Source organism: Elgaria multicarinata, chromosome 10 (assembly GCF_023053635.1).
Source record: "Elgaria multicarinata webbii isolate HBS135686 ecotype San Diego chromosome 10, rElgMul1.1.pri, whole genome shotgun sequence".
Classification (NCBI taxonomy): domain Eukaryota; kingdom Metazoa; phylum Chordata; class Lepidosauria; order Squamata; family Anguidae; genus Elgaria; species Elgaria multicarinata.
In genome coordinates this window covers 91,137,309-91,209,397 of record NC_086180.1, presented here as the reverse complement: position 1 = coordinate 91,209,397, position 72,089 = coordinate 91,137,309, and the positions used below count along the sequence as shown (strand labels likewise).

Below are 72,089 nucleotides of genomic sequence, written 5' to 3'. Positions count from 1 at the left end.
TCTGAACGTGGTTTCGGGGCAACTTTTGGAGCTTTTTACATCTGTCCCACCTAGTAATGCGCATCTGGTGAGTTTGGTTGACTTACCTCATTGAGAAGCTGCCGTTACGGCCGTTTAGCGCAATACACGTTTTTGCCCGGAACGGGTATCTGAACGTGGTTTTGGGGCAACTTTTGGAGCTTTCTATATTTGTCCCCCCTAGTTATGTGCATCTGGTGAGTTTGGTTGACTTTCCCCATTGGGAAGCTGCTTTTACGGCCTGTTTTGCGCAATACGCGTTTTTGCCAGGAACAGGTATCTGAACGTGGTTTCAGGGCAACTTTTGGAGCTTTCTATATTTGTCCCCCCTAGTTATGTGCATCTGGTGAGTTTGGTTCACTTATCTCATTGGGAAGCTGCCGTTACGGCCGCTTAGCGCAATATGCGTTTTTGCCCGGAACGGGTATCTGAACGTGGTTTTGGGGAAACTTTTGGAGCTTTCTATTTTTGTCCCACCTTGTCATGTGCATCTGGTGAGTTTGGTTCACTTATCTCATTGGGAAGCTGCCGTTACGGCCCATTTTGCGCAATACGCGTTTCCCCCCGGAACGGGTATCTGAACGTGGTTTCGGGGCAACTTTTGGAGCTTTCTATATTTGCCCCACCTAGTTATGTGCATCTGGTGAGTTTGGTTCACTTATCTCTTTGGGAAGCTGCCGTTACGGCCGGTTTTGCTCAGTACGCGTTTTTGCCCGGAACGGGTATCTGAACGTGGTTTCGGGGCAACTTTTGGAGCTTTCTATATTTGTCCCCCCTAGTTATGTGCATCTGGTGAGTTTGGTTCACTTACCTCATTGGGAAGCTGCCGTTACGGCCCATTTCGCACAATACACGTTTTTGCCCGGAACGGGTATCTGAACGTGGTTTTGGGGCAACTTTTGGAGCTTTCTATATTTGTCCCACCTTGTCATGTGCATCTGGTGAGTTTGGTTGACTTACCTCATTGGGAAGGTGCCGTCACGGCCCATTTTGCGCAATACACGTTTTTGCCCGGAACGGGTATCTGAACGTGGTTTCGGGGCAACTTTTGGAGCTTTCTATATTTGTCCCACCTTGTCATGTGCATCTGGTGAGTTTGGTTCACTTATCGCATTGGGAAGGTGCGTTACGGCCCATTTTGCGCAATACGCGTTTTCCCCCGGAACGGGTATCTGAATGTGGTTTTGGGGCAACTTTTGGAGCTTTCTATATTTGTCCCACCTTGTCATGTGCATCTGGTGAGTTTGGTTCACTTATCTCATTGGGAAGCTGCCGTTACGGCCCATTTTGCACAATACGCGTTTTCCCCCGGAACGGGTATCTGAACGTGGTTTCGGGGCAACTTTTGTGGCCTATTGCATCCCTGCCATTTAGTTATGCATGTCTGGTGAGTTTGGTTGATATCGCTCGTTCCCTAGTGGCCGTTCTGGCCATCCCATTCTGTTCCGGACGTCATTTTGGGAGTTCTGGGGTTAATAGTGATATAATATTGGTATGGTTTTAGTCTTAAAATATTGTTCTCAAGTGTTGCTAACACATGCCACTGTTTTTGGTATGGTTTTTTAATATAATGGGGCTGTTCCGGCCTGTTCCGTTCCGTTCCGGCTTTTACACCGTCCCCAATAGGCATCTAGGGCTCCCAGAACTGCTGTCAGGGTAGAATCTGTGCTCAGCTTTAGAGTGGTGCACACCTCTCTGCCCTGTTCCCCTAAGAGATAAAACAAAAGATTTACTTTCCTTGTTGTGTCCTCTTCTTCCACAGTCAAATCTGTGTACAGCTTGAACTCTTCCTTCCATTGGGCCCAGTGCTGAGCGAGGTTGCTGTCTGCGAGATCTAGAGATGCAGGAGGCTTCAGACCAAATTCCATAGCTTCAAGCTTTTAATTGCTATATTTTTGAGAATTCAAAGTCCATCTGCTGCCACCATGTTTAAGTGTAAATAGAAGGATGCAACAACAGCTAGGCCTGTAACTCGTGTTTTATTCAGAACTGAAAGTAGAAGCCCTCATGAGGCTAGGTGCTGTTCCCTTGAATGGTTTCCCCCCTGGGAACCTGTTGTCCTTGACTTCAGTTCCACTAATCATGTTACAGGTGCCATAGTCCTTGCTGACGGGGGGAAAAAAGAGTATTAATTAGGATGACCATATTTTGGAAACCAAAAAGGAGGACAACATGGTCGGCCCCCAAGGGGGCGTGCCCACCCAAACATAGCCTTGGTCACATGTCTGATTTTACAGCACACATTTAAGATAAATCTGTTCTACATAACATCTTAATGTTAAAATCACTGAAATAAAGAACAAGTGAGAGATTCAATGTATCTGAAATTAACTTCACTCACTCCTACTTTTGTAGGTTTTGCTGTACTTTGAAGCTTTTGCTGTACTCTGTGTGTTACATTCTCCCCTTCCCTCAAATATCTTTTCTGACTGTATCTTCACTCATTGCAAGCTGCTGTTGTAGTTAACAGGGTTTGCTACTGGCCGGCTGGATGGCTGGCTTTTTAAAATTTCAATTTTTTAAAAAAGCTTGTGTATAAGTGTCACAAGTTTTTCTACTCTAACATTAGGGTGGGTGTTGTGGCAGTGAACACTACTTTGCCCATCCACACTTCTCACTTATATACATTAGCTTCTCAAGGCTTGTGTGTTGGCACCTTACTGTTGGTCATGAGAGTTTTTCTCTAAAGATGACCTTTCATCGCCCATCATGTGGAAATTTGAGAAAAAGGCCTCTGGCCCATTCTGTTTTGCCCTGTGGGCTGCTTTGACTGACCTCTCCTTTCCCACATTTTGATTTGTGGATGCCTTGCCTCTGCTGAGGACTTCTTACCTAAAGACTGGAGATCCCCTTAATGCCAAGGGCTGAAACTGCTCAATGTGCAACACCCCAAAGAGGAGGTTTGACAACCTGAGTTTGAAGGATATGGATCCAGCAGTTTTAAAAAACAATAATTTTAAAACTTTGAACTTTTAAAAATATCCTAAAAAGAACAATGGATGAGCAGACCTGATTCAAACTTGGCATGGGTAAATCTCTCCTTAAGAGCTATCATGGTGCCAACTTTCAGCCCTTTATCTTTAAAAATGTCATTTTTAAAAAATAATAATTTTAAAACCTCAATCTTTAATTCCCCCCTAAAACTCAATGGATAAACAGATCTGTTTCAATCTTGGCATAGCTAAAGTCCTTGTTAAGAGCAATCATGGTGCCAAGTTTCATCTCTTTATCTTTAAAAATATCATTTTTTAAAAAATATATATTTTAAATCCTCAAATTTTAAAAAAATCTTAAAAATCAATGGATGAACAGATCCATTTCAAATTTGGTATGGCTAAAGCTCTACCTAAGAGCTATCATGGTGCCATCTTTCAGCTCTTTATCTTTAAAAATGACAGTTTTAAAAATAATTTTAAAATCTCAAATATTTAAAAAATCCTAAAAAATCAATGGATGAACAGATCTGTTTCAAATTTGGGGTGGCTAAAGATATACCTAAAACCTATCATGGTGCCAAGTTTCATCTCTTTATTTTTAAAAATGACAATTTTAAAAATAATAATTTTAAAACCTCAATTTTAAAAAAATTCCTAAAAAATCAATGAATGAACGGATGTTTCAAAATTGGTGTGGCTAAAGCCCTACCTAAGAGCTACCATCATGCCAGGTGTCATGTCTTTATCTTTAAAAATGATGGAGTTAGAAGCATTTTTGTTAATTCCCATTAGAGCTGCTCTTTGGCTGGGGAAGATTGGAAAAATCTGGATTTCCCCTCCCCCTCCCAGATTTGTCACCAAAACCCGGACAAATCTGGGAAAATCCAGTCATATGGTCACTCTAGTCCAGGTGTTTTGGCCTACAACTCCAACAATCCCTCACCATTGTCTGTGTCGAATAGGGCTGATGGGAGTTGTGGCCCTCCAGATGTTTTGGCTTAGAAGTTGCCCACCCCAGTTTACACTGTATATTTTCCCTTTGGTTGGTATTGTTTTCTTCTGTTACCACTTTTCCTTCTTGTTAAAAAAGTCAATGAAGAATTAATTTTAAAAATGCTCCTACAAAAGATATACAAAAGGTTAAAAGGAAAAACTGTGATGGTCAGAGATGGTCTTCATACTGACAATTCATTTTAAAACAAGACAGAAACTCCAAAATCAAAGAATAAACTGGGGGCACTTGGCTTTAATCTTTTATTCTCGTCTCTTCCCCTCAACTCTTTTTCAGTACTTACGTTAAACGTCTGGGTACTTCTTCCCCATCTCCTTGTTTTTTCCAGCCCTCTAATTTTCATGAAAAAATGTGTGACTCTTCTCAGTTGTGTTACTTTTTTTTGTATTGCTATGCTCTGAGCACGGTCAGTAAAAATTATTTTAAAAGTCCTGATAGTTGCACACAGGCATCTCAGCAACCAACATTTTAGTCCATTTTATTTTGCTGCCAGCTCTGTGAGATGAGAGTTGCATCAAGGGAGAACAATAAAAGAGGCGAATCCTATGAAAAATTTCCCCCAGCAAGAATGAGTTCATTTGAAAGATGTGACTGGCTCAGTATCAAAAGAAATGGCAGACTCCTCAGGCTATTAGTTTTAGGATTCCTCCTTTTCTTGATCCCTCACAGGGCCTTGCTGGACGAGGCCTTAGCGCGCTTTGTGGGCTGGTTTCCCTGCTGTGCGTCCACATGACGCACAGGGGAATCCGGCCCCAGGCCGCGCTAAGGCCTCCCTTAACGCGCCATAATCGAAGTTGCTTATGGCGCGGTTTTTCCGCAGCCCCGGCCTGAGGCCGGGGCTGTGGAACGTCTAGCTACTTCCGTGGCTTTTTGCAGCTACTCGCTTACTCGCGAGTAGCTGCAAAAAGCCGCAGACTGCGCACAGCGCTCAGCGCTGTTCCCATCAGCCGGGGTGGATCCCAAGGGGGGGAGAGGGGCAGGGGGAAGGCCGGACCCGCCAGGAGAGAGAGGGGGGAAAGCCGGACATCAACGATGGCAAGGGAGGGGGCAAAGATCAGGGACGGGGCTGCTAAGGGAGCGGGGGAGAAGATCGGTGACGGGGCTGCCGAGGGAGGGGGGGAGAAGATCGGTGACGGGGCTGCTGAGGAAGGGGGGGAGAAGATCGGGGATGGGGCTGCCGAGGGAGGGGGGAGAAGATCGGGGACGGGGCTGCTAAGGGAGCTGGGGAGAAGATCGGTGACGGGGCTACTAAGGGAGGGGGGGCAAAGATCGGGGACGGGATCGGGGATTGCGGATGCGGGGAGGATGAGCGAGCAGGTATCCCTCCTATGGGGAGGGATCAGCAGCGGGTGGGGGGGGCTAAATTAAAAAAAAAACACCTTACCTTGTCTGCAATCTTAACGCGCTGTCGCCCCGCCTCCCTGCCGGCTTATCCTGGCAGGTCTAGCAAGGCCCTCAGAGAAGTACATGTACCATCTGCCACAAGTCATCATATCATGTGACAGATCTTTTTTGTCTTCATGCTCTGAATTTCTATGTTAGGACTAGAGTTGCCTTTGAAGGTCACCACAAGTGGATTTCGAGGCATACGTGGATGTTCCTGCTTCAGCAAAACAGCTGAGGAATTTTGAGGGAAGTTAAAGAGTTTAATACCTGTATGCTGCCTCCAGTATTACAGGCAACATGTCTCTGAATAACATCATTAGGGAACAAGGACAGGAGGGTGCGATTGCACTCATGTCCTGGTTGTGGGTTTCTCCTTTGCATCTGGTTCACCATTGTGTGAACAGTGTGCTGGACTAGATGGCCTTTGGTACGACCCTGCAGTTTCATCTTATATCCTTATGTTCCCAGCATCTGATCAGGACAACACCTTGCCACTCATTGACTATTGGGAACCCTGAATTTTTGTGAGACTTCCAACAAAATAGCACAACTACCATAAAGGTAGTTACAATGCAACTATCATTAGGAAAGCACAATCACCCTCCCCTCTTGTTCACTGGGAAATTCTCCTTTCATTGGCACCCTGGTTTCTAATAGGCATGTGCTCTGCTCCGATTAGAAGCGCAGAAGCAGGAGCGAATTGGCCTGCTCTGCCTTGCCCAGAGGCGGAGTAGAAGCGGACCACGGACCCCTAGAAGCAAGGTGAAGAAGCGCCCATTTTCGGAGCGCTCCGGTTTCCGCATTCCGCTTCTATCGCCATCTTGAAACATTTCACCCATAGGATTGCATTGCGGAAAAGAAAGGGGGATAACTGTGTTGTTTTTGAAGCTATCTTTCTAAAAATTCTTGTGCTTGGAGAGTCGTGGATGGGGGTCATTTTGAGACTACTCTCAGCTTTCTGCGTGGTGCGGGTTGTGCGCTAGAATTTTTAAAAAAACCAGCGGGAAAAATACCTTTTCCGAAGGGCTGAGGGGCAGAGTCAACTCCCGGTCATGATCACATGATCCCAAAGTTGGAGGAGGGGATAGGCAAAACGGGTAACTTGGGATTCTGGGAACTTCTCTTTCTTAGTCTGAACGGACTTTTCTCAGTGTTTTTTAAAACAGTAGCCCCACCAAATGCACAAACACAACCTGTGAAATCATATACTAAGCCAATAATAAGAGATAGAAACACAGCACTGCTACCCACCCTAACTTTGGGGAACAGCTGAAAAGATGTGGTGCAAGGGGATGAGCTCCCCTAGGGCATCCCATGTGGACGTGCCCTCACTCTCTCCTGTACTTGGAAGGCCATCAGAGCCTTCCAAAGAGAGTAACCCGGTGGAGCAATGCCTATCATGAATTGAAGTGACAGTTCTACTTCTTAGTGGTGGAGCAATGTCTTTCATGAGTTGAACTGACAGCCTTGCTTCTTAAAAGACTGGTTGACCAGTCAAATTGGCAGCTGCTGCTTCCCCCTCCCCTGGGCACGTCCCCCTATTGCTGGTAAAAGACAGATATAGCCTTTTTAAAAAAGTTCTTCTTGTTGTTTATTCAGCAACACTGCTGCTTTTAATTCCACCCCTCCTTTGTTTATTTATTTATTTATTCCATTTTATATGCATTACTGGCTTATCCTTGGCTCACTTCCTTATGCCCCCAGAAATGTCTGCTGCCTGCCTGCCTGCCTGCCTTCCCTCTCTCCTCCCCTGCCCACCTCGCAGGGATGTTATGTGTGTCTGGCTTTGACTCAGGGGAGAAGTCCTTCCTGCGCTCACTTGGAGTTTTGGAAGTTCCAAATCTATTTTTCAAGTGTGGAAGAAGATTCATACTCCCCAATTCATGGCATGTTGGGATTTCCTTTGAAATGGCCCCATTGAGATGTCTGCAGGTTTAAGCCCCGCCAAAAAACAGGGGATGATGGGACTGCCTTGAGTCTGGGTGTGCATCTGTATCCCTGGATAAGCTATCATGGTGGCGAGTTTGAGATTTCTAACGTGCAAATTGACGGAGCTATCGAAAGGGGTGTGAATGGGGTGTTGGATTTTCATAAATTCCCCAAAAACTAGGGGATGATGGGACTGCCTTGAGTCTGGGCGTGCATCTGTCTCCCTGGATAAGCTGTCATGGTGGTGAGTTTGAGGTTTCTAACGTGCAAATTGACAGAGCTATGGAAAGGGGTGTGAATGGGGTGCCCGATTTTCATAAATTCCCCAAAAATCAGGGGATGATGGGATTGCCTTGAGTCTTGGCATGCATGTGTATACCTCCATGAGGTGTCATGGTGCCGAACTTGAGGCTTCTAAGTTTCACAGAAAAAATGTTGTATACTTTTTTAGCTTAATGCAAGCCTATGGGGGGGGGGGGGAAACGGAGCTCCGATCCGGATCCGGAGCTCCGAGTGGAGCGGAGCGGACATGGGCGGAGCGGGGGCGGAGCGAAGCGGCCTGATCCGCAAATCGCGGATCTGGAAGTGAAGCGGAGCGGGGGGTCCGTGCACACCCCTAGTTTCTAAGACTATAACCAGTCTTTGACCCTTGAGCTCAAAATCTTCTTTGTCCCTTTTATTTGGAAGAGTCTTTGCTAGCATCCACGTCGCCTAACAAAGGCCCTCTGCTATCTAGACCAAAGTTCCTAATGTTACCTGTGTATTTGCTAAAACATGCAAGTTCCTGGGTCTGCTCTACTACACTGACAGCAGCCTGTAGTCAACTAGCATAGATTTGGGGCCACAGAGGAAAGAGGATCCCCTAACATCAGTGTCGGTCCTCCTTCCTCCAGTCATTTGTAATATCTGAACGTGGAAATGTAGGGGTCAGATGTATTTAGAGAGGTGTGTTTCAAGTAGTTGGATAACAGACTTTTCAGTTAGCAACTCTAGCACTGTACTTCTGCATTTCCGGCCAATTGTGTTGGCCTAGCATGTGAAGTGAGCAAAATGCCTTACCTCTGCAGAAGACAAAATTTCAGATGAAAGGGGTGGGGCTATAAAACAAAAACTAACTTTAGACAGGGGTGGGGTAAATCTCAGTAGAACTGAAAGAACACAAATATGAATAACTGTAGGTTTGTAATAATTTTCTCTGCCAAATTCTGTCATAGTTCATGAAAGAAGGCAGGCTTTAAAATATAGATTAATATCTAATATATTGGGACCATTTTCAAGCCAAAGGATTTTCTGGAAAACAACTTTGGTTTGCAAGTTTAGCTCAGTTACATATGTTCCTGTGGAAACAATCACAGCGACAAGCATAGGCGTGCGCAGTACATTTCATTAGGGGGTTCGGCCAGAGATTTTTTTTTAAGGTAAACATTGATTGAATATGCAGTAATAAAGGACTTTTTTTCATTAATCAAACAAACGAAATAAACGAAAACTGAAGTAAACTGTATTTTTTTAATTAACAAGTAATCTGTACTTTAAAAATACACATTTTAAAATGGAGACTCTGAATACTATTTTTTTGCTGTAGTGATAACCAGGCATATATATAAAGATACAGTCAATTTTCATCATCTTTAAATTTAATCAGAGGAGGCTGCTATGTACTGTCAATAGGTCTCGCCTTTTGAGTAGACCTGTATAGGACGGCACGGTAGATTAGTTTGCTTTCTCCATGCCTGTCCAAAATTCCAGTTTCCTGGGCTGAATCTCCTGGGTCCCTTTGAATCCCCTGGCAAGAATAGCCTCTAAACACAGAACAGCATTTTACAACCTGGAACAAAACTCACAAGAGTTGAGAAAGCACTGTTTGGCCATTTAAGAGTTAAACTTTAACCCTTAAATGGCCAAACAGTGAGAGCCTTCCTTAGCTCTTTCAATATGCAGTTCATCTCCTTTAAAGGTTAAACTGAAAAGCCAACATTTTCTCATTGGAGTGCCTGTCCCTGAGTCAGCGCCCCAGGAAGTTCCTGCACACAGGAGGAAGCCGGCGTCTGCAAATCTCGCCGGGCAGGAAGGAACCCGTAAGTCTACGGGATGGGAGCAGCAACCGGCAGCAGACAATACATGGGAGGGGGGGGGACTCAGAGTGCACCAGCCATAGAGGAGCTCGGGCCAGAGTGGCGGAGCCTCACTTGTCCTCTCTCCCTCAAGTTGCTCCCTCACGTAGGCTGATCATATTTTGGAAACCAAAAAGGAGGACAATATGGCCGCCCTCAAGGAGGTGTGCCCACCCCAACATGCCCAGCCCCCAAGGCAGGTCCATCTTGACATGTCTGGTCTCTAAGGGGGTGCGGCCTTGGTCACATGTCTAATTCTACACCGGACAATTAAGGTAAACCTGTTCTACGTAATATGTTAATATTAAAATCACTGAAATAAAGAACAAGTGAGACATTCAATGTATCAGAAATTAAAAATGACAAAATATTGGTTTACACTAAATATAGGATTGAATCTTTAATTTCTTTAGCCTGAGCAGATGTTATGCTAACCACTAGGCCTGGCCAGTGGCTTTTATAATTGTTTTGTTTTATTCCTCGGGCCAGTTGTCAGAAGGCTAAGGTGGTTTCTCCCTGCCAGCTTTTGTTTAACTGTATACATTAAATGGACACATTTTTGGTGGTGAAGTCCACTGCCCAAATCACCCCAAAGCCATTTTATTTGGGCCCAAGATCTCCCCCCCCCCCAAAAAAACACCCCACAGCAACACTGGGCGCTGCCCCTGGATTGGGCTTACTTTGAGCTCCATCACCCAGGCTGCCAACTTTAGTTTTCAAAACATTTTGCACCTCAGGTTGAGTACAGGTGCAGGAGCCCATCTTTAGGAAGGGGATCAAGTTGTTGCTGGGTTTTCGTTTTGTTTTTAAGTGGGATTAAGGACATTGATGGGAATAAACTTTTATTTGTAAAAATGGATCTCAGGCCAGAGTATTTTTGAGCAGGTGCCAACAACAGCTGTCCCCAACCTGGTGCTCTCTGGATGTTTTGAACTTCAACTCCTATCAGCTCCAATGGTGAAGAATGCTGGGAGTTGAAATCCAACATATATGGAGGTCACCAGGTTGCAGAAGACTGGAAGACACAAACAGTACACCTTTGGATTGCCACTATAAGAACATATCCTATGCATAGTGACTGGGTAATAAACACACTGTCCACTATTTATCTAGAGTGACCATATGAAAAGGAGGACAGGGCTCCTGTACCTTTAACAGTTGTAGGATCTTTGAAACAAAAGGCAACAAAGAGACAGGTCGGTAGTTAGACAGAGATAGCCTATCAAGAGTAGGTTTCTTGAGAATGGGAGAGACTGTAGCATGTTTAAAAGCAGAAGGAAATGAACCAGAGGACAGAGAAAGATTAATAATATGTAGCAAGGAAGGGAGGATAGCAGGAATAAGATTAATAAAGACGCGAGAAGGAATCGGATCACGAGAACAAGTGGAAGGCTTCGAAGAGCGCAGTATTGTAGAGAGTTCATCCGCAGAGACCGAAGGAAACGCAGAGAAATTTGCAGGAGGAGCTGACAGATGAGGAACAGGAACTGGAAGAGGAGCAGAGCTGGCCAGATCAGAGCGGATAGTTTGGATTTTAGCATTGAAAAAAGAGGCAAAGTTATTAGCAGACAGAGAGGCGGGGAGAGAGAGATTAGGCTTCAGAAGAGAATTGAAGGACGCAAAGAGCCGCTGAGGATGCCTAGCATTTGACTGGATCAGCGTTGAGTAGTACTGCTGTTTGGCCAGTGAGATGGCAGAAGAGAAAGAGGAGAGTACAAATTTGTAATGGACAAAGTCCGCCTGGTCCCTGGTCTTACGCCAAAGGCGTTCAGCTGCAGAACAATCATAGAATCATAGAATCATAGAATAGCAGAGTTGGAAGGGGCCTACAAGGCCATCGAGTCCAACCCCCTGCTCAATGCAGGAATCCACCCTAAAGCATCCCTGACAGATGGTTGTCCAGCTGCCTCTTGAATGCCTCTAGTGTGGGAGAGCCCACAACCTCCCTAGGTAGCTGATTCCACTGTCGCACTGCTCTAACAGTCAGGAAGTTTTTCCTGATGTCCAGCCGGAATGTGGCTTCCTTTAACTTGAGCCCGTTATTCCGTGTCCTGCACTCTGGGACGATCGAGAAGAGATCCTGGCCCTCCTCTGTGTGACAACCTTTTAAGTATTTGAAGAGTGCTATCATGTCTCCCCTCAATCTTCTCTTCTCCAGGCTAAACATGCCCAGTTCTTTCAGTCTCTCTTCATAGGGCTTTGTTTCTAGACCTCTGATCATCCTCGTTGCCCTCTTCTGAACAATGTCGGGTCGCTCTTTCCTGAGCAGCAGTATTATGGTGGAGATGGTTCTCCAGACCACAGTCGCTCCCCTCACCCAGATTGAATATGGATACTCATTGATTTGTACGGCTTCCTAGAGAGGCTTGGCTTTCACCCAATACCCTACACTGCACCTCCAACACACATATTTAACAGGCGTTCCTTGAATACCTATAACCCCATCTATGTGGGCTTTCAGCAATGCCCACGGTTCAAAAGAACTTTATGATTTTCATATCAGATGTTTAGAATTATTTCCCCTCCTGTTGCCCCCTGGAAATGCCCACAGGTGACGATCACTTCTAGTGACTTCGTGGAGGTCTCGCTTGTTCAGGCCTCAGCCAGTCGGTGGCGCTTGTTTGTGATGTTTTGTTCTATTAATGTTGCTCAACATGGCAGTTCCCTCCACGCGCATGCTTTCACTGGGTGTCCTGTATCCTCTACTTTGCTTTCTATGCAGTGGTTCTTATCATCTAAGCGCTACTTACCAATAGCTTTGTTTTTTCTGGACTCTGATGGCTGACAAACTGAAAATTCTATCATTTAATGTAAAGGGCCTGGGTTCCATAATAAAACGTGCCAAAGTGGAACTGCTGCTCAGGAAAGAGCGACCCGACATCGTTCTGCTACAAGAGACCCATCAGAAATCTCAATTGAAAAACAAAATTAAGGCCAGATGGATTGAACACTACGTATGCTCCCCTGGTTCTTCCAAATCAAGAGGAGTAGCCATAATTGTGGCTAACCAATGCCCATTTCAGATCTTGGACACATGCTGTGATACACAAGGCCGTTACATTTTCATTTCGGGACTCTTGGGCTCTGAGCAACTCACAATTGGATCTATCTATGCCCCTAATGTTAATCAATGCTCATTCCTTCAGGGTATGTTTTCTACCCTAGACACTTTTAAAAAGGGTCAGGTAATCCTTGGAGGTGACTTCAACACTGTACCCAGTGATGAGATGGATCGCTCTAAGGCTAAGTCTGGTCGACCCCAATCCTCAACTTTTCTCACGGACCTTCTACAGGAAAAGGGCTTGTGTGATATTTGGAGAGTTCTACATCCGCAGGATGGAGACTTTTCCTGTTTTTCTGCAAGACATCGCTCCTACTCCCGTATAGATCTCCTCCTCTTATCTGAGCCCTTAAAGGACAAAGTGACTACAGCTGACATAGGCAACATCACAATGTCAGATCATGCCCCAATTTGGATTGACTTGACACTTTCAGAAGATCGCACCAACTCTTATTTCTGGCGCATGGACCCTCATCTTTTAACCAAACAATCAGTTCGAGAACAACTGCAAAAAGATCTCTCTGAATACTTCCAATTCAATGACCTGCCAGAAATCTCAACTGATATCTTATGGGATTCTATGAAAGCGGTTCTTCGAGGATCGTGCATCAAAGAGGCTTCACAGATAAAGAAGAAGAGAGAGGCAGCACGCACCAGGCTACTGTACGACATTTCTCATCTCGAAGCGCTTCATAAACGCACCGGCAGTCGAAGGACATATAGACAACTAATGGGTAAACGTGGTGAACTTATTGCTTTAGACACACGTACTGTACATAGATCCTTGGCATTTCTTAATTGTTATTATCACGAATTTGGCAACAAAAGCTCTAGGCTTTTAGCCAAAGCCTTACGCAGAAAAATGGCTAAATCTCGGGTCTCACATATCAAGTCACCTCAGGGGGACCTTCTTTATAAGAATGAGGAAATTTGTAAGGCTTTTGAAAATTTCTACCAAAAATTATATACTACAGACAGCCCTGATGTGACCAAAATAGACGCATTCTTAGACAGGCTGATTATCCCTAAATTAAAAGTAGAACATAGAACTCTTCTTAATAGTCCCATAAGAGCTGAGGAGATAGAAGAGACCATAAAACTTTTTAAAAATGGGAAATCACCAGGCATAGATTGTCTTGGGGGGGGGGGAATTTTATAAAGCTTTTAAAGTCACCCTTACTCCCTATTTAGTGAAATTATTTAATCTTATTTTAGAAGGCGGGGAGATTCCAGAATCCTGGAAACGCTCGCGCTTGATAACCATTCCTAAGCCAGGATGAGATCCCCACCTAGTGAACTCTTATCGCCCAATAGCGCTTCTTAATCAGGATGCTAAACTCTTCACATCCTTGCTTGCTCATCGTCTGAACCAGTTTATAACAGAATATGTAGATGAAGATCAAACAGGTTTTATGCCAGGTCGACACTTAGTAGATTCAGTGCACAGGATACTTAACTTAATTCACCACAGCGAAAGCCAAAAGTCTCCTTTGGCACTGTTTTCTCTTGATGTTTTCAAGGCATTTGATCGCTTGGAATGGCCTTTTATTTTCCGCTTATTTCATAAAATGGCATTTGGTAATCAATTTCTTAAGGTATTGAAGCAATTGTACTCTGATGCTAAGGCAACAGTATGTGTTAACTCTTGGGAATCAAAAAGGTTTCACATAACTAGAGGCACACGTCAGGGCTGCCCACTCTCTCCACTTATCTTTGCCATTGCAATAGAAGCCCTAGCAACCTCAATTCGGGCAGACCCAGCTATATCGGGGCCTAGAATAAATGGGAGACATCATTGCATCAAACTTTTTGCTGATGATATATTGCTTATGTTAACAGAACCTAAGGTTGCTCTTCCTGCTCTTCGCACACATCTGGATACCTTCAAGGAAGTTGCTGGTCTGGAGGTCAATTATGACAAATCTGATTTGCTCTGTGTTAATATCCCTTTGGCTGAACAGAAAAATATTCAACGAATTTCCAAAGTCACTTTAAGATTTGGCAGTTTAAAATACTTAGGCATTCAGATCACTAAGGAAATCAAACAACTGCGTATACGCAATTTTGATCCTTTATGGAATGCGCTAAGAAAAGATATGACACTGTGGAAGAAACTTAAATTATCTTGGCTAGGGAGGAATGCAGCCCTGAAAATGACTTTGTTGCCTAAACTGTCTTTTTTATTTCATACCCTGCCAGTAGAGATTCCTGGAAATGAGTTCAAACGTTGGCAACAAGCTCTATCCACATTCAGTGGAGGGGGCAAACGCATCCGTGTCAATCAAGCGACACTATTCCGACCAACTAAACTAGGGGGGTTTGGTGTCCCAAATCTTAGGCTGTACCATGATGCTTTTCAATTGAGGCAACTACTCAAAATAATTAGAAATGAGACAGCAATCCCGTGGGTGTCAATTGAAAGCGCCCCCTGCATCCCTACGATCAGGGCGATCCCATTCCTTCCAACACTGAAAAAACATATTCAAACAATTAATAACCCGTTTTTGAAAGCAAATTTAAAGGTATGGGCAAAGTGGACAAAATGGTTTGCACCATCCCCTTCCTCCCTAACCCCGATTTTAGACCACCCCCGATTCAGAGATCAATTTAAGTACAGACAATTTGCAGGTTGGGAAGAAAAAGGTTTTTTCCATATTCGTGATCTCTTTATACAAGGAAAAATCATATCAATGCAACAATTTGAGGCAAAACTGAGCCCACTCTCTTGTACCTGGCTCCAAAAACTGCAAATAGTCTCTTTTGCAAATGCTCTATATCGATTCCATAACATTCCACGCTCGCTTACTATATTTGAGAAAGCTTGCCTGACTTATTCTAGAAAGGTTAAAGGGGGAGCTTCTGATATATATCACATGATGTTGAATTGTCAATTCCCAGATAAGGGAGGGTTAAAAATGATTTGGGAACATGATCTATGCACCAGTTTCACTGAAGGTGAATGGAAAAGCTTGTGGCAATCAGCACCCTGTAAAACAATATCAGCAAAAGTTAAAGAGCTCACTCTGAAAATCACTCACAGGTGGTATATCACCCCTGTTAGACTGCACCATATTAGTGCTAATATATCCCCACTCTGTTGGCGTGGTTGCTCAGTTCCTGGCACTTATATTCATCTTTGGTGGGAATGTCAACAGGTCAAAACTTTTTGGTCAAGGGTTTTCCAAACCATTACAAACATTATTCATGTTGAAGTAGAAACTGATCCAGCACTGGCTCTACTTTCTATTTTTAGGAATGCCAATAGAAACATTATTCCCAAAGCCTTGGTCACCCATTTGCTGGTTGCAGCCAGGTGGGAAATTGCCCAATTCTGGAAAAGCGACAGACCTTTTGACCATCAACGCTGGTTTGATAAGATTTGGAAACTAGCTTTAAATGATAAATTGACACAACATAGCAGGTTAGCAAGAGGAGAAATAACATCAGACACATTTGTGCAAAACTGGTTGGACTTTTTCACATTTATTAATATGAATCCTGGCGAACCTAGACCCCCAATGACTCAGGAATCCTTTTGGTCAGAGGTTCTAACTTAACCTGCATCTTTTTCTGTACCAAGTGCTTATTGAAGGAATGAACACCCATGTTTTTTTATAGTGGTGCTATGGGAACATCTATATTGTTGTTGAGTGTTTTCTTTTACTCTGTGTATTTATTGTATTTGTCCTTACTTGAAAATCAATAAAAATAGTATTAAAAAATAAAATAAAATACAGAGACTGATATTTGCTTCCCAGGGGCACTCTCAGTGAACGAATGTAGATTAAATGAATGAATTCCACAAAGTTTTTGCATATGGTTGTTTTAGTGGCTTTAAATACCAGCTGGAGCAGCCTGATGAAAAGCTGGATACACATTTACTTTTCCTAAAGCAATATTTTTTGGGGGATTGTGCAGCCCTGTCTGGAACATGACTCCCAAAGCCTCTTTTTTATAAGCCTTTTGAAAAGGTTTGTTAAAGTTCCTACATGTGCACAATGTGGGTGGGTGTAAGATTTGAGGACGGCCTGTACCTCTCCTGTACATGATAAGAGAACATTTACTGATAACTGTCTGAGTGAGTAAGGCCTACTTGCATGATCCACGGCAAATAGATCTTAAGAGCATGGCCAATCCTCATGGAAACAGAATGAGATCCACTTTCTGCTTTATCTGGGTTTTCATGAAATTGGTTTTGGTCTGTCAGTGGCACATGAAGCAAGAACTGTGGTGTATACACTGCCTCAAGACCAGCTTTGACAGGTCCTTGAATCCACCTTAATTCGCGCAGAGTCCCGCTAGTTGAACTAACCATGTTGGTTCTGCAGAGCGAATGGAAGGCTTGTTCCCCTGATCAGTAGATGAGATGAAATCAGCCCCAAAGTAGTGACAGTCCCAATTTGGTTCCACTTACACTTATGAATGATGGAGCCTCCAAATGACAGCAGGTTAGGGTTAGGGTTGCCTCTGTTGTTGCTCTGAGGAAAAACAACACTATCAGTACACTTAACTGGCATTCAGAAATCAACATACCCTTAAGCTAGAGAATATAACATTGGCTAGCTTAAGGTCAGCAGTAAAGTGTCCTGAGAGTAAGAAATGTTCTCTCTCTGGTTCCTTCCCTTTTTACATTTCATTTCCCTCAAACCTCTCCTTTCCTTGCTCCCATCCACATATATATGCCTGATTATTTAAGATTAGATTTATACTGTAATAGATTTGTTAGCATTTAAGATGCCACAGGATACTTCATTATTTTTGCTACAACAGACTAGCATTGTCTCGGTCTTAGTAGCATGAGAAAATAATTGTTCAAGCAAAGTCAACTTCCCAGAATGGAGATGAGAAACAGCAAGGAATAGATTTAGCTTTAAACAGACCTCAGACTTCTCACAGCAAAGGAAAAAAACAACTAATTCCTTCTTCCAGATTTCAGGCTGGCAGTCAAATATTTGGCTGGTTATTTCTAATCCTGAAGTAAATACCACCCTCTGTCCTCTCTGCACCTCCTAAGCATGTGAATCTTTCTTAACTGCCCTTTCTGTTTTCCAGTGTTCCTTCCCTTCTCAAATGCCTCCTACTGGTTGCCCACATCTGGATTACTCAATCATTCCAACCTTCCCCAATTTGATAGGATATTATGATGCTAACCAACACAAACACATTATTCAATTGATGGAAGAAGATAAGTCCAAACAATGGGTGAAAATAGAAGGAGTAAAAAGTGCGGGAATCCCCATCTGTTCTTGGCCATTTAGGAAACACATGTTTAGAACAGGTGCAGAACCCATTTACATGAACCACTATGAAAGTTTGGAAAGCTAGGATGGGAACTCTATCACCAGGACTCTCACCTTTACCTCCGATTTATTATCAGCCAGAGTTTGAAGAAAGACTAACAGCCAGAAAAAAATAAGTGGAAATCCAAAAATAAGTGGAAAATGGGTAATTGATTAAGTTAGAACAACTGATAGACAAACCAGGAGAGGAGAAAGGATAATGGATAAAAATTGCACAAGCACGGGCCCTCCTCTCTCAGCCAGAATTATAAACTGTGGCTACTAGGAATTTAACAGCATTTGGTGGGATACAAAGGAGTTACAAAAGGTTTGAGCTCAAAGTTATATAAGTGGATATTAATTCAGGAAATTTGTATAAAGGATCCACTTAGGATGGTTTAGGAAACTGATCTAGGAATCTGAATTGAGGAAAAAGATTGGAATGTCCTGTGGGATAGAAGCCCATTTAACACAATATCATATAAAAACAGGGACTTAATGTTAAAATTGATACACAGTTCAAAAATATCCATGATAAGCCCAAGGACATCCCCAGAATGTTGGAGAGGTTGTTCAGGAGTCGGGACATATATACATATGTGGTGGTCATGCCCAAAGGTGAATATTTTCTGGAACAAAGTGTTCCAAGAGATTAGCTCAATAACGACATCCATCCTCCCACCTAGCACTGTTAAATTTATATAAAGGACTGGATAATACTGTAAACTGCTAGACAAGGACTTAATAGGTCACCTTCTACTGGTGGCAAGATGGTGGATTGCCAGTCACTGGAAGGATGGCAAAGGGCTTCACATCAATAATCAGTATCAAAGGGTTTGGCAGAGATGCCCTTCTAGAAAAACAGACAGAAAAAAAATAGGAAAGTGAGAAGGCAATTATGCAAAAATAAATTTGTGGGTCTCTGGAAGAAATTTATTGACTTTTTGAATAAAGAATAAGAGGGAAGAACACCCCTGTTACTATATACAGGCATTTGTAGGAGGACGGTATTACTGGGGGGGGGGGAACCCACTCAGGGCAGAAACTTGTAATTTGTATCTGTACAGATATGGAATTTATAGATATATGTGTATAAACAAATGTTGTTACATTTGACCTCTGTAACCAGAACTACTAAATGAATGAATGAATAAATAATTAAAAAATCTGTTCTCTCCTCATTCACTCCTCCACAGACCACTCCAGTTGTTTATTCCCTGTAATTTAAATTTACTAACATAAGTAAGTGCATGTACAAGCTTAATGGTTTCCTCAGTTAAAATACGTATGGTTACAAAGTTCCTAATCATAATGGTTTCTGTCAGTTCTTTCTTACAAGGTTCGACTATAGAATACTAAAATCATCCACTTCTCTCTAGCCCACTTCTACCCTACCCTTCACAGACTCATCACCCCCCCCACTCTCTCTTATATCGTGCCCCTTACTTAACTGTCTGTATATAAAGCTACATTTCTCCCCCTCCCCCAAACAATCAGCACTCAGGCATTCACACAACCCCTTACAAACCCAACCTGTGACTAGAAATGGTAAGTACATGGAGGCCTACTTACTTACTGGAAGTAATATAATATAAACTATTAACTTTGCATACATTTACTTTTAATGCATATTAAGGCATCTGAACATCATGCACATGTATAACACATTGTTGTTGTTTTGAGGTTATGCACACTTTTGGATAAACTGAGGGTTCTTTAACTTTCTACCCTGGGATCCGCTTGAAAGAGCTGAAAATGAGTGAGGCCCATTGGTCACAAAATGATGTTGTGGGACCAGAGCCAGTCATAAAATGGTGACAGGTAGAGGTGGAATTTGCCATAATCTGCTGGTGATGACTGCTATAATTTTATCTAATCCCTCTGGGAAAGCATATCCGTGGACATATGCCAGCTATGGACGGGGCCACAGCCCAAAGTGGATGGGACAACTCCCACTGCTGGCATACAACCCCCAATGTGCCTGCCTGGTCATGGATACATACACATACATACACACACACACACACACACACACACACACACACACACACACACACACTCAAATGCACCCACCCACCCCATTCACACACATGCATCCTATTCACACCTAAGTATACAAACATAGCTTCCAGAACTGTCACTTCAAGTTGCTCCTGTGCCTTGAAGTGGTGGCATCTGAGGAAGCTGCCTCCATACACTCTGGAGCATGTTCAGAGGAGGGCAGCCAGGATGATCAGGGGTCTGGAAACAAAGCCCTATGAAGAGAGACTGAAAGAACTGGGCATGTTTAGCCTGGAGAAGAGAAGATTGAGGGGAGACATGATAGCACTCTTCAAATACTTAAAAGGTTGTCACACAGAGGAGGGCCAGGATCTCTTCTCCATCCTCCCAGGCCTTAGCTAGACCTACCTTAAAATCTGTGCCTGATGAGGGGAGAGCCCGCGATGCAAATATTGTGAGATCTCACCCTCATTACACGCAAGGCGCGACGGGCTAAAGGAAAGACCTGACGTGTTCAGCATTTTTTTAAAAAAAATTGAAGGGGCCGGATGCGCACGAAGGCTCGTGCGCTCTGGTAAGTATTTTTTTTTTTAAAAAATGTTCTCCATGCTCCCCCCACCCTGCCCCTGAGCCACCCACTCTGCCACCAATGGGCGCAGCACTCCTGGGGAGCACTGCACCCCGTGCGCAGCTTCTCCTGGCTAAGCACAAGTAATTGCACGTAGCTTGGAAAAGCGGTGGAACGGGCTACACGCTCACGAGACCGCTGGAAAAATCGGGCCAAAAGTGGTGTCCATTATCCCGGGGCTAGGGATGGTTGATCCCCTGCCTGAGCCCGGGATTCCCTGTGCATCATCTGGATGCACAGGGGTGATCCCGGGTATCAGCCCAGGATAACTCCTCATCTAGCTAAAAGCAGTATGACAATGGAGCCAGTTACCTAGGGAGGTGGTGGGCTCTCCCATACTAGAGGCCTTCAAGAGGCAGCTGGACAAGCATCTGTCAGGGATGCTTTAGGGTGGATTCCTGCATTGAGCAGGAGGGGGTTGGACTCGATGGCCTTGTAGGCCCCTTCCAACTCTGCTATTCTACGATTCATCTTTCCTGTTGCTGGAATGCCTTGAAGTGTTGGCTTCTGAGGGAACGCGCTTCGCATGCCCCTTGCCTTTCTTCAACAGGAGCCTTGCAAGCTGGGTGGTGAGGCCCCCAGCCCTGGATAAGGCATTCCAGCTTGCAAAGTCTTATTGCTGTGATATACAAGCTCAGAAGCTGTTGTGCAAACTACATAATGGGCACTGCTGTCCAATTAGCAGTTTGGCAGGGTCCATTTTCTTGTTTCCCACCAGCAGTACTGAATGGCTGACCATGCTTACCTTTTTTTAGGCTGGAAGCATAGAGCCAATAAGAAGTTATGAGGTTAATACATTGCCTGGTTTGCTGCCTGTCTTGTTTCTGGCATATGTAGTGAGATGGGACAATGTTGTTGGGAGGGGTCTTCCCTCTGTCATGGATGGATTGGATCCCTCCTTGCCTGGCTACTGAGGGGTTTGGACTGGTGGGGGTCCGCAGTGTTGTCATGAGCTCTGAGTAGGGTGACCATATGAAAAGGAGGACAGGGCTCCTGTATCTTTTTTTTTAAAAAAACATTTTTATTTATTTTCTACAATACTTAAACATACACCATTACAATTAAAGAAAACAACATACTACATAAATGTTGAATAAATGTTGAATATCATAATATCATATCTACATAACATAATCAAACATAACATATAAGTGCACCCCCCACCTCGGGATCTCATTCCTGATTCCAAAATCTCATACTTTCTTCTGCTGGTGGTTTCCCACTTCCCTTAGAAAGCACAAATATTAGGAACTGTTTCCAAATTCCTTCAAAATCATTTGTTTTAGCTATACCTCTTCTCAATTTAACATTACAAGTCAGTTTATCATTAATAGCTATATCCCAAACTTCTTTATACCATTCTTCAATACAATAATCCCCTTGAATCTTCCAGTTCCTAGCTACAATCAATCGTACCGCAGTCAGCAAATTCGATATCAATTCCTTAATTTCTTTTTTACATTTAAAATCTTCAAATAGTGACAGTAATGCAACTTTTGGTGTTCGTTCTATCTTCATTCCCACTATTTCTTCAATCTCCAAAAACACCATCTTCCACAATCTTTGTACATATTTGCATTCCCACCACATATGTAAATACGTTCCTTTCCCCCCACAACCTCTCCAACAATTTGCTGAGTGCTGATTATTTATCTTATTCAATCTCACCGGGGTTAGGTACCACCTCCATATAATTTTAAAGTAATTCTCTTTTATTCTCACTGACATATTTCTCAACACTCTTTGTTTCCAAAGTCCCTCCCAGCTCTCTTGTCCTATTTGTACATTCAAATCTGTCTCCCAAACCAATTTTCCTGAGCTATCCGACAACCCTTTCTCCAACAATATTTTATATATTTCACTCATTAACCCTTTTGACACTGATCTTTCTCCCTTATGTTTTTCTCTTTTGACTATTAATTCCTCAAACTTCGTCAATTCTCTACTTTCTCCATTTTCTCTTACCCACTTTTTGGTCCACTGTTCTAATTGCCAATAATTTAACCAAGTTAATTTATTATCTTTTAAAACCTCTTCCATATCCTCTCTTGTATTCATTTCTCTCAGCCATTCCCTTAATTTCATTTTATTTTTTTCCCTTAAAATTTTATTTAATCTACTCTTTAATTCCTCCGGGAAATTCTTTAACATTATTACTGGTGATAAAGGGGAGCTGCTCGGGAGCAACTCCCAAATTCCCCAGTGAAACCTCAAGAGCGGGTTACCTATACTTTCAACCCATTTTTTTCCTCCTTCCCTAAAAAATATATTTTCCAACTTCACCTCTATATTGCTTGTGGTTTTATCCTCCATCCAATCTATATCTCCTACTCCTATAATTGCTTCCACAATATGCCTTAACCTATTTGCTACATAATAAAGGTTAATATTTGGGAGACCCATTCCTCCCTTCTTTTGACATAAATACCATTTATTATTTACCCTCGCTTTCTTATCCCCATTACAATAATTGTTTATAATATTTTGCCAACTTTTTATCTCTAATTCTGAAATTTTTATTGGTAACATCCTAAACACAAAATTAATCTTCGCTAAAATCTTCATTTTTACTAATGCTATTCTTCCAAACCAGGATTGGTTTAATCTTTTATATTTTTCCAATTTTACTAAAATCTCTTTTTTTAAGCTATTTAGATTCTCCTTCTCTAAACTCTCTAAGTTTTTTGTAATTTTAATTCCCAAGTATCTAATCTGATCCTTAACTCTCATTTCTATTCTCTTTCCTTCATATTCCTTTTCTTCCTTTTTAGTATAGTTAAACAACATCATCTCTGATTTGGACCAATTTATTCTTAACCCAGTAATTTCCTCAAATTCTCTCAATTGCTGTTTAATTCTTTCCATCTTTCTTATTGGATTCTTTATAGTCAATAAAGTATCGTCCGCAAACATATTCAATTTTATTTTTTTAATACCACCAATTCCTTCTATCTCCCCATCATCTCTTATTGCATTCGCCAATACTTCCATAACCGTTACAAACAGGACCGGCGAGAGTGGACATCCTTGTCTTGTCCCTCTGGCTAGTCATATCTTATCCGTAACTCCGTCATTCACTACCACAACGGCTGTATTTTGAGAGTATAACTGTTCTATTATAGCTTTAAATTTATTTCCAAAACCCATTTTATTTAAAACCATCTTTAATGCCTGCCAGCTCACACAATCGAAAGCCTTAAAAATATCCAGTGCCAAAATTCCCGCCTTAATCTTAAATTTTTTTATCACCTGTATTGCGTTTAAAACTCTACCCACTAAATTATGCATCTGTCTACCTGCTACAAATCCACATTGGTCTTCCCCTATATATTCAGCTATAAACTTATTTAACCGTTTTGCTAAAATAGTTGAAATTTTTTTAGCATCTTGATTTATTAATGAAATAGGTCTATATGAATCAGGGACAGTCAAATCTTTATCTGGTTTTGGAATTAATATTATCAATGAATGTTCCCATGATTCTGGTGTCTTCTCTCCTTCTAATATGGCGTTGTACAGCTTCAATAATTTCGGTACTAAAAACGTTTAAAAAACTTTATAATATTCCGATCCTAAGCCATCTACCCCAGGTGATTTACCCACTTTCAACTTCTCAATTACCTCTTCAACTTCTCTTTGAGTTATTACCTTCTCCATTAACTCTTTATGTTCCATTTTTATTCCCTTCTTTATATACTTTTCTATATAATCTTCCCACTTCTTTTTTTGGGTATCTTTTCCCTTATATAATTCTTCATAGAATTCTTGAAAGATTTTTATTTTCCCATTCATTATATGACAATAATTTCCTTGTTTATCCTTCAATATTCCTATCCCATTCCTCACTTTTTCCTTTTGTGTGAGCCTGGCAAGCAGTCTAGAATTTCTATTACTATTTTCGAAATACTCCCTTTTCATATAAATTAATTTTTTCTGAACTTGCTCTATACTTATATTCTCTAATTCTGTTTTCTTTGCTTGTATTTCTATTAATTTATGTTTATTTTTACGCTGCCAATAATCTTTCTCCAACTCCCTAATCTCTCCCTCTAATTTTTCCTGTGCTGCAAGCTGTTGCCTCCTTAAATTACACGTTTCTCTAATACAAATCCCTCTTGCTACCACCTTCATGGTATCCCAAACAACTGTCCTTATCGTTCCCCCCTTTTCATTAATTTCCCAAGTCCCTGATAATTCCCTCTGCATTTTTTCTACCACTTTATTATATTTCAATATTTTTGTATTCATTTTCCACCTATACGCTTCCTTATAATTCTTCCTAACTGTAAACTCTAAACTTAGCAATGCATGGTCTATTACTTTTATTACCCCCGTTTCCATTTTACAAACCTTAGTTGCAAAATCCTTTGAAACAAATATATAGTCTATCCTGGAGTATGTATGATGAACTGGAGAATAATAAGAAAAGCCAGGATTCACCCCATTAAGGAAACGCCAACAATCCACATAATCTTTTTCTTTTACCAATTTATTCAATATAGTAATATTATTTCTCTTTTCAGCATTAGTGGGGTTTGACCTGTCCTATCTATTATCCATAACCATATTAAAATCCCCAGCTAAGATAACATACCCCTTCTTAAACTCTTCTATTTCTTTAAATAATTCTGTATAAAACTCTCTATGTCTCTCATTGGGGGCATAAACATTAACTAATGTATATGCTTTGCCTTCAATTTGTCCCTTTATCATAAGATATCTACCATTATCATCCTTTTTTATAGTTTCTAATATAAATCCACTTTTTTTGAAATCAAAATAGCCACGCCATTTTTTTAAGTGCCCAATGACTTTTCATAATTAACTAACCACTTTGTGCGTATTTCATTTACTCCTTCGAACCTCTGATGTGTTTCTTGCAGCATAATAATATCAGATCCTTCTCTATTTAACATTTGTTCAATTCTCCTCCTTTTCATGACTGCCCCCAGACCTTTTACATTGAGCGTTGATACTTTTATTTTCTTATCCATATTCTACCTTTTGGTACTCCTTCCAATCCCATGCGTTCAACAACTGAAATTCACATACATAAAAACACAAAAATCATAAAAAACCCTTCAAATCCCTCCCTCCCACCCAATCCCTCCCCCACCCCCCCAGCCCACCCCCACCTCTTTCCCCCCCAAATCCCCGTAAGTTTATCACTCCGGCCATTATCTACCCTTAGGGGAGGGGGGGAGGCAGTGCTCCGCCTGACCGGTAAGACCGCTCTGCTTTAACACAATTTATATATTGTTATCTCATGATCAATTTGTCAAATTTATTACATCCCAGACGCCCCTGGTTCACTTCCATTCCCACCGTACAGACCCAAACTCTTCAGTAACTCCTTACCCTGATCCAAGGAGGTTACTCTGTGTTGCCTCCCACCATGTGTAAATCTTAAGAAAACAGGGTAACCCCAAGCATATTTTATTGTATTCTTTGTTATTATTTCAGTTATTAACAATGCTGCATCTCCATTTGAGTGTTTGCTGACAAAGATCATTGTAGATTTGCACTGATTTGCCTTTATATTGTATCAGAGCCATGGACCTCAATTTCTTCATAACTTCCTCTTTTTTGTAGTAGCTGCCAAATTTCACCAGAATGTCTCTAGTTGCGCCTTTATAATTTAGTCCTCCCACTCTGTGAATCCTATCCAGGTCACAGTCCTCTAATTCCACATCAGGCATCATATCTTTAAACCACTGCAGAATTACTTTTCTCTAATCTTCTCCTGGTTTTTGAACAAAGTACTTAATTCGAACTGATGAACGTCGATTCTGGTCTTCTAATTGAATCAGCCTTAACTCATGGTCCTGGAACTGCACATTAGAACTTTTTTCAAAAACATCTTGCCTTTTCTCCAACAGATTTACTCCAGCCTCTAATAACTTTATACTCTTGTCATTCTGAACAATCCTGTCAGCCAGCTCATCCATCCACTTGTCTGCCCTTTCAGCATGTTGATCCATCTTTTTAATAAGGATTTTGTTATTATCTAGCATGATGCTTTTAATTTCAGCCAAGGTGGCTGGCGCCTTGCCAGCTTTCCCCGCCATCTTAAGACCTTCCGTCTCTTTTTCACTGTCAGAGCTAAGCAATTCTTCTTCCGAAGACAGCTTTTCAAGGCGGGGGATATTATGATTACTGGGGCGTTTACGACGAAACCAGCTAACCTTTCCCACTTTTGTTTTTGTTTTCCCAATATTCGGCATATGGCATAAATCAATTTCTTAATGTCCCGAATAGTAAACAAGACAGTCTCTCATTCCATGCTCGTAAACAGCTTTTCTCTCTCAGTACATTCCGATGGTTAAATTTATTGCCAGTAACTCGTTCTACACAGATAAGGAGTGAGATACACAGTAAATCAAGTCAGAAGTCGCTGGGAGAGATCCGGTAGTAAAAAAAAAAAAAACTTTAATTTTACATTCCCTCTCCACTCCGAAAACTGATTTGCAAGCCCAGAAGCCGCGCTGATTTCCCCACTCCTTATATCAGTTTCACTTCCACAAAGGTCCTTATCACCATCAGTTATAATTCACAGACCTTTTCCAAAATGTTCATTAGAGATTTATGCCCTTTTAGATGAGATAATTGGATTTTTTGGCTAAGTCATCCGGCAGCCTCAGAGAAATTCTTACCCTTCCATGGCCATCAAGCTCCGCCCCCCAGGGCTCCTGTATCTTTAACAGTTGTATAGATAAGGGAATTTCAGCAGGTGTCATTTGTATATATGAAGAACCTGGTGAACTTTCCTCTTCATCACAACAGTTAAAGCTGCAGGTGCCCTGCCCTCTTTTAAATCTGCTCATACTAGTATAGCTCTTGCAGCTTTAACTGTTGTGATGAAGAGGGAATTTCACCAGGTTCTTCATATATACAAATGACACTTGCTGAAATTCCTTTTTCAGTACAACTGTTAAAGTTACAGGAGCCCTGTCCTCCTTTTCATATGGTCACCCTAGAGCTGAGGGTTTGGCTAGCTAGTGTCCTGACTAGGCATGAGGCCCAGAGGAAGTAGACTGTAACATGACATTCCTTGTCTGTTCTGGGTCACATCAGGAAAGACAGGAGTCATGCCCTGTCTTTCCTTGGATAGCATAATGCAGGAGTTGCTGTCTGGAATACTTGCGCAACAAGGAGCTGTTGTCCCAGAAAAGGGATGCAATCAACTCAGACCTTAACATGGCTGGCACAGCCTAGGCTGGCTAGCTGTCTACACTTGTCTAGATGAAACGTAACAAGTTGGCAGAGATGACTTCAGCAGTCACGTGATGCTGTTGTTGTTACATTTCTTCTGACTTTTAAAACCGTTCCACTTTCTGTTAAAATCGTTTTAAAACTAACAATGTGCCCCAACCTTTCATTGTATTCAATGCCGTCTTTCAAAGTCATGTCTCGTGACCATGGTCTTTGCTTCCTGATTAGGACAAGTGAGGGCTTTTCTAGGGGAGGGAGAGCTGGCACAATGCGACAAGGGGGAGGGGGAGGGGGAGGGAGGGCGGTGAAAGAGGGGACAGAGGCTTAATTTTTTAAAAAAACTGCTTATCTTTCGGGGCGCACGTGGCCCCTTTAAGACGCTGCAGGGCTTCCCTCGTCCCTACGCGTCGCCCCGCCTCCCTGCCGGCTTATCCCGGCAGGTCTAGCTCAGAGTCACCGGAAGAAGGAGGTTTACTTCAGAGCCGGTATGAGCATAATGAAGAAGGTTCTAAAGAAGAGTGTGCCGGGGTAAAACGATAGAAGAAAAGGTATTTCGATTGACTGGGCTCAAGTTGCATTTTGTAACGTAGCAAGGGAGGACGCAACAATGCACTTAAACAACGGTGTAATGAATAGTGTAGATCCTGCCTGGATCTGCACTATTGCTTTAAAGCGCTTTATAACAGTTTTATAGCGCTTTAAAGCAGTTAAAGCGCTTTATAACTGTTATAAAGCGCTTTAAAGCATTAGTGTTGATCCAGCCCTAGTCTTTCAGTGGCTCCACCCTAGCTGGATGCTGAACAGTTCTTAAAGGCCCAGAATCTGTTTCTGCAATCTCATGCTCCTGTGAAGGACAGGAAAAGCTGCTGTGTAGTCATCCTCAGACGGCAACAGGAGAGCCACGTACTCAGGCCAGAGAGGCATAAAGGGGATGCTGAGGGCTATCCTTGACATAGGGCTAACCACAATTCCTCCTGGGGTTAATGTGGGACCCCAAAACCAGGAGACACGACAGCTGGTGGATTGCTCCATTCTGTGGTTTATGTATTAATGGGGGGGGGGGGAGGCATTTCTGTACTTCTGCACTGGCGATCCATAGATCCTGACTAATTTACAGGCTGAAATTAGAGGCTGCCAGAATGGCAAGACAATCAGTTAACATGGTATGAGTCCATGGCAGCCGATATCTGGCTTTTCATTTAGCACCAGAAAACATATGTCTAATTCATTTCATTTCATTCATTCATTTATTATAAACTCTCTCAGCAGTTCACAAAAATTAAAAACTAGTATAATACATTATATAAAGCATAAAACTAATTATTCCAAGCTGAAAATAAAATTAGTATACTTCAAAAATTGTTATAATAATTGTCAACATATATTACAATGCACATTTTGTGCCCCAGTTCAGCTACTCCCAACATTCTACTGTAATTGCATTAATGATCCAAACTTTATTTGCAAGGGATATGGATTCTCAAAGCCTTTGGCAGATTTCAGTTAATAAATAGCAACACATTTTCTTGACAGCACATCAATGCCCAGCAAGACGAACCCTTAAGAGTGCAATCCCACACCCGTTTTGACAGAATAATGCCCTGCAACTCTTAGCTTTCCCCCAGACAGCTATTGCGGCTGGAGAATGCTAGGAACTGTACGACATTTCCTAGCATTGCTCCCTTATTTTAATCTTTTTTTTTTTTTTTAGAAAAATAATGTATTGGACTTGGCTATCTAAAAAAATAATGACATTATATATTGTTCTTGAGGGACAAATAATTGAAAATCATTTTGTAAAACATGGTCTTTATTTGTAAAGTTTTGGAATGATACATTTTAAGTTAATGTAAGGCATTATTTTCAAGTTTTATAATTAAAAAGGAGACTGAAACTATGGGGGTGATTCCTGCTAATGTGAAAATTCTAATTGGATCATTAACTTCAAAACACACATTTCCATGTTCCTAGAAAGCAGGGTTTGTTTGTTTTTGTAATTACTTACGGGAAAACTTTTTTTCCTGCATGTCATATAATTTTTCTGCACCTCGCATACCCAAAGTACATAATGCTCAAAATATGAAAATTCACATTATGTTGGAAAAGGTCTGAGATCCAGGATCAAAGTCAAGAAGACTGGTATTCTACATGTAAATAAATTGCATAAATTTGGTACACATTCTACCAGCTGCTACGTAGGGTGAGGGAACAGGCATTGTTCCCAGAGATGCTTAGTGAAAGATGAAGATCTACAGTATGTTCAGTATTAAAGAAAAGGAGAAGGGATTTACTATAGTCCGCGCTATAGTCCCTTGTTTAATTCTAATCTAATTTGCACATCAGTGTGGCATCTTGTCAAACAGAATAATTATACATCCTGAGTAATTTATAAAAAGCACGGCTTGGATCTAAAGGCCCCTTTTTCTAGAACTAAGCTCTAATCTTAATTATACTCTTTATGACTTTCATAAACTTTTATTTTAAAAGCATTTGACTGCAATACTTTAAATGCTGAGTAATCTGTAAGAGGCATATCAAATGAGGTGTGGTGGGTACTGCTACAACTTTACTAATAATACATCTTGAATCTGCAATAGACATTAACACCCGCCCCTCACCCAAAAATTCTGGAAGCCATTGTTTTATTTATTTATTTTTATTTATTTAAGGATTTTTATGCCGCCATTCAGCCAAAAAAGGCTGTCACGGCGGCTTACAAAAGTATTTCTTGACAGTCCCTGCTCACAGGCTTACAATCTAAAAGACATGACACAAAAGGAAAGGGGATTGGGAGGGAGGAGGAGGAGGGGGAAAAGGAAAGCAAATTCAGGCACTACAATCTTAGTTGTAAAGTTCAGCAGTTACAGTTGACAGCAGGAGGGAGGGGGCTCTCAGCTGGAACTGGACTCAGGCACGGTGGAGAGGTGCCTGGCTGCTGCTTCCTCCCTCACTGGTGGCCTCTCCAGAGATAGTTGGTAGCAGGAGGGAGGGGGCTCTCAGCTGGAGCTGGACCCAGGCACGGTGGAGAGGTGCCTGGCTGCTGCTTCCTCCCTCACTGGTGGCCTCTCCAGTGTTTTCAGCATCTCCAGTCAGCTTAGCAAAGCAAATAGACAGCTGAATATTCACAACATAATCAAATGAAAGCTGAGTTCTGTGTACACAACAGAGAGGTTTTAGGGTCAAAAATTCCATGTGTGTGAGTGTTGTGGTTTCTTCTTCTTCTTCTTCTTGAATTCTAAATCCATTGTTTGGCTATTATACTGCTCTGCAGAAAGGATTTCTCTTTTCTTTCTGTTCTTTTGGGTGTGCTCAGCTTATTTATTGGTGCTTTTTACTGCTCTTAGCGATTATAACCATTGCTGGGTTTTTGTTTGTTAAGCAACCCATAAATGGAGTGCCTGAAATTTTCCAAAAGCCAAAATGTTTAGCTCAGTTTTTGTTTTGAATTTTTCACGTTTGCATCAGTTCGCTTCCTGAATGCCCCCCTTCCCCCCCACAAGCCATGCCTTTCTTCATCAACTATCCCCTCAGTTAGTCCATTGTCAGTCCCTTTCTTCAGCTTGCTTCATAATCTGTGCACTAGTAATTTACTGCTCAGTATAATACTTTCCTGGCTTTTCCACAGGCACTTAGAAAAGCCAGGCATGAGGCCAACCAGGAGTCCATTGGACTCCCCCCTTCCAAGCCACTCCCCTGCTCCCTCCCAGCCTCAAACCCCCACTCACTCCCAGCCACTGCCCGTCTGCTTGCCAGCCCGCCGACCCATGGGGCTTTCCTAAGGCCTCCATGTGTGCCGCTTTAGCAATGGTATGTTTCAATGCCATGCTCCCTCCCAGCCACCCCCGCCACCCCCAGCAATGCTTTGTAATGGAAGGGGAAGGAGGTTGGGCCAAGTATAGGATGCTGCATAAGTTAGTTCCCCCAGTCTCCTCCCCTCCCTGCTCCTGGGATTGCCCTTTCCCCGTCTCTGTACTCAGGTTTCTGAGCATGGAGTGGTAGCTGGCACAGTTCTCTCTCCACTGGCTATGGGGGGAGGGGGGAGCAGGGTTTACTGTCTCCAAGGTTGGAGCCCTGTCCCTGACCTTGGAGCCAATAAATTGAACAATCCTATGCCCACCCCCACCCCCAACACTTTCTAGGGGCTGTAGGATTGCTTTGCAAAGTGCTTATGTTCTGAAAACTTTGTTCCCTACCCTAACTGGAATGTTCATGAACATTCCATACCATCACAACAGCTCAGTCAATCCATGTCAGAGGCTTGGCTGTGGCAAGCACAATGCAGTGCAGATGATTTTTAAAAGCTGTAGATTTCATTCAAGATTTCAGCTTGGATTGATGAATAAAATTTTTATTTATTTATTTATAGATTTCTATACCATGTTTTGGCCATAAAAAAACAAAACATCACAACAAAATTAGATCCAAATTAGATCCAAGAAGACCCGAGTTAAAATCTTAGATCTTAAACTAAGATCCATTAAAAGCCAGGCAGAATGTTTTTGCTGCCTGCTCAAAAGTGACGACAACCACAACAATAGACTGGAAGAGTGTGTATATTGTGAGTTGCCTTGAAATGCAAGGGAACCACCTCTCCTTGGCTTCTTCTCATGTCATTCCAATGATTTATGGATGAGGAAGAATGGGGCCAATAACAGTGTTCCTTTCCATGTGACTGCTGGCCAGCATTCTGCTATAGGAAGGGGCAGTATGGGGCAGTATGGTTGGCTCCTTCTGAATGGTTCCATCCTCAAACTTTACTGGAGTGCTGTGGGAAGAAGCAAAAGGTAAAGCTGCTCAGATAAGATCACTGTGGCAATTACAGGCCAATCCTAAAGCCACACCCGAGAGGATGTTCCACTGAAAATAAGTAATACCACTGAATAAAGATGCATAGGATCGCACTGTTAGACTTGCAAAAACCAGTAGCCACCTGTATCCCCCTTCCCTCTACCCTAACATGATATTTAGAGCCAGTTTAAGGACATCAACTCAATTGTGTCATGTTCAGCTGGGACCACACTGCGTCCCTTAAGATGTAAAATTAAATGGGGATTTTGTGCTTTTCAATAAGGGAACAATTCCTTTCTAAGAATTCACTATGCTTGCAACTTTCATCTTCTTCTGACAAACAGAAACAACAACAACAACAACAACAACAACAACATATAGCCATTTTAAAATTTCCTATGATAGTTAAATAGGAAGCATGAAGACTTGGATTTCTGAATACTACAAATGAGAAGGATCTTGGAATTGTTGCAGATCACAAGCTGAATATGAGCCAACAGTGCGATATGGCTGCAAGAAAGGCAAATGCTATTTTGGGCTGCATTAATAGAAGTATAGCTCCCAAATCACGTGAGGTACTGGTTCCTCTCTATTCAGCCCTGGTTAGGCCTCATCTAGAGTATTGCATCCAGTTCTGGGCTCCACAATTCAAGAAGGACGCAGACAAGCTGAAGAGTGTTCAGAGGAGGGCAACCAGGATGATCAGGGGTCTGGAAACAAAGCCCAATGAAGAGAGACTGAAAGAACTGGGCATGTTTAGCCTGGAGAAGAGAAGCTTGAGGGGAGACATGAGAGCACTCTTCAAGTCCTTGAAAGGTTGTCACACAGAGGAGGGCCAGGATCTCTTCTCGATCCTCCAAGAGTGCAGGACACAGAATAATGGGATCAAGTTAAAGGAAGCCAGAATTCCGGCTGGATATCAGGAAAAACTTCCTGACTGTTAGAGCAGTACGACAATGGAACCAGTTTCCTAGGGAGGTTGTGGGCTCTCCCACACTGGAGGCCTTCCAGAGGCAGCTGGACAACCATCTGTCAGGGATGCTTTAGGGTGGATTCCTGCATTGAGCAGGGGGTTGGACTCGATGGCCTTGTAGGCCCCTTCCATGAATCACAGTTTGTGTTTGTTATGTGGGTTGAAGTGGAGAGCCCCCACATTGGTCTGAGAAGTATCAGGCTGTTTTCCAAAGTGATGAATTGGGGTGTGAGTCAAATCTTGTCAGTGCACAGCTCTAGCTTTTTCTGTTGTAATAAATCACCCGTTAACATTGTATTGCTCACCTCTATGACCCAAGGAAGCAGCCGAAATGGTGTCTGTAAAGTTGCCTGTCTCAAAACCACTCAGTTCAGGGCTGCTGACCAAAATACAGACTTACACCACTAAACCATAAAACAGGAAAATAGGAGCATGTTCCTAATCTTCATGGAAACACTGCTGAGAGACGAGCAGGAAGAACATCTTTTATTCAAAGAGTTTTTATAGTATCATCAATGCCCGGAAATAAATGCATTTCTCAGAATGTACGTATTACACATCTAATAGAGCTGTCTCCCGCCAGAGGTTAAAAAGAGTTAGTCCCTGACCGTAGGTTTTCAGTGTAATAAAAGACAGCACACACAAGGAAGGAAGCCAGGAAATGGATGGGGAAGCAAAGCATATGGGAAATGCATGAGAAAGTAGAGTCTTTAAATGTGTTTGGATGATGATGACGATGGACAGCATGAAGTAAATGTCAGGGGTAGAACATTCCAACGATAAAGGACCACTAAGGCAAATGTGCACAGGTGAGGAAAGGTGGAAATCCTTGGCTTCGAATCCTTAGAAGTCATGTGAAAAGCACAAAGGTGTAGAAAATCTAAAAGGGGAGAATGTAGAAAAGAATATTAAAATTGAGAAATGGTAAGTAGAAAAAACTTGAATTGAGTGGGATCAGACAGAGGAAACCTGGCCAAAGAATGCTGTAGAGAGAGAAGCCACATGATGAAAGTGAAGCGTGGGAAAATTTGTGTTTTAAGGGAAGAAAGGGGAACAATGGCCAAGGCAGCATAAGAAACAATTCTATTAGGTTCTGTTCCACATTTTGTTGTAATCCTTTTATCTATATGGATAACCTGCCTGCTCAGATTTATTAATTAATTAAATATATATCCTGCCCTTCTTCCTAAGAAAGACATTTTTATTAAGACCACCATCTACTTTTAATGAGCACCAGCACAATTTGGGAACTTGGGAACAAGGCAGAAAAGTGTTCAGACTTTGACAATAGTTTGACAGAGCATGGTGCTATTCAGTTAATATAAATGTTAGGTTATAGGGCTGGGCTTGTTTCTTTGGAGGTAACTCGTGTTGCTATTAAAATGAGATTTACTCCCAGGTTAATGGGGCTAGTTTGGTTATAAAAGATAAAATAATGAGTTTTCAAAACAACATAACTGTCAACAAACTACCCCAGGCCACATTAGATGGTACCAAAGTGCTCACCAACTCGTATTCTTTTTACTCTTTATATGACATCTGATCCAAGACCAGCTTCTTCCAGACATGTAACTGATGATCTCTGCTATGATTCATGTACTTTATGTATCCCAGGATGAATTTAATCAGTTTCAGTATATCTGTTTACTAATTAACACTTTGAAACCACTATGAAGGGAATAATGAGAAAAATCCGAGACAGGATGCTTATTTTCTCAGCAAATATTAAATTATGTATGTCATCTGCTTATATGTGTAGGCAAATCAGATATTAACAAAATATTTCCACACATAAAGTGACTGAAAAGATATAGAAATGTGGCCATCCATTACACTTACATTCTACCATTAAAAGGGGAGGGGGGATGCCTCTACTCCAGTGATTTTGGGCAGAAGGGGATATGGCAGGAGGAAGAGCTTGGTCATCAGAGTAGGATGGGTGACAGATGTTTACACACTATTGTCCTTCTGTCCCCCATCCCTCAGCTCTCATGTACCTTTCGAGGCTCATCCACTGAGCCTTCCTGTCTTGCAGTGCTGCTATTAAATGCCAGATTGGTCTGCAATAAGACTGCACTCATCCATAATTTAATCATGGATGCAAAAGCAGATCTGGCATACATTAAGGACACTTGGGTGGGTGAGGTTTATTGACTCAGCTCAATCCAGGGACTGGTGCAGCAACAACATAGAGTGTTGGGCTGAGGGTCCATGGTCTACAGAGTTTCCATCTCCCATGCGAGGAAAGCACTTCACTTTGGGGCAGGCTTCAAGGGGTTGCACCTGGTATTTCATAGAATCATAGAATAGTAGAGTTGGAAGGGGCCTATAAGGCCATTGAGTCCAATCCCTGTTCAATGCAGGAATCTACCCTAAAGCCTACCTGACAGATGGTTGTCCAGCTGCCTCTTGAATGCCTCTAGTGTGGGAGAGCCCACAACCTCTCTAGGTAACTGATTCCATTGTCATACTGCTCTAACAGTCAGGAAGTTTTTCCTGATGTCCAGCCAGAATCTGGCTTCCTTTAACTTGAGCCCGTTATTCCGTGTCCTGCACTCTGGGAGGATCGAGAAGAGATCCTGGCCCTCCTCTGTGTGACTACCTTTTAAGTATTTGAAGAGTGCTATCATGTCTGGTGTACCACCCACCCTGCTACACAGCAGCTTCCCTGACTGAGCTAATGGAAGTGGTCTCAAGTGTGATGTTGGAAAACCCAGGATGGTGGTTCTGGGTGATTTCAACTTCCATACTGAGGCTTTCTCTGAAACTCCAGCTCAGGGCATCATGGTCTCCATGTACAGCTCACTTTGCTCCTTCCTGTACCAGGGAGTTGTGGACAATGGAACAGGCCAGATGTTAGAGCATAAATGATGTAAAGCTCGAAGTGAAGATGATCAAGCATGCTTTAGAGCGCAATATTTTTCCTATTGCATGGTGGTGCAAGCAAGAAAGATGGTATTTTTTTCCTGCCTCCATTGCATCCTTGAGTAGCTGTCCAGCAGAGCTCTTTGGATGGTCCAAGAGTTAACAGCTCATCCACAATGAATGGACCCCTGGACCCCTTAGGGACTGCTTGTGACCTTTTTGCATCACACTTTGCATCAATCTTTGAGAGGGAAAATCACTTGTTAATGCAGCTCCAGTCAATGCATCTGATATCACCATCTGTCTGATTTTGTGGAATCAATTCCAGTTGTGCGAGGTGCTTGCAGCAATACACCTGACCATGTGTCCTCTCAATTCTTGCTCTTCCTGGTTAATAAGAACTAGCTGGGGGTGGGGTATGAATGGGTGGGTCCAAGGAGTAGTAAGTGCATCTCAACATGAAGGGCTGGGTCCTGCTGAAGAAGGCAGTACTGCAACGAGTCCTGAAGAAACCTACTTTGGACCAAGGGTATTTGACAACTAGCACCCAGTTGCGAATACCTGTTTCTTGGAGGAGATTCTTGAGATGGTTTTGTTGGGCAACTGTAAGCCCTCTCGGAGGATATTATCTAGACCCACTTCAATATGGCTTTAGGCTGGTTACGGGACTGAATCGGCCTTGGTCACCCTGATGGATGTCCTTTATCAAAGCCTCACAGTGAAAAGTAGCTTATAGATTAAAGTTTCCCCCTTTTTCAGTGCTAAGTAGGGAGGGGGAATGCTTACCTCAGATCAGTTGCTGATTGGCAATGAGAGCTTTCCCCTCCATGGAGATTCTTCAGCTTAACAGTCTTTTAGCATTCAAGAAAGCTATATAAAGACTGATCTCTTCCAGCAGGCCTTTCCAGTGGAATTTTAGGATGCTTTTAGGGTGCTTTTAGTATGCTTTTTTAAAGGAAGTTTTAACAATGTATACTATGTTTTTAATCAATATTTTATGTATTTAATACTCATTGTTGTTCCCCGCCTAGATCAGCATATGAACTTGCCTAGGCTTCCAGAGACCAGATTCAGAGAAAGATCACACAGGCAGGAATAAAAGACAGAGCTTTTTCAGTAGTGGCTCCATGTTTGTAGAATTCCCGCACTAAGACCTATGTATTGTCCATTTCTCTATTGGCTTTTAAACAGATGCTGAGAACTTTTATTATTATTTTTAATATATAATGTCCTATATATTTTATAGAGCATTATGTATTGCTGTTTTAACGTCATTATATATTGGCTTTATATTGTGGTGTTATGGCTATACTGTACTTATGGTTTATATAAACTGCCTTAGGAGGGGGTTTACTCTGACAGCCAGCATTTGGAATTAATTGAAATAAATACATGGAATAAATAATAGCTTAAGCAAAGAAGGGGGCAAACAGTAGAATGGTGTTGTGGACATATACATGTGGCACCAGAAAAAATAAATAAAAAAACCTGTGGTATTTGTTCTTTGCTATACAGATGTTCACATAAAACCAAATTGAACTTACTTGGAATGGTGCACCTGAACAGAGGCATCCAGGATTATCAGCTGGAGTGAGAACCCCCTGCATTGTGAACTGATTACAATAAATATGGATTACGCCAGATTGGGCCTGCAAAGCAATTTTTATCTGTTCCTCAAATTTCAAGCAAGATATGATAGACATTTTCCTCACAGAATTATTTGAAAACATTTTCAAAAAATGTGAGAGATATTCTATTCTTTAACTTTACATCTTGCAGTTTTGTTATGTATTGCCCTGGTCAAGACTAAGCCCATGTGCATCATAACAAGACAGATCAATCCTAAAAGATGTTTCCAGAGGGTGGTATCTTTACAGTCTTTGAATCCACATGCAACTCCTTAAGCTTCCTACATCTGGAGTGAAGACCCTGGAACCTAAATTATGCCATACACACAGCTATTTCACCCCAAACAATTTATAATTAAAAGCTACATTAGGACCCAGTCCTTGCTGACACAAATGGGGTAAAAATATAATAAAATCTGCAAAGCCCTTGCTACTAGATGGTGCCACTCATGAGAGTTAAGAAGTAAGGCAAAATACATTTCTGATCTCCAGATAACTATCTGGAGATTTGAAAGGCCCTTATCAATACAACAAATGGCCATTCAAGAGGCTATTTCAAATACTTCTTACAGGGCCTGTTCTCACACGCATGGGGGGAGGGTGGTTAGGGAAACTATGAAGCAGGGAGAGTTAACAAAACCATGAGACAGGAGGCCAACCTAGCCCTTCCCCATTTATTAATTGGTTTAGCATTCTGCCTCCCCAATGTTTACTGAGTAATTTTGTGGCTGATAAGGCAAACTCTTCCTTGGCACTGTGATAGCTCTTTAGGAGGGCTTTAGCTATGCCAAGTTTGAATCATATCTGTTCATGCCTTGATTTTTAGGATTTTTTTTAATTTTCTCCCCTCAAACCTGATACTCCACAAATGCGAAATTCCACCTGTTTGCATTTGTGGATGATCTGTTTTCCTTTACTTTGATAATGCACAGCTGTGTATCTCAAGTTCATAAAAATAGAGATCTACTGGGGTCCTCAGGGACATGGGCTACTTTCCCTCCCCCCCTCGCTCTGGCTTTGTTGTCTAGCAATTTACTGATTTAACGTTTCATTGGCTGGGCTCTGTTTCTACAGGCAATGAGGGTGGGGTTGGAGCGGTAAAAAGTCCATTCAACAGACTAAGCACAAGTCCATTCATTCAACATGACATGCTGGAGAACAATAATCACCCCACCCTCCCCTTTCTTCAGCAAGACTCCATTCAAAGCACATGCCCCCAACAAAGGAAAATGTGAGGGGACAGCAATACATGGAGGCTTAAGGGTGCATTAAATCCACTTGGGGAAAATAATCCAGACTTTCCCCACACCAAAATCCTATGCAAAATGGAGGAAAAGAGGTGAGATGAGTGTAGGACAGGAACAATGTCATGTGAGTCCCGCACTGCAATACCAGATACCAGATGTGGTGAGCTACTGGTGTGATGGAGCTCTATGTTTCTTTATAGTACTTCTGTTTCAGGATGCAACAGTCCCATCCCTTTCCCACTGTAAGGTCAATTCCCTTGCCTTTGACAACAGCAAACTCTGTCAGCAGCTCTGCCTTGTGTATCTATGCTTGATATATATCCGGTCATTTTCTTCTTTACCCAAGGAAGCTTATGATGAAATACTTTGAAAATCATTGCCAATACAATACCATTTATAAAACCTCTGTCAGTAAGATATCACTTAAAAAATTGGTTAAGGGATCTTTGAACTACCATGATACCTTAGTCGAAATTCACCAGCATACCACACTAACGAAAATCTTATATAGCGTCATCAAAAGATTGAATTTAGGGAAAGGAGAAACATATGTTGCATTTTAAGACGTATATGTATTTTGTATATATATATACATACTTAAAAGCCACAATCTGACGAGACTTTTTTCTTTTGTTTTTTCATATATATAATACAGTGTTAACAACTATGAAAAGCATTACAAAAAGATCTTTTTAATTTAACAAGTAAAAAAATATTAGTAGATTATATGGCTCTAACGTTGTACAGAAGTATTTAATGGATTTTCAAATAAATTATAGTTTAAATGCCTTCCTTTTCTAAATATACTCTCTAGAATGTAGCACTATATTTAATGCCAGTCAAATGTTCTGCCAACAAGCTCAAAGAATTTCTGATTAGGTTCATGAAAATATCCATGCAGTTTTTCAAGTAAAATTGGATCTACTTTGGGGTGTGCTCTTCCTTTCGATTCATGTAAACACCTGTCCCTACCACTGTCTCTTAGGCAATAAAAGCCTTTTGTTTTATTGAAGTAAAAGTTTGAAGCATTTATTTGACGTGGCAGCTTTAAGAACCTTTCCACTTTTACTATTTCTGGGAAGGGATCTTTGATAAGCTTGTTCCCATCTACAATATGGATGCGATCCAGAGGAAAATACTTCAACCAGTTTTGCATGTGAACATAATACAAACTCCTGTTTATTGCCTTGTAGTCCATATTGATCTCACCATCTTTAACTAGGAATTCTTCAATGGAGGGATACGGCTTATGTTTTTGCATGTGATTAAAGAACACTTGCGTATAGTCTGACAATACCCTCTCGGTTGGATCTCGTAAAATAAGAAGCAATCTGATAAGCTTATTCATTCTATAAACTCTTTCAGGCACTTTGGGTGAGGTGAAATATGCTGGGGTTTTCTCCACAGTTATCTGGTGGGGACAAGAGAGTGGCATTTGGTTAATATACCACTGGAATCCATTTTTATAATGCTCTTCCCAGTCGAAGAAGTGGACCTCACTTTCTGCTGCTGCTATATATGGATGGAGGCTCAACATCTCTAGCAAGGCTCTTGTTCCACCTTTCCGCACACCAATGATGACAGTCTGTGGAAGTTGCTGTAGTGTTCCATTAGGACCAAAGCATTCTTTGAAGTCACTTTTCTTAAAGGGTTCTTTCTGAGCAGCAGCCTCAGCCTTAGAGCTGGTAGCTGGTCTAGAAGGCACTGCCTGAGGTTGCACAATAAGCAATGCTGCTCCCAGCAGAAAAATTGCCATGGCAGAGGTCCAGTCTTCTTTCACATTACTAGCAAGCAGGACAGGAAGAAACCATCATGAGGAAGCTGAGGTCCTTTTTCTGATGAAATGCGTATTTCTTAAGCAGAATAATAACTAGGTACAAAAAAGAAGCAGGTTAGAAATATCACAATAATGCACCTGTGCTCAATATTATTATTACGTTAACATGAGAACTAAGATCATTGGTCTAATTTTCTTCCACTTATGAATATTAAACACACAGCCCTGAGAGAAATGATAGTTTTTCTTATTCCTCAAGTATTAAATATACATTCAGAATGCCATAATTTCTATTCTAGATTTATAATGGGGCTTCACTGTTACAAGAAGAGAATTAATTCTATGCTTGGAATCTCACAAACATATTTTATATCAAGCAAAAGAAGAATTCCAAAATATTTTTTCCCCCAAAACCCGTGTCGCCATTATTCCTTTACTAGCTGATATGCCTGGTGTTGCTTGGGTCCATGAATAATGTTTTGTGTTACTATTAACAATGTGAAACTAACCAATTTGTGTGTGCTATATAAACATTTTGACCCAATTAAAAAAAACCCAGAGGGATAGCCATGTTAGTCTGTTGCACCAAATATAGCAAATACAGTCTTTAAGGTGGCACCTTGAAAAATACATATTAAAATGTTTATTGTAGCATAAGTTTTCCTTGAATTTCTGGAAACATACTTCACACAAGCATGTGCAGTGGGCTCTAATTATGAAAGCATAAATCACAATAAATATACTAATCTTTAAAGTGCCACAAAATGATTTCCCCCCCCAAATTTTAAAAATGTTTATTTATAATTATCAATACAATTAACAACATCTGAATAACTTTAGAATATAGGTGACAGACATGCACTAGGCCATGTATCCCTGATAATGTTCTTTGTTCAAGAAGATTTGGAACACCAAGTGAACACCTTCGAAAGCCAATGTACTGCAATTCTCTTATTTTCCTTTTATCCACTACAGCGCAACGAAGCAGAAGTTACTTGGAACCCAAAATAGAATCCATTGGCCCCTTAAAGACTAACAACTTTATTATGGCATAAGCTTTCATAGACTAGAGTCCACTTCATCAGATGCATGAAGTGTAATCTTCATTTGGCAAGTAGATGAGATTGATGGATTTCAACTACACTGAGTTAAATCTGGTACCAACCATTGTGACGATTTCCAGCTGTTGGTAGGATTTGCAGACCCAAAATATGTGAGATTTGCAAACCCAAAATATGTGAGATTTGCACAGGCACACCCTGTACTACATTTGAGGCATAGTAGAAAAGCCCCATAGAAGCCCATAGTGTAATTTCAGAAATATAGAATATATGTTTTCTGAATGAAAATAGAAGCTTTTCTGTCATGACTCATGGAATTGTGATGGGATTGTGGTATGTCTGCGTCACAAGTTTGTATTGCTGCCGCAAACCCCAACCCCACCCTGCAATAATACTTGGGCCCTGTAAGCATTAAGAGACACAAATGAAGTTGCGAGTCTTGTGTTTGCCTGATGTGCAGTTACACACTCAACAGCAGAGCACGTGCTTCACATGTAGAAGATGCTGGGGTCAGTTTCTGGCATCTTCAGTTAAAGAATTTCATGGTTCTGGGCTGGGCCAGAGCCCACCTGAGAGCCACTTTGTTAGAACAGTCCGTGCCCAGCCTAGACAGCCCAGTAGTAAATGACAACCTCATACATACACACAAGTTTGGTGACACTGTCGTTTAATAGCTGGTGTGCTGTTTTGAAGACAGACGTCTGGTGTGTGTGTGTGTGTGTATGTATGTGTGTGTTTAAGAAACAAAATTCTTCAATTTATGAAAATAACATTTTACTTTGCTACATGGAGCTTCTCTCTAGAATTCTCCATACCAGCTACCTAACTAGTATGACCACTCTCAGCATGTTCTCCTTCATATCATCAACATTTACTCAGTGACACTACTATTTCCACAACTGGCATGGAACTACAAGAGACCTAATTCTGGTAGGTTTTTGGTAGTCTCATTTCATTCCTATTTTATTATCATCTGAATCAATTAACTATCTGAATCAAGTTACGTATTTCACTCTAGAGTCAGGCCTTAGCAAGACCTACCTTTTGTTCCGGGACAGAAGAGGAGGGGAGGATTGGGATTAACACGAGATCTCTCCTCCATTTACACGTGAGGCGTGACGACCTCAGGAGAGGCGTTGCACCCGCCATTTTTTATTTTTAAAGAAGACAGAGCGCACAAACGCTCGTGCGCTGAAGGTAAGTTTTTTTAAAAAAATTAACTACTTTCCCCGCTCCCCCACCCTAACCCCGATGGGCACAGTGCTCCTGAGGAGTGCTGCGCCCCGTGTGCAGCTCCCAGCCGTGCGTGAGTAATCGCACAGAGCCGGGTCAAACCGCGGAGAAGGGCCACACGTTCTGCGGTCTCGGGCTCTGCCCGGGACCGCAGAAAATGCAGGCCCAAAGGGGAGGGCTATATCCTGGGGCAAGGGAGGGATCGCCTGTGCGTCATGTGGACACACAGGGACGATCCCAGGGTTCACCCCGTGATATAGCCTGGTCTAGCTAAGGCCTCAGTCGCTTTCTCCCCCACACCATTATACTTTATAGTCATTTTATGTTATGGTTGTTCTGTATGAGCTCAAAGTCAGGGCCACAATTGATGTGACATTTTTTATTGTGATCAGGGTGGCCTATGCATTTTGACTTTATTTTAGTATATGTATATGGAGCCCATGGTGGCATAGGCAGAGGGTGCAGTTTATACATTTAATAAATAAATAATTCCTAAACCATGCTTTTATCTTTGAAATAATCTTGTAAAGTTGGTTAGGTTAAGAGACTGGGATTGGCCCAAAGTCACTCAGTGAGCTTCATTTGAGCTTTGGTCTTCTCTGTACTATTCTGACATGAACCACTGCACTACACCTGTATAATTTTGCTCACAGCTGGGCATTGGGAATGGCATGAGAGGAATGGGGTAAACCAGGAGTACACAGTCCTCAGCGCACAGCATGCCTGCAGCCCTCAGTCCAGTGCAGCATGCAGAATCATGGGAATCCCACCAGAGTTTTCCTTGTTAAAGCAGCGCTAGCAAAGGAAACTCTTTCCTTATCTCAGATATCTCCTGGGATAAAAAAACTCTTTCCCTTGCTATTTCTAGCAAATGAACCCCTTCCTGTATTTCCCATCTGTCCTGCAAAAGGAGGTCCCCTATTTCAATACCCTCATTTGAAGAACCAAAAACTGTCAGTGACAAAATATTCTGGTAATTATGTTTTTCTCTGCCTCCCACTGTTCATTTTAAGAACAGTTTTCTCTGAAAGTACTTTTTATGATAGTTGTACAGCAAGTTCTGTTTTTCTGCTGGCAGGGTTTTGAAGCCACAAATAATCCAATATGTAAGTGTTTAAATTTAGAAATTATGCATTTTTGAATAGAACATTTTATACTAAACAAAACCTGTCTAAATGTTCATTCTATTCATAGAGGACGGCATATCTTGCAGAATCAAGATTTCTAAACAAGATACCATAATTTACAGGAATATGTAATTATATAAGAAACAATAAACAACCTCTTTTTCACCTGTTGCTTGATAACAGAGGTGGGGAATCTTTTCCCCAGCCTACATATCAGTGGTCTGCCAGATCTACACCAAGCAGGATATGACACTTTGAAAACAGTTTGAAAACTGTATGTGGAGCTCTGTGTCCTGGACCCCAACAGTTGTCACAACTGTTATAAAATGTTTTAAGGCAGCCGTGTAGATCCTGACAGGGCCTGCATTCCACCAGTGGATGGGTCAGAGACAAACATGAGTGGAGTTAGAGATGTTATATATATGGAATGTGCCAAAGGAATAGAAATGAAGTAAGATTGTTTACATTGTTCTGTTTTAGGATTTAAAATGTTAATTTTGATGTTTAATTTAACATGATTTTAAAATATTCTTGTCGCAGAGATAAAAACTGTTTGTCTTGCTTTTTCTGTATTTAAATATGTATTTATTTATTTGAATCCCACCTTTTTAGAACTATTTAAGGCACATTACAAGTATTTCTACCTATAAAGTGGCAAGTATGTGTGTGTCATGTATGTCTGGAAATGTTTACCCACTGCCAGATGAGTTAGAAACTTGAACTTTGACACGGTGATAGTTCTGGCTGTATAATGTACCATAAAAATCTAAAACATGAATTTGGGGTTTAAAGTATTTTTTAAGAATTTAATAAAAACCTAGGTTTATGCCTACAACTCCCAGCATGCCTTGGGCAGAACTCCCAGCATGCCTTCAGCAGAAGGCCAGACTTAACAGTCTTTGGTGGCCATTGTGATTCCTAAGGTCAGTCTTGAGAAGCCAACCCAATTCCACATAAAAGGAAACAACACTCACAAATGGGCTGCATCCATTTGTGGTGCCTCCTCCCACCTGCCATGTGCGGTTTTAAAATCGTAACTAGATACAACAGTGTGTCTTTGAGAGGCTGAACTCTGGACATGCTCAAAGGCACCCAATCCTGATATCGCTGTTTTCTCAGAAGCTGGGGGAAGTGCACATGCAGGCTTCATCCTTAAGAGGGATGGAGGGAGGAAAGGGAAGCACTCTGCGCATGCCCAGAAATAGGCTCAACGAAGGGGGCAAGTAGGTGGGCTGGCCCTGACCCTTCAGTACAAGCTCCTGATGAGCACTTGGTGGGCAAGAAGTGCAGGCCGAAGCAGTCCTGGCAGGACTTGGCTGGAGTTGGGCGCGTTCACTGACAGCTGCTTACTTCCCCTCCTTCGCAATACTCCTCCTCAATCCTCTATCGAAGAGCAGCATCTGCAATGAGAGGAGGGAAGCCCCTCTCAGGGGATGTAGTGCTGGGAGCTGTAGTACGGGCATGTAGAGTGGCTGATTTTAAATAAAACATGGGTTAGCAAACTAGGTCAGTATGTGCAAACCACGTCACTATCTCTCAGTCCTATCTCAGCCCCCACTTTTCTGACCTCTCACTAACTGTCTTTGTTCTCTTTCTACCTGACTTTCTCCAACTGCCGCTAACCCCGCCCACCATCCCATTCTAGCCTCAGCTGTCAGTCATTCCTCCATTCACTCTTCTTTTTCAATGGCATTGTCAGGCTTTTACATAAAAATCATAAACTTCAGTCATTCTTGAATCTGTCTTGGAATGTTGTGGTTTAGTTATAACAACAACAACAACAACAACAACACAGCATAAGAAATCTCGAGTTAAAAGGTCTTGGAAAATATATTTTAAAAAAATTCACTTGGCACTTAAAAGCCATTAATGCAGTCACTAGGCAAGCCTGCCTGGGAAAAAGTAACCCATAAGCAGGGTGCCACAACTAAGAAGGCCCGCTCTCCAGTTGTCTCCCACCACACCTCAGACGGTGTTCAAATATTAACACGTTATTCAAGGACCTAGGCTTATGCCTACAACTCCCAGCATGCCTTGGGTGGGAGGGAAGATTTATCAGGCTTTGGCAGCCGTAATCTGATAGTGGCTCGCCATCCTGGGCCTGAAGGGAGAGTGCCTGGGGCTGGCTGTCTTGGTTGCTAGGCTCCATCCGGGAAGGAGGGTGCAGCTCCGGGCCCATCACCAATGGCAATGAACGCGCTAATGGTCAGCCAGCCAGCCAGCCTGCTCCCTCATGGCCTACTACTTTAAGATTATTACCTTGCAGACATATATCTTAGGGGCCCCGAGCAACATCGGGTAGAAAATTGAAACCTGGCTGTACAATGTACCAGAAAAATCTAAAACATTAAATTTTGGATTTTAAGTATTTTTAAAGAATTTAATAATAAAAAAACAAGGCTTATGCCTACCACTCCCAGCATGCCTTGGGTGGAACTCCCACGAGGGATAAAAAAAGATGGGGAATAGCCATGTCAGACCATGAAACCTCTTGGACTAGAATTCTTTCTTCATTTAGAATGATGGCCCTGACTTGGAACAGGACCACTGCGTGCAGGGATGTTCAAACCTTTTCCCCAACCACTTGCTTCTTGGATTATGCACTTCTCTGAATTTTGCAATGCAGTACTTGGCACAAAAATTGAGCAAATTAGGTAAAGTTGCTTAAAAAATTAGTGCATTTTTTCATCCATTTTTTAGATTAGCAGGCTGATATGGAAATTGTATGGAATGAACTTGTGATTGAATACACATGAAACTAATTTGTCCATCGCTAGTTATGGTGAAGTGTGTGCGTTTGTGGGGTGGGGTGGGGATACACATTTTTAAACGTGGATGAGTTCCCTTTCCTCCAATTGTACTCTACAAATGCTACACACACACACACACACTTGTGTTTCTAGAGCAAGTAGTTGCAGAGACAACATGTAGTTTTACTTTGAGATATGCTAGTCTTCCCAGACAATTATCTGGATATGTAAATGCATTGAAAAGTTCACACACACACACACACACACACACACACACTTCCTTCCTACTTTCCTCAAATTCCAAGCAGAATGTAATAAAATGTAAACTAATACACTGTATCAAATAACAAACTATGCATAGATTGTGTATATTCAGTGTAGAAGAGTACACCTGCTTCACCTATCCCAAAACAGTCACAAATATTTAAACTCACAGAAAATCAAAATTCTTGATTCTGTAATAAATCCATTATGCAATATATTTATTCGTTCAAATCAAGAGGAATAAAAAGTACATCCAGGAAATAAAAATGTTCAAAGCTATTTCTCTTTCACAAAGGCTCACCTCCCTAGAGTTGTGACTCATCATGGTATTTTATAATAAATCATTTTTCAGTTTCCTATGTCAAATTGTTCATTTTTAAAACAAAACAAAACACAACCACTGGCCATTTACACAACTATCCCCAGCATTTTCATTAGGTTGCCTAATCTTCCCTTGTAGCTCCTCCAGCTTAATTTAAAATTAAAATTATGACCAGACCATTAATGCTCACCAATGATTAAAATAATATCTGAAGAAGTTGCTTCAGAAAATCTGGAACAAAATGATCCTGAAAAAACATTACAGCAATTCAGTGTAGCTGAGTAGGAAATTTAAATGCAATTAATGTCTTTGTTAGTTATTATAACCTTTTTCTATGCTATTGGTATAATACATTAAGATATAATGATGTTAGAACCCAAAAGTTGAGCATGAAGATACTTGATCATATTCTTTTTCAATTGAGAAGTGTTTTAGTTGCCTGAAATCTTACTCTTCCCATCCTGCTAATTAATGTGAACCATGTTGTGTATATCTATTTTATTTTATTTGGTTTTAACTGCTGTTTGATATTAATTTGTACTTTTGTACCTTTTAAAAATGAATACAGAGATCAGTCTGTCGTACTAGTCCGAGTCAATCAAGAAATTAAGCAAAGTACAGAAAGGGTATGGTAGAGGGCAATTTTACACAGACTTCAGCAACCTTATTCTAAATATTTCAATGGCATGTTTGGTTACAAAGCCAGAATAGGATCCCTGCAATGACTGAGTAACACAGCAGCTTTTTACATTGTGCTGCTGCAGCAGTAAGTGAATCCAATTCCACACATTTAATTTGTTGTTACAATACATTTTATGAACTGGCCATACAGGCCATAGGGGTGATTTTTACCTACAATGGAAGAAAGCTTAACGTGCAAAGTATATCATTGAAACAGAGAGCTAAAAAAAAACTACAAAGGGTATTTCTTCACTATCTAATGCCCAGTTCATAAGCTACCATAAGCAGTATGATAGCTAACTACATACATACATATTGCTTCACTGAGGCCTGGCTTCACTTTGCTTTGGCAATTAGAAGGCTAGAGCATGTGAGGTTACCCTAATGCTGTAACAACATGCCACACCATCATCATCAGGAGAATGATGCCAACATTGGAGGTAACAATATAATTAGGGTGATCCCAGATTAGCCGATCTTCCATACATTACTGAGGTTACCATGGAGCTAGATCATAAGGGAGCATTTATATTGTTTCCCTGCCACTGCATTGAGGCTACAATCCTATGCATGCTTACAAATGAGTAAGCCCCATGAACTGAATGGGCTTACTTCTGAACAGGCAGTTAAAGGATTGTACTCTACTGCATTAATAGGACCCAAACCAAGTTAACTTTAGGGCCAAATTTTATCCCATTACACAGGTGCATAACACAGTTTAAATTCACATGAGAATGAACAGCCACTGGTGTGTTCATGATACTGATACATCATTAAAGCTAAGCAGGTATCAGCCAGGGTATACAGTATATGAATAAATAAATGAAGTTTTGCATATTAAAAAATTGTTAGTTTAGAAAAAGCTCAGCCAGATTTAGTTGTGGAGAAAAGTACAAAGATATGAAATACATTTAACTAAAATGTAGAATAATTTTTAAAGAAAATGAGATATAGTCAATGCAGTTTATTTTCATGTTTGAGACCTGCTAGCATTGTCTGTAATCAGTTTTGACATGCACCTTTAAACCTTCCCTTCCCAGTTTCAACAAAAATAATTTGGTATTCATACAAATGCTGGTTCTCTCAAAGTAGCCAAATAAACAGAACATCTCCTTGTTTATCTGTATCTTTCTGAGAGGAGATTATGAGTTTTACTGAATCCTCTATTCTGCTCTCAATGTTTCAAACGCATCTGGGATATTATACCCCTTTTGTGGTATTCTCTGACATATCAAGAATATTTAAAAAGATAAAACCAGATTACTGAAGGAAAAATAGAAATATTTTTGTATCAATGGAAACAAACAATAGTTTGATTTGTTTGTTAGTTCACAGTTCCTGCCTGCTAATGCCATAAAGAATGAATAGAAAAGAGGAGACGGGAAGCTGTGTTACACCATTAGTTCATTTGCCTCTGAACTGTCTACTTGCAGCAGCTTTCCAGGGTTTCAGACAGGAGTATTTCTTAGCCCTTTCTAGCGATAGCAAGGATTGAACCTGGGACCTTTTGCAGCTAAAGCACGTGCTCTGCCACTGAACTGTGGCCCTTTCCCAAAAGCGCCCCCACCACCAGCGAGCTGGAATTGTGCACAGCCCGGGACAAGTCTAGTACACCACAGGGCTCAGGAAGTAAAGGATGCTTTGGATCTATTGACCTCTGGGTTGTGGACCAAGCATATTCCCATTGCAGTACTCTGTTGCTGGGGGTGGGGAGGGGGGAGGCAAACATCTTGCCAACTCTCATCAATTTGTAGACTCGTTTCCATATCTGAATGGGAATTAATTATATTTAAGCACCCCTTGTGTATTTTTCACTCCTAACAATCTAAGCCTTACTCGATATCTTAAAGTTTCCCAGTGCATTTTGGCAGATGATATATTTAAAGACTTGTGAAAATTGAGGAACTTGAACTCCTTCTGCCATCTTCATAGTCAGAATCCTGAGTTCTCTTATACAGCCCATGAGGAAGCCTCCCCCCCACCCCCCAGCATGTACTTAGGGTGGAAATATGCAGCACAGTGAGTTCCATACAGAGCAGAACTAAGTCTGGTTATGCGTGAATGAAAGACGATCTGCTAAAGACTTCTTTTAGTATCACCAAGTAAGTGCATGGACCGAGTCCTGCTTTGGGATGTCTTTAACCCAGAACCAAGGATCCTGGGTGGGCTGTAAGGTGGGGCATACATTTTTTTTTAAAGTACAATAAGCCTGAAGCCTGACATCTCTGTGTTTATTACATTCCAGTGAACCACAGTTCTTAAATATCTGTACTTATTGTCTGCTTTAAAAGCTCACAATCGTAATTCAGTTGATAGCTGTTAAGGTGGGACTCCTCCCTCCTCCCCTTCTCGCTGCTAAAGCCCAACTCAGCTGTTTTGCAAGGGAGCTTAATGTTCAGAGGGTATTTCTCATCCGACACAGAGCTTCCTCCTTGGCATAGGCAGAAGGAGCAAAGTAACTGGCAGTCACCTCAAAGGTTCCCCATTGCCCAAGATTTAAAGCTTTAAGAAAACCAGATGTCAACGAGGATGGGCTCCAGAGTCTGAACTACGCATCAGAAAGGCACCTCGCCCCCGCCCGCCCCCCCCACGCTAGCCTTGTCCCTCTCATGAACTCAACAGGTGTCCTTAGGCCACCTTTCACAGCCTCAATGGCAATATGAAGGGAAAAATATTGCTACATTATAGGGCTGTTGTGGAGGTAGCAACTAAATAGTATACGTGAGGCAAATTTGAGCATTTTAACTGAAATATTATTATTAATACTAAACATGGGGATTCTGATAGATACCGCTTCCTTCGCCCCATGACAAGCCCCCACTCTTCAATCAAACGCCACCCGCCTTCCGCGCCTCCCGTGGGGAGCCTCGGGGAGCCCGGCGCGTCCGGCGGTGCCCTTCAGCCTTCTACACCGGGGCCGCCGGGGAGCCGTTTCCGCTGCCTCCGCCGAAGGCGCCCCGCCGGGCCGGGAGAAAGACACGGCGAGCCCAGGCCGCCCAGATTGGCCGCGCCCGCAGGGGTTCGCCCCGAGGCCCCCGCAGGGTCGTCACCGCCGCCCGCGGGCGGCTCCCGGACGGCTTCTGCTTCCCGCTTTCCCCGCGCTGGCGCCCCGGCCGTGCGGGGCTGTAGCCGCCCGGCTGCCACCCAGCGGGCAAAGCCGGCTTCTCGCCGCCCGCTTCCCTTGCCCCTCGCCCTCGCCTGACGCGCTCTTCTTCCCCTCGCTCGGGCGCTCCTTCTTCTCCCTTGACAGCCTGGTCAATGCCATTCCCAGCCCCCCGCCCGCCATCCGCGACCCGCCCCTGAAAGCCCCTCGCGCCATGCGGGCGTAGCGCCGCATTCCCTTACCTGGCGCGCGCGCCCCAACCGGACGCCTCTCCACCGAAGCCATCTGGGCGGAGCAGTGGCTTGCCTCGGGAAGGCGGCGCGGCATCCCTGCCCCGGCGGCGCGCAGCGGGCTCGGCGGCGCCTTCAGTGCTCTCGCCCCAGGAGTGAAGCGGCGGTGCGCGCCCAGGCCGAGCAGCCCCACTCCAGAAGGAAATGGGCACGCGCCGGCGCCCGCAGCCGGGACTGCCCCAGCCGCGCCAGGCGGACCAGGCCAGCGAATGAGCGCGCGAATCCCAGAGGGGGGCGGGGACAGGCCGCCGGGGGCGCCGGAGGACGCCCGCACGGGGGGGGGGAGCCCGCGAGAGCTCCCAGGTGCAGCCCCGCCCCGCCCCGCCCCTCGCAGCGCATCGTGGCCCCCGCCCAGCCGGCGTTTCCGGGAGAGGGAGCCCAGGGCTCTTGTCCGGAGCGTTGGAGGTTGGTGGCTCCGATTTCAGCGGGGCTCTGACTTCATTCTGGTCTGCAGTCAGCAGCAGCCGGAGTCCTGAAGGAGCCACCCAAGGGGCCGACCGAGTTTGGGGATAGGGCTCAGCACCTTGGACAGCACCTTGGGGGGGTACTGACCGATCGGATGCACAGCCCCACGACCTGGGCGCCCCCAGGTGCGCTCCAGTTTGCACCCGCGGAGTCGCCGCCAGCCGGCCGGCCGCCCCCAGGCCCCTCCGTGGGCTTCTGCTCCCTGCTCTTCACACACTCCGCTGGTCAAGATGCAACCGGGAATGAAAGCAGTTTGAACTCTGCCCAGAGAAAGATCTTGCATGGCTCTCCAAGACTGGACCCCCGGCCCAAGTATGCACATTTTCTCTCCTGCTCCCATTAAGAAGAAGTCCCAATACGTATATGGCCATTTGCCTGGGAGTAAACTTTACTGAGCCCAGCGGCACTGACTTCTAAGTACACGTGTGTAGAATTGCATTGTAAGTTACTTTTCATGTGACTGAACGGTAATTACAATTACTTTATGAAAAATAACTAAGGCTGCAATCCTATGCCCAGGGCTTTTGAATAGACATGTATAGGATTGTGCTTTAAACTGCTTTTGTTGGTAGATAAGTACTGTAGTTTAATGATTACTACTGATAATAATACCTCCATCCATTAAGGGGGGGGGGAACTAGTGCTATGCCAGACATTTCTCCTATGAAAATTGTGACCGTTCTCATTCAGTTTGATAGGAAAGTAATTGCTTTCAAAAGAAATTCAAAGGAGAAGAATTTTTGGAGTATTTCTCATGGATTTGATTCAGGGTTCTTTGAGATGGCTGAGACATGTGTGTGAGCGTCCTGCCTTTCATTGTACAGTCACCTCTCTGACAGCCTGTATCCTCCTTGGCTTCCTGCACTTCCTGCCCAGGGAAAGACATCATGAATTTATTCCTCCCACAGGGCCTTTTCAGGTCAGGAAGTACAGGCAGCCTGGGAGACTGCAGAGCAATGGTGAGATATATAATAGAAATAAAAATATAGACACCTCAAAAGTGATTATTTAAGGTAAAAAAACACCACCAACACACATTGAAAAGTAATTGTAAACTGGCCTGAGAATGAGGCAGAAAAAATGGAAGTCCCTTTCATGGAAGTCCCTTTCAATTTTTCTTTTCATACCCCCTAGAAATAAAAGGACACTTTTCAGAATTTTCTCCACATTTTCTTAACCATTATTTTTTGTGGTGGCTGCATTTCCTCCCCTCAGTGTCCTGGAGTGATGCTAGGGAGACGGGGCATTGTGGAGGATGCAAAATGTGGGCCAGGCTGCTGCCAGCACAGTGGATGCTGTTTTCACTTGCAGTGGCAGTGAAATAAAATAAAATTAAAAAATCAAATACCCTTAGGAAAAGAAAGAAGCTGTTCTACAACCTCTGGCAATGATGATGCCTACCTGAGAGAAATTATTGAGGAATTTCTCCTCCCCCTGGAGAAATTCGATGAAATTGTTGTCCTCCCCCGCCCATTTCTCTACCCACAAATAGGGTGAATTTTGAGAGGCAACTTGTGCACAGCTCTAAAAAAAACCTCTACTATTTTAAATAATTCATTGGGCTTCTCTAAACAAGTGATTTATATCATGCTCGTGATTAGCCACTCACAGAAATTTGCAAGTCCATTACACGATGTCTCTACCACTGAGCCACAGTACCACCCATTCACCACCTGAGAACTGCATGATGAATTGGGCAGTGTGTGTGTGTGTGTGTGTGTGTGTATTTCTGGATAATATCAATTGAAATAAGAAACCAGTGACTAGGAGAAATGCAGGTATGCCTACACTAGCAACCAGTAGAGGAATGGGAATCTCTTCCCCTTATGATCCTACAGCAAATTGCTAAGAATATGCTTAGTCCATAGATTTCTAGGGGGACTAGATGTAAAACTGATATACATTGGTAATACAGTTAGGGCTAAGAATAAGTCTCTATTACTTTACGATCGCTTGAGATTATATGTAAATAATAAAATAGAAGAGTAAATTAGGGCGCAGTCCTGTTGATTGCATCGTTGATAATTGAAAGCCCCTGAACACAGAGGCTTCTGATCATCAAGTGCAGGGCAGGAGGAGCAGCAGAAGCGATCTCTGCCTCCCCATCCTGCCCTGCATGTTATATGAGATGGGTGTTGTGGCGTCACCAGCCTCTGTGATGTCTACTTAAATCTCTCCTTTGCTGCCGCCACCCTATTCTTTCTATTTGTATGTGAATGAGGGCACAATAAACCTTCTTTTAAGTTACTATTTGTGTGTGAGTGTGCATGTGTATTGTCTAACTGAAGTAACGCATATGACTGAGCAGATGTGGTGAAATAACAAAATAGGAATGAAATTTATTCGTAAGTAAAAGATTTTAAAAGACACTTTAAGTTTGTTCTACGTTGCACACATAAATCTACCTCGTTCAACCTCTCTGGGAGTAATAACCACCTCGTTGTCCCTCAACAAGGGGTTAAAGGCTTGCTACCCTGGCGCGTTACTAGCTAATCAAACACACGAGGCTGGAGAATGCTCTTAATGGTTGTAATTTCCAATACTGCAGTATGGGGTGCTCTCCCCATGGTACGCAAGATGGTGGCCCCCCCCAAACAAAGGAATCTCAGTCTATTTATAGGCCCTGACTAAAGGAGGGTGCTAGGCTCAACAAAAAGCTCTGGCGTGGGCTGGTCCATGAAGTCACGAAGAGTCGGAAGTGACTGAACGAATAAACAACAACAAACAGGCTCTTTCTAACCCTTCTTTTGGCCAGTTCTGGGTTAGCAAATTAAGTTATATCATCAATAGAAAGTTAAGGTGCATAATCATAGGCCATAGGTTACATTCAAAGCTTCATTGTTCACAGTCTATTCATTACAGAATGCAAATCTGGCATGCAGCCACCTGCAGCCACCTCTTTTGTAGAGAAGCCATCTTTAACCCTTGGCACATTACATTCTTCTCCACGGATGCAGGCATACAAGGAACAATGAAATCTTTCTCTGCTGCTATCACTATAACCTTTCTTTCTTAATCCTGTTCCGAAACAAGCCTCTAATAAACCCCAACTCACTCCAACCCTCACTAACTCCTGACTCACTTTAACTAAGGCCTTAGCTAGACCTAAGGTTTATCCCAAGATTGTCCCAGGGTCATCCCTGTTCATGTAAATAACACACAGGGGATCCCGGGAGCAGGACAAAATACCATTTTGTCTATCGTTTTACCCCATCTAGTGACAACACTGTAAAGAGGGAGGGAAAGAGGCTGGTAGGAGAATTCATAGCTTGGAGGGAATCTACACGTCAATTCGAAGGCGCACTCCAGACGCAGGCAAGCACCCCGAAGCTCCACATATAGACCCTGCCTTTGAGAGGCGGGAAAAGACGCCTTTTCTATTCTTCTCAGTTCTCAATGGGGAGATTCCCAGCTACTGTTGATCAGCTCGGGATTCTAATACTGAGCGCGCTTACACACAAGTAAATCCTGTTGAACCCAATTGGGCTTCTGAGTAGACATGTATATAGGATTGCCTTGCTCGTGTTAGGTGTGTGTGGGGTCAAAAAAGAGGGGCATTTCCCTTAAAAGGCGGGAAATGTCGCTATTTTGGAGTTGTGATTGGTGACAGCATAAATTACCAGTTCTCCAGGTCGCTGCTGCTGCTGCTCCCTCCCTCTCTCTCTCTCTCTCTCTCTCTCACACACACACACACACACACACGCTGTTCAACCAGCCGCCGCTGCCGCCGCCGCTGCCCACCTCCTGCTGCCGGGGAAAGAGCCACCCGGGTCGGAGAGCTTGGCAGACCCAACCTGTGACTAGAAATGGTAAGTACATGGAGGCCTACTTACTTCCTGGAAGTAATATAATATACACTATTAACTTTGCATACATTTACTTTTAATGCATATTAAGGCATCTGAACATCATGCACATGTATAACACATTGTTGTTGTTTTGAGGTTATGCACACTTTTGGATAAACTGAGGGCTCTTTAACTTTCTACCCTGGGATCCGCTTGAGAGAGCTGAAAATGAGTGAGGCCCATTGGTCACAAAATGATGATGTGGGACCAGAGCCAGTCATAAAATGGTGACAGGTAGAGGTGGAATTTGCCATAATCTGCTGGCGATGACTGCTATAATTTTATCTAATCCCTCTGGGACAGCATATCCGTGGACATATGCCAGCTATGGACGGGGCCACAACCCAAAGTGGATGGGACAACTCCCACTGCTGGCATACAACCCCCAATGTGCCTGCCTGGTCATGGATACATACACATACATACACATACACACACACACACACACACACACACACACACACACAAACACTCGAATGCACCCACCCACCCCATTCACACACATGCATCCTATTCACACCTAAGTATACAAACATAGCTTCCAGAACTGCCACTTCAAGTTGCTCCTGTGCCTTGAAGTGGTGGCATCTGAGGAAGCTGCCTCCATACAGTCTGGAGCATGTTCAGAGGAGGGCAGCCAGGATGATCAGGGGTCTGGAAACAAAGCCCTATGAAGAGAGACTGAAAGAACTGGGCATGTTTAGCCTGGAGAAGAGAAGACTGAGGGGAGACATGATAGCACTCTTCAAATACTTAAAAGGTTGTCACACAGAGGAGGGCCAGGATCTCTTCTCGATCCTCCCAGAGTGCAGGACACGGAATAACGGGCTCAAGTTAAAGGAAGCCAGATTCTGGCTGGACATCAGGAAAAACTTCCTGACTGTTAGAGCAGTGTGACGGTGGAATCAGTTACCTAGGGAGGTTGTGGGCTCTCTCACACTAGAGGCCTTCAAGAGGCAGCTGGACAAGCATCTGTCAGGGATGCTTTAGGGTGGATTCCTGCATTGAGCAGGGGGTTGGACTCGATGGCCTTGTAGGCCCCTTCCAACTCTGCTATTCTATGATTCTATGATTCTCCCATACAATACGCCCTGCATCTCAGGTCCTCTAGGGAGAACTTACTTCAATCAGCTAAAACTAGGCTGACATCTGTTACCCAGAGGACCTTTTCTTCTGTCGCCCCCAGACTGTGGAATGGCCTGCTGGAGGAGATTCGTCAACTTAACACTCTCTCTGAATTTAAGGCAGCTATAAAGATTAGTCTCTTCCGACAGGCCTACCCAGATGGATTTTAAACCTAAGAATTTTAAGATGTCCTAATTGTTATTTTAATATTGTATTCATTTTATATGATCTTTTAATTAATTTTATGTATTTGATTTATATTGCATTGTTGTACTAATGTTGTTCCCTGCCTTGATCCAAAGGGAGAGGTGGGTAAGAGGTTATCATCGTCGTCATCATCATCATCATCTTTAAAAATAATAAAGAAAAGTTATAGATTAAAAAGTTATAGATTAAACCTTACAGCATTGTTGTTGTTGTTGTTGTTATTATTATTATTAATGTCATACAGTATTTACAGTATTTGAAGTGCTCAGTAACATCGCATCAAAGTACATCTGTGTTCCACTGATTTTTATTGAGTGTAAATAACATCAAAGTAAAAAATAAAAAAGAAACATACTTTCAAGCTAATTGAAAGAAGATCATTTTTGTAGTTAGTACCTAAACAACCTGTAGAACATTGAAAGAAAGGTTACAGACACTTGCTTTTTGCCACCTTAACTCACTGCAGACTGCACATTAAAAAAAAACCAGCCACTGAGCTCAGTTTAGTGCTTTTGGTGACCAGTAGCTCACCCACCCCTAAGTCCAGCTGTGGTTAGATCCAGATTTAGGCACATGCAACAGGCTGGTGGAAGCAGATTTCTCTGCCTTTCTTCCCCACTAGCCTTCTGAATATGCTACACAGCCTCTCTCGCCCCCTGAAAATGGGTTGGGGGCCCCTTCTGACCAGTGTCAGCTGTAATTCAGGAGAAAGGGAAGCATCTTTAAATAATTTCCTTTTCGAAAATGCCTATTCCATTTTGTTTTATATCCTGGTTGATCTCTAATATTCAGTAAATATAATAAATCTCTGATACCAATTTCTTTGTTTTTTTCACTGAGATTTGATGTAACTGGTCTTAGGGTTGCCACCTCCATTATTACAGTTGCTGTTTTGAAAGTACTCAAAAACAGAATCTGAGCCTCCTCTGTCCCCTCCTGAACTTGTGTATATAACTTGAAATTCCCACTTTGCTTCCAGTGGCTATGCAGACCAACATGAGCCAGTCTCTCCTCTTTTATGAAAGTTGGGGACAAAAAGAATAGACAAAATAGGTGACCTTTCTGGGCACATCATACTCCCATCTAGTTATCCATTCCTGAGGTAAACCAGTCCTTTATCCAGATTAAGCAATTAGCATTTTGCTAATATTTTTAGATATTGGTGCCAGTAGGGTTTTTCCCTCCAAAGCAAATATCAGCTTCAGCGATGGGATTGTCCCTAGGACTACAGAACGAAAAGAAACGGTTAAATGAATCCATGGCTGTTGTGATTCTGATAATGATCTCTCCCCATCCACCCCCAGCTGATGTTATTTCTCAAACATGCAGGTTTTAAAATAATAATAATAATAATAATAATAATAATAATAATAATAATATCCTAAAACACATTGAACTTCACATTTAGTTTGGCTTTAAGTGGCCCACTATCCCTGAGCCACAACAGTAATTTAAAAAGAAGAAGACAATAGTCCCAGTTAGAGGAGACAGGTTGAAGAGCCAAAGGTTTCCTCCAGTCATTCGCTTTGACAAGTTCCGCATTGGTTGCTCATATCCTTCTTAAGACACACATAACCACAAAACAAGCAAAGCCATCTGACTTTCCAGATGAAGGAGTTAAATAACCTAATGAAATGCAGAGAGAGAAAAGACAATTTAGTAGATGAGTGACCACATGAGGGGAATTAGGTTAATCGGAGAACCAAGGAAGAATGAGGTATGAGGGAGAGCTAAAAAGCCCAATTTAATTAACAGTGTGTGCCTGCACGGAAGGGAAGATATTAGCAAATTTACCCACAGAGAATAAATGAGAAACTGCTTGTTTGTGATACCCTCACAGTGGATATGCAGGGAAATTATAGGGTGACTTTGAAAACTTTCATATTCAGAAGGCATTAAAACTGTAGTAGGATGTTTTCCACAGAACTTTTTGCTTTGGAGTAATGATGTTCAGCTATTTCTGGATATACTTCCGCTGTTTTCACTGATTTGTGAATAATGAAGAGTAAATCCATATAAATTAACTGTAAGCCTGCAGTTAATAAATGGCAGGTTCAAATCAATGTTAAAATTTATCCGCCACTATCCCTGTTATTAGAGCCCTCTGGTTTGTGTCTTGTTTTCTCCACACTTTTCCTCTAGCTGTCCATTGGTTGCATGGAAAGTTTTAATCCAGACTAAATAGAACACATCCTGTCCTTTATGGAAACTGAACTGCCTGATGGCTTTTTGTACCTTGAATGTTTTCTTTTTAGCATTCCATTAGCAGGGAGAGGGAGGAGTTAGCACAGAGTAGTGTGTGTGAGAGAGACAGAGAGTGAGAGCAGAGTCTGAGTTTTGTCTGCTAGAGGGTCTAGAGAGAGTGTAGGATCAATGTTTATTTGATTATTTTATTATTTTAGGGGGGAAAGTGAATGAGAGTAGATAGTGTTGATTAGTGGGTAGAGTAGGCAAGGTTACATCTGAAACTGTCCTGAAACAAACAAGTATATGACAAATGAAACCACAAGCTTTGTAAACTGCATAACCTTACTTATAGAGCTTTATCACACCAGTGTTATACTGTGCAATCACTGTGAATTGCGTGCAAAGGACTCTGAACATTTTCATCTAATAATCTGCTTTTATTGTGAAGTACTCCCATGCATCCTGCTTTAAATGCACTTCTTAACCAAAAGAAGTGCAATATTTTGCTGCTAGTTTTCGAGCATATCATTTGTTGTTTTCTGAGCGGCCACTGGGGTGCAGGAGCAGGATGTGAATAAAAAAGAAACAAATGCTTACATCTGTGTGAGCTTTAAAGATAAAGACGTCAAAATTGGCACAGTAATAGATATTAAGCAGAGTTTTAAGCATACCAAATTTGAATCGGATTGGGTCATCCGTTGATTTTTTTATTATTTCTTTACATTTCCCCTCTTGAACCCATTTCCTGGTATGCAAAGGATCTAGCCGCCTGGTAGCAACAAGAACAACAATGGCGACAGCATAGCGCTGTAGGGGATAATTCGAGGGAAACAGGTATGTGGGATGAAGCTCATAGTTAAATAAAACTTCTTCAGTTTTATAAACTGGATTGGATTCTTGAGGAACCTGAGGTAAGATACAGTGTTCTATGGTGGCAGTGGTGAAAGACAAGGGTGCATAGGGCGTGCTGGACTGGTGGCTGTGCGGCCCGAAAATGGTCAGCGAGTGACAGAGCCAGTGAGCAGCATTCTACTGACTGACTCCTGTGTTGGGATCCTTTGAGTTTTAGGAAGAAATAAAGGAAGCGCGAAAGGAGTGCATCCCAAAGACCTCTTTTTCCAGGCAAGCATCAAAACTGGAGATCCATGAATGCTCTGCCAGGTTCCCATCCGCTAGTTTAATATGACATGGATGCAGAGAAACACCACCAGAATGTGGATTACTGGACCACCCCCTGGCAGTCTATTCAGCCCTCTAGTCAACAGCCATATTTGAATCTTTTCTTCCCTCCACCTTGTTTTTGGTTCCAGGAAGTTTACTGGAGAAAATGTAGAGAGTGCAACTCTTTAGCCAGAAGCCAGATATTTGAACTCATAATAGATCCTAGGATGGAAACCTCAGGCCTGAGGTCCCAATCCGGTCCTCCAAGGTTTTCCAGATGGGCACACACCCTTTCCCCAAACCACTGATTGTTTTGTGGTTTCCTGGCTTCTGGCCAGTTTTCTACCCACTCTACAAGGTTGAAACACCTCTCCAAAGGTTTAATTACTTGGAGCTTCATCCCACGTACCTGCTTCCCTCGGATTATCCCTGTAGCGTTAAGCTTTCGCGGTTGTTGTTTTTGCTACCGGGTGACAGCGATCCTTTGCATACCAGGAAGTGAGTTTAAGGGGGGGAAATGTAAAAAAATCATAAAAAATCAACAGATGACCCAATTCAATTCAAATTTGGTATGCTTAAAGCTCTCCCTAATATCTATTACTATACCAATTTTGGGGTCTTTATCTTTAAAGTTTACGCAGATGTAAGTATTTCTTTAAAATCCTACTCTTGCGCCCCAGCGGTGGCTTGGAAGATACACTCAAAAAGTAGGGGCTAAATAGGGCGAATCTTTTGGCTTTATTGCACAATTAAGGCAGGATGCAGGGGAGCACTTCACAATCAAAGCAGATTATAAGGTGGAAAACTTCTGAGTCGCAGTGATTGCACAGTATAATGCTGTTGTGATAAAGCTCTTGCAACGGACCTATAAGCTACAATATCCTGGCATTTTTGCCGTGGCCTACTTCTGGGCTTCAGCATCGTCGGAGTGGAAGCCACTGGATGCAAGCCGCCACCGGCGGGCCCAGGTAAGTGGGGGAGGGGGGCTTACCAGGGTTCGCCTCCGCTGGCTTGCATCCAGTGGCTTCCACTCTGTCCCCTATTGATCTGGTAACTGTAATCCTACTTCTACTGCTCGGTAGTGATGACACTATAAGCAGATACATGAACCAGCATTTCCCTTTTCTTGCTAGTTACAATAGCAGCACAGAGACTAGGAGGGCTGCCTCCCTCCATTTGTTTGGTCCACATTTTTAAGTAAACCGACCTAATTCCCATTTGCTGGATTAATATGTGGGTTGGAACACAATGATATTTTTGATTCTGCACTGCTCTACTTTAGTTGTCCTCTCAAGAATTATGTACAAAAAATCATATATTCCAGAAGGCTGTATACAAAAATGTGTATATTTGGAAAAGACACATACAAAAATGTATATGTTAAGGAATGTTGCACATGAAAATGTGCCCCCTTCAAACCCCCCCCTGAAAAATAGGCCAAAATGGCCTCTGCATCTTGCCATCTACAAATGTGGGAGGGAAATGGGGGGATGGGGGTTTGTCTCAGCCTGATCACACAGTCAGAATTGTGCGGCAGGAGTAGCGGAGGGCGACAGAAAAGAAGACCTGCTGTGCACGAAGTCCCAGGTTTAGGCAATCATGAACATGGGCCAGTTGGGGTTGGATGCAACAAATGGGGACTCCTGTGAGAGGATGCTGAACGTCTGACCTGTTCCCCCGGCCCTGTCTTCTACTTTGCACCTAAGAGCATAGAGCCACTGCATGTTGTGGCTTCATCCAGCTCTTCCAATTGTGTGGCTACATCCAAGGGACCTCAGGCATTGCAGCACTGGTACTCTTCTGTGGAACAATGTTTCTCTATGCAATTATCCTTGACTGGGTTTGTAAGACCACCCAGAGAGCTTCAGCTATTGGGCGGAATAAAAATGAAATAAATAAATAAATAAGACTGGTTCCACAGATTGGGCAATGCATGACTAAATGACCATGCTGTGTGTGTTCTGGTGGTTGTGCTGAGGGACCAGGGTTACACTATCATTATGTAGAGGCCACTGGGCCACAGCAATAGTGGAATCTTTGGATTTCTTTGCCCGAGTGGAAATTTCGAGACAACCCCAGAACCATGTGAGAAAAGTATTTTAGAGTATCTTGAGGATGCAGAATGTTCAGTGGCACTTTTTTTGCAGGGGACAGGGGAATCATTTGGAATGAACCAGCGATGAATCAATCAAAGTTTGTGAAGCTGTCCTGAGATAAACCCCATCATCATTTTCATCATCTTAGCATTTGTATTGTGTGGTATTAGAATGTCCAATTGCTTCAGATCTTGTAATCTATAGAACAATTCTGCAAGGTAGAACAATAATTTATTATCTCTGTATTACAGATGGGGGGCTGAGGTTGAGGGGCTTATCAAGGACCACCTTGTGAGTTCATTGAAGAGGGGAGATTTTGAACAAAGGGTTTCCTGGTTTCTAGATTAGTCTGTTAGCTACATCAGCTCTCTTTTGGAAGCAACTAGACCATGGGGGGATCCGCACGTTGCTCCCAGAGCGCTTCTATGCGACCCCAGAGCACCCCAAAAACGATAGTCTGACTTCCCTGTAAAAGAAACGAGGAAGAGCCGTCCATGCCGCCGCCGTCGCCACCACCGAGGAGAGCTCTCCGCTGGAGAGGAGAGCTCGGCAAAAGAAGGCGGGTTAGAGAGCTTCTTCCGCTCTTCACCCCGCCTTCTTTTGCTGAGCTCTCCTCTCCAGCGGAGAGCTCTCCTCGTCGTCGTCGTCGTCAGCGGCATGGACGGCTCTTCCTCGTTTCTTTTACAGGGAAGTCAGACTATCGTTTTCGGGGTGCTCTGGGGTTGCATAGAAGCGCTTTGGGAGCGACGTGCGGATCCCCCCCCTCAGCCTTCCTCAATCTGGGTTCCTCCAGATGTTTGGGAATGTTGGCATTGGGAATGCTGGCATTGGCTGATGGGAACTGAAGTTTTCAGCATCTGGAGGGGCCCTAGTTGGGAAAGGCTGAGAGAGAACATGGAGGGTGAGAGCCTGGAGGATAAGAGAGAGAGAGACATTTTTCTCCCTCTCTCAAAATACTAGAACACAATGAGGTCACATCCCATGAAGCTGATTGGTGGGAGATCCAGGACAAATAAAAGGAAGGACTTCTTCACACAGTGCAGAGTTAAATTATGGAACTCATTACCACAAGATGTAGTGATGGCCACCAGTTTGGATGGCTTCAAAACGGGGTTGACTAAATTCCTGGAGGCAAAGGCTATCAAGGGCTACTAGCCCTGATGGTTGTGTGCTATTTCCAGTATTCGAGGCAGTAAGCCTGTGTGCACCAGTTGCTGGGGAACATGGGTGGGAGGGTGCTGTTGCACCATGTCCTGCTTTGTTGTTCCCTGGCCGATGGCTGGTGGGCCACTATGTGAACAGAGTGCTGGACAAGATGAACCCTTGGTCTGATCCAGCCGCAGGGCTCTTCTAATGTTCTTAAGAGAGTATGGAGTGTGTGCCTCCCCTCCTTCAACACTTTAAATTGTGTTTTTCAGTTCATTCATCTCTTTCTGGGGACACTGTGGGAGGGAAACAAGTGCAAGTATTTTACAGTAGTTGGTTTTTTTAATGTTACTGATGTTTCTGCTCTGATGGAATTGAAACAAAACAGGTATCAAAAGAAGTGATCTTAAAGGTTTGAAAAAAAAAAAGCTTTGCCTTTCATAACCCTAAGGAACTCGCAACTATAAGCCAAATGGAAATGCACATGACACACACATGCCGGCTTTGCAGTTTAATTAATATTAGGCTGAGTGCTTTGAAAAATATGACTAGTAGCCCTAAATGCTTTTTTCATCATTGGGACAAAGATTAAGAGCACAGAGAAAGCCCACATGGGAACTGATGGAAATAACCTGTCAACAGCGGGGTGCATGGTGGAGATAACAAAGGCAGTAAGCACAAAATACTGTACAACAAAAACAGGAATGTAACCAGGTTTGCATTCACAGGTTCAGTATACTGAAAGGCTAGTAACAGGGAAAAATATTAGCACATCTCTTCTTAAAACGTATGGAACACCAGATATAATCAAAATGCAATGGTGGAGGTTTACGGAGTGCCTTCTACCAACTTCGGTTGGTGGCCCAGCTACGCCCCTATCTGGACAGGGATAACCTGGCTTCAGTTGTCTATGCTCTGGTAACCTCCAAATTAGATTACTGCAATGCCCTCTACGTGGGGCTGCCTTTGAAGATGGTTCAGAAGCTGCAGCTTGTGCAAAATGTGGCAGCCGGATTAATAACAAGGACCAAGAGGTTCGAACATATAAGACTGACTCTGGCCCGCTTGCATTGGCTGCCTATATGTTTCCAAGACCAATTCAAGGAGCTGGTTTTAATCTCTAAAGCCTTACACGGCTTGGGACCACAATATCTGACAGAACGCCTTTCCCGACATGAACCTACCTGTACACTATGCTCAATATCTAAGGTCCTCCTCTGGGTGCCTACTCCAAGGGAAGCTCGGAGGATGGCAACAAGGGAGAGGGCCTTCTCAGTGGTGGGTCCCCACAGGCATTTAACAGCTTTTACAAAGCATATGCAGAGTTCTTTATTTAGGCCTGGCTGAGAGTTCACAGTTGTTTTAAATATATGTTGTCCTTGTCTGTTGTCTGTTTTTATGTTTTTATGCTTTTAAATTTTGTATATCAATTTTTAATGTTCAACGTTTTAATCTTTGTAAACTGCCCAGAGAGCTTCAGCTATGGAGCAGTATATACTGTAAAAGTAATAAATAATACTACTACAGTAAGATGGAAGATTCCTTCCCTGCCTGGGCACAGGGTTTCATCAGGTGTACCTCATTAAGATAACTAATATACCTTTTGTTGGTTAGCTATTCAACTTTATTAACTTGAAATTAAATATACAGGATGAGAGAGAAAGAAACCAGAATGTTCATAAGAAGAGCCATGCTGGATCAGACCAAGAGTCCATCTAGCACAGCATTCTGTCCACACAGTGGCCAACCAGCTATCAACCAGGACATGAGTGCAACAGCAACTGGTGTACATATGCTTACTGCCTCTGATACTGAAGGTAGCACATAGCCATCAGGGCTAGTAGCCATGGATAGCCTTCTCTCCTCCAGAAATTTATCCACCCCCCCCTTTTAAAGCCATTGAAATTGGAGGCCATTACTACATCTTGTAGTAGTGAATCCCATAGTTTAACTATGCATTGTGTGAATAAGTACTTCCTTTATCTGTCCTGAATCTCCCACCAATCAGCTTAATGGGTTGACCCTGGGTTCCAGTATTATGGGAGAGAGAGAGAAATGTCTCCTTATTCACATTCTCCATACCCTGCATAATTGTGTACACCTCTTTCAGGTCTCCCCTTACCCTCCTTTTTCCCCAAGCTAAACAATCCCAGCTGTTGTAACCTTCCTTCATAGGGGAGATGCTCCAGCCCCTTGAACATTTTAGTTGCCCTTTTCTGCATTGTTTCCAGCTCTACAATATCTTTTTGTAGGTGCAATGATTAGAACTGTACACAGTATTCTAAGTGTGGTCACACCATAGTTTTATATAAGGGCAGTATGATATTGTCCGTTTTATTCTAAATTCCTTTCCTAATTATGCTTAACATGGGGGTTGCCATTTTTTTTTACAGCATCTGCACACTCTGTTGACATTTTCATTGAGCTGTCCACCACAACCCCAAGATCTCTTTCTTGGACAGTAATTGCTAGCTCAGTTCCTATCAGGTTATACTCAAAGTTGGAATTCTTTGTCCCAACATACATCACTTTACATTTGCTTACACTGAACCTCATTTACCATTTGGATGCCCACTCTCCCAGTTTGGAGAGATCCTTTTAGGATTTCACAATCCTTTTTTGTTTTAACCACCTTAATTTGGTGTCATTGGCAAACTTGGTCACTTCATTGCTCACTTCTAATTAAGAAATATTTTTGTAAGCCACCTTGAGAGTAGGGATGTGCTCCGCTTCTAATCGGACCAGAGAAGCAGGAGCGGAGCGGGGGGCTTCGCCTGCCCTTAAGGCGGAGGCGAAGAGGATTGGGGGGCCGGCGGAGCATGGCGAAGAGGATCGAGATGAAGGCGGATCCTTCGCCTCAATCCGGAGCTCCGCCGGAAAGGTAAGTGGGGTTTACCGGGCCCTACCGCTGTCGCTGTCGCCCATGCTGCGACAGCGGCAGGGCCCGGTAACCCCCCTCCCCGCCCTCCTCTCCCTTACCTGCCTCCATCCGCGGTCCGTTGGCGTCTTCAATTGAGCCCGCGGTTCCACCAGGAAGCCTGGGCGGCCCAGACTTCCTGGTGGAACCGCGGGCTCAATTGAAGACGGCGACAGACCACGGACGGAGGCAGGTAAGCCCCCCCTCTCCCTTGGTCCCTTACCGGGCTCTGCCGCTGGGACTGCCTTGAGTCTTGGCATGCGTATGTATCCCTGGACAAGCTATCATGGTGGCGAGTTTGAGATTTTTAACGTGCAAATTGACGGAACTATGGAAAGGGGTGTGAATGGGGTGCCCGGTTTTCATAAATTCCCCAAAAATCAGGGGATGATGGGACTGCCTTGAGTCTTGGCATGTGTGTGCACCCATGGATAAGCTTTCATGGTGGTGAGTTTGAGATTTTTAACGTGCAAATTGACGGAGCTATGGAAAGGGGTGTGAATGGGGTGCCCGGTTTTCATAAATTCCCCAAAAATCAGGGGATGATGGGACTGCCTTGAGTCTTGGCGTGTGTGTGCACCCATGGATAAGCTTTCATGGTGGTGAGTTTGAGATTTTTAACGTGCAAATTGACGGAGCTATGAAAAGGGGTGTGAATGGGGTGCCTGATTTTCATAAATTCCCCAAAAATCAGGGGATGATGGGACTGCCTTGAGTCTTGGCATGCATGTGTATACCTCCATGAGGTGTCATGGTGCCAAACTTGAGGTTTCTAACTTTAACAGAAAAAAAGTTGTATACTTTTTTAGCTTAATGCAAGCCTATGGGGGGGGGGAAACGGAGCTCCGATCCGGATCCGGAGCTCCGAGCGGAGCGGAGTGGACATAGGCGGAGCGGGGGCGGGGTGGAGCGGCCCGATCCGCAAATCGTGGATCTGGAAGTGAAGCGGAGCGGGGGGTCCGTGCACACCCCTACTTGAGAGCCTTTTTGGCTGAAGGGCGGGATAAAAATGCTCAAATAAATACAATAAATAAATAATAATTCCAGATATTTATGAACAAGTTGTACAGAATTAGTTCCACTACAGCTGTTTTTGTGCCACTTAGCAAAGTATTTTCTTAGTGTAGTTTATATTCCTTCTCCAGAGTTTAATTTTGTGAGTGTAATATTACATGGTAAAGTTCCTATTTCATCAGATGAAATTAGCTTTTCACCAACTGTTTCATAACCAGCACCTTTTTTTATTTATTTTTATTTTTTTTTGAATCAGCAGGACACTGAATATCACTGGAACTGTCTTCTTGGCAAAATATGCATTTGGTCCAATCCATTTCACTTCTGTGTGGTTGCGGGCCTGATGTGGATATACTCTGTAAAAGTAACCTGTTTGACACTTTTTTCCATTGTAAACTCCATTATGCTTTAACCTGAAACAAAAGAGAAGGAAAAGTTAAAAATAAGAATAAATCATACTATACTTAAGTTCAATCTCAACTAAAAAGCAGCCTCTTATGGAAATTTTGCATTTTCACTAATCCGCCCCCCCCCCCCCAAATTGATGCCTCAACACATATTCTTGTTCAAAAAGGTGTGAGATATGACCTCTGACAGTTTCAGGCTTGCAACACAAAGTGCAAGATTGAAATGAGGGTGAGATAGTGCATCTTGTTGACTTCTGAGACAAATGGGTAGGAATAAAACCTTAATATCTTGACAAGGGATGCTCCTAGAAAAGATTGATAAGGAGCTTTTTTGTAGCAAATTTTATGCTCTTTAATTTTGTACTGATACATATTTTCTGTGAGATTAAAAAATAATAGAGTTATAGTGAGAAAACTGAATTTTGGGCATCATTTTCCAAGATGGCGGTCATTACGATGATTTCCCAAGATGCCCCTATATCTAATTTTAATCTACACGGTAATACCATCATACCAAATTTCACACTCGTATCACAATGTGCATGACTTGGCCAGAAACTGATGTTGAGCTGCTCTACTACTGGGATTTTGCAGCAGTGGTTTCTGCTCTGTTTCCCTCCCAGAAAGTGTGCAAGGCAGGCAAAGATTGTAATGCTATGAACAATTTAATTCAGTGGGACTTACTTCCAAATAAACCTGCATGGGCTGTAACCCTACCTCTTCCCCGACGTCCTCTTCCCAGGCTGGTATACGCCCTGTTCATGCCACAGCTTCACATTACAGCACAATAAGCACAGTGCAATATATACAATATATCAGAGATTAAAGTGTGTTCTCAAATCATGTGTTTCAAAGGACATCACACACCTGAAATCAAAGAGGTATCTAGGTCAATATGTAGGTTTAAACTTTAACATTACACAATTATTTCCAAACAAGAGACTCCCAGATTAACGTCGACAAGAATTTCATATGCTAATGTCATTTAATGAATCAGCTGAAGAATTGAGTCATATCAGCATAGCAATCTGGAAGAGGTTGTAATAAACTCCTGCATTACACTATAATGTGTGAGAACACATGAATGACACACTGGATAGAGTTCTTACTATGACTTACAAACTACCTTGACAAGCCTAAAACAGTAATAGATTTGCAAGAGCAAGAAAGTTCTCTGAAAGTCACTTCAAACTTTTGCCCTCAATCAACTTACCTTGCACTGTGTTTGGCTCCTTGCTTGTCTCATACAGCTAGCAACGTGAAGTCTCTGACACCAGCAGAAATGAACAGGCTGAGTTTGGCATTCATAGAAGGAACTGGTGTGCCAATATCAGAAACTTAGAGCGGGTGGGGGGATGAGCTGGGCATTATTTCATATATGATATGATCAGCTTTTTAAGGCAACAGCTAATTTTCAACGTTCACATGAAAAGATGCTGATTTTTAAAATTAAAAATTATAAAAGGAAAGGCGATAGAGTAGTGGTCCCTTAAGGAAATTATTATTATTATTATTATTATTATTATTATTATTATTATTAAAGACAAAACAATTGAAAGAATAATATGACATAACAGTCAGCACTAAGATTCTAAAAAGGGAAGGCCTGCCAGAATAAGAGAGTCTTTCATGCCAGCTTAAAGACATTCAAAGACATCAGCCGGCACATTTCAACCAGCAGGTCATTCCACAGCTGAGGGGCAGCAAAGGCAAAGGTCCTCTGGTGTGTGGCTGCCAGTCCCACATTAGGAGGAGAGGCCTCTGTACCCTGTGGCCTCTCCTGCCCCCAAGCCTTCCCCACCAGCATGACTCCATTAGATGGGCTCAGGGGCCTGTCTGGTTGTGGGGACTAAAAGAAGGATGGACAATGGTAGCTTCCCAACCAATGCAAATTGCAGCTTGCAGGAAACAATTCTTGACAGGACCACAGCAAGGGAGGAATAGGTTAATTATCAGGATCTCAGCAGACAGGGAGGAGAAAATGTTTCAACAATCTTGCTGAAATTTACATGTGCCAGAATGAAATGTCGGTTATACATACCCTGAAAATTTCAATAAGATTGGTGAAAGATTGAGGGAAGGAGGGCAGTTTAAAATAAAAAAGAAAGGAAAAAACCCTCTCTGAATCAAAAGGGTTCTGTTAATATAGGCTGGCAAGGATATGAGGCCACAAAATCTGGAGGAATGAGCCCCTTACCCATCAATCCAGTGGTGGGGTCTTCTTTCTCATTTCTTCTAGTTGGAATAGCTTTTCTTTCTTTTTTAATTCCCTTTGGTTGATTTTTAATGAATATTTATTCATCCCATTAGAGTGAATACAGAAGCATTTTTCAAACTTAGCACCCACGCACTCAGTAGCATCGCTCTCCCCCTCCCTCCTGCCTCAGCTAGATGCATGCTGAAAATAAAATGGCTCCCTGGCTCCTCTAGCAGTCAGTTCCTTAGTGGAATCATAATTCCTTCTGATTGTTGGGGTTTGCTTTAACCACTAAGCAGCCTGGTTTCAGACCCTGCCAGAAGGAAGCTAAGGAATTGAATGGGATTGAAACTCTAGTTCATAAGCAGCCCTGGCTTTCTGAGAAACAGACTCAGCCTGGTTCTTGCCTCCTTTTTGAGAGAAGAAGAGTTCTCTTTTCTCTTTTGGAACAAGTTTTCCTTTGGCTTTTTGAGAGTATTTGGGGTTATCTTTCCCCAAGGCCAGTTTGCATTTTTGCTCACTGGTGAAGCAGGATGTAGAACTCAGCAGAGATCTCTTTCAGCCTTCCTCTGGATCCATGATCACCCGGTCTTCAGATCTCTCCTTGGAATAGGGAGATATCAATGAACAAAAAACCTACGGTTTATAAAACAACGTTAAGGACGTACACTTTTCCACCAAGCACCAAAAAGCGGGGAAATTGGGAGTTAAGGCTCGCCAGCCTTAACGCCACATCCTCCCTAAGGAGGCAGAAAGTACCACTGAAATTCTCATTCTGCCAAAGCAGATAAACCATGAGAACAGGATGGAGAATAGGATATGCAGAGGTGACTGTGGGGTTGTGGAAAACTGATGACGAACAACTTAGAGCCACCTACTTCTTTTTCTGTTTAGAGCAGCCCTTCCCCAACCTGGTGCCCTCCAAAGGTGTTGGACTGCGATGATCCATCATTGCAAGTCAGTATGTCCCATGGTCAGGAATGCTGGGACAGCATGATGGGGAACATAGGGCGGCGCCTCCAGGCAAGCCCCCCCTACCCCACCCCACTTACCTGCTCTGTTGTCGCTGGGCCTGGGCTTGAACTGAGCGCCCTGGTGCACCTGGAAGCAAGGCCACACTTGCAGCCTTGCTTCTGGGTGGACCCAGGGGCTCAATTCAAGCCTGGGCCAGGCGATGACAGAGCAGGTAAGAATACCCCCCCACCTGGCCCCTCACCTGGACCTGCCACTGCTGCAGCACAAAGTGTGGCAGCTCCAGGCAACCCCCCTCCTGCCTGGCCCTTACCTGGAGCCGCCACTGCACAAACTGTTGCAGTGGCACCTCCAGGCAAGCCCCCACCCCAGCCCACCACTTACCTTCTCCGTCATGGCCTGACCCGTGCTTGAATCGAGCCCCTGAGTCCACCCAGAAGCAAGGCTGCAGGTGCGGACTTGCTTCTGGGTGGACCAAGGCGCTTGATTCAAGCCAGGGCCCATCAACGACAGAGCAGGTAAGTGGGCTGGGCTGGGCTGGGGGCTTGCCTGGAGCCGGAGCCGCAGTTTGCACAGCAGCGGCAGCGGGTCCAGGTAAGGGCCCAGGTGGGAGGGGGGGGGTGCTTACCTGCTCCGTCGTCCCCGGGCCCAGGCTTGAATTG

General features: G+C 42.9%; 1 protein-coding gene across 1 annotated transcript; it reads right to left on the bottom strand.

The window, feature by feature from the left end:
* Positions 1 to 39,721: 39,721 nt before the first annotated feature.
* HS3ST1 (heparan sulfate-glucosamine 3-sulfotransferase 1) lies at positions 39,722 to 51,705 on the bottom strand. Its single transcript, XM_063135675.1, has 2 exons — positions 51,638 to 51,705; positions 39,722 to 40,947 (listed from the first exon to the last, which is right to left on the bottom strand). Exon 2 carries the CDS (start codon positions 40,831 to 40,833, stop codon positions 39,907 to 39,909), a length of 927 nt encoding a protein of 308 aa, XP_062991745.1. The 5' UTR covers positions 40,834 to 40,947; positions 51,638 to 51,705; the 3' UTR covers positions 39,722 to 39,906.
* Positions 51,706 to 72,089: the final 20,384 nt, after the last annotated feature.

Excerpts from the sequence above, each read along its gene's own strand:
- HS3ST1 (XM_063135675.1), bottom strand. The coding sequence starts at position 40,833 with ATGGCAATTTTTCTGCTGGGAGCAGCATTGCTTATTGTGCAACCTCAG.